Source organism: Stomoxys calcitrans, chromosome 1, assembly GCF_963082655.1.
Source record: "Stomoxys calcitrans chromosome 1, idStoCalc2.1, whole genome shotgun sequence".
NCBI classification, from domain to species: Eukaryota; Metazoa; Arthropoda; class Insecta; order Diptera; family Muscidae; genus Stomoxys; species Stomoxys calcitrans.
In genome coordinates, this window is record NC_081552.1 from 234,242,782 (window position 1) to 234,304,938 (window position 62,157).

At 35.6% G+C, this 62,157-nt stretch overlaps 1 protein-coding gene across 1 annotated transcript; it reads left to right on the forward strand.

Moving 5' to 3' along the window:
* Positions 1-25,672: 25,672 nt before the first annotated feature.
* Positions 25,673-39,021, forward strand: LOC106094605 (tyrosine 3-monooxygenase). The gene is made up of 7 exons (XM_059360078.1): positions 25,673-26,362; positions 30,562-30,673; positions 30,867-31,004; positions 31,124-31,213; positions 33,192-34,011; positions 34,720-34,846; positions 37,716-39,021. Exons 1-7 carry the CDS (start codon positions 26,294-26,296, stop codon positions 38,112-38,114), a joined length of 1,755 nt encoding a protein of 584 aa, XP_059216061.1. The 5' UTR covers positions 25,673-26,293; the 3' UTR covers positions 38,115-39,021.
* The last annotated feature ends 23,136 nt before the right edge of the window (positions 39,022-62,157 follow it).

Here is a 62,157-nt window from a genome sequence, read left to right on the forward strand (position 1 = left end):
TTAACCTGCTTATGGACAAAAAAAAAAAGAATCTGTGCAAAGTTTCAGCTCAATGGATATGGCTGCCATATAGACCAATCTCTCGATTTAAGGTTTTGGGTCCATAAAAGGCGCCTTAATTGACCGATTTTGACAAAATTTGGGAGAGTGAGTTGTGATAAGGCCTTCAATATCCTTCTTCAATTTGGTTCATATCGGTCCAGATTTGGATATAGCTGCCATATAGACCGATCTCTCGATTTAAGGTTTTGAGCCCATAAGAGGCGCATTTACTGTCCGATGTAGCGGAAATTTGGGACAGTGTTTTGTGTTGGGCCCTTCGATATTCTTCTTCAATTTGGCTCAGATCGGTCCAGATTTGGATATAGCTGCCATATAGACCGATCTCTCGAGTTAGGATTTTGGGGCCATAAAATTCGCATTTATTATCGTTTGCGACATCCGTGTCATCTATGGTTTAGTTTGGTTTATTTTTAGATAGACCTACTAAAAAGATCAATATTTTGTTATACACAATTAAACAATGACTTGTAGCTATTAGAATTTGGTCCAAATCGGAACATATTGGGTTGCCCAAAAAGTAATTGCGGATTTTTCATATAGTCGGCGTTGACAAATTTTTTCACAGCTTGTGACTCTGTAATTGCATTCTTTCTTCTGTCAGTTATCAGCTGTTACTTTTAGCTTGCTTTAGAAAAAAAGTGTAAAAAAGTATATTTGATTAAAGTTCATTCTAAGTTTTATTAAAAATGCATTTACTTTCTTTTAAAAAATCCGCAATTACTTTTTGGGCAAACCAATATTTCGATATAGCTGCTATGGGGCAGCGAAAGGTGGTTTACGTATATACCCGAGGTGGTGTGTGTCGAAAGTTCGGTCCGGTCGAACTTAACGCCTTTTTACATGTTCTCGTTGATGTTGCATTGTAATTTTCCCAATGTCGAATGATTCCATGCTACTTTCGGAACAATCAAGTATCGCCGAGTTGATAAGTCGCTTCCATTGTCCTCTATCGCTTGAATGGGTAGGTGGTATTAGCACCAGTAAGTTTGCCGCTGCAATAACCAACGCCTCAACTGTAGTTTGGAGAAGTTCCCATCTTCTTTGCACATCTATTCAGAAGTTTTGTTAGTGTTGCCCAAATGACTTGATCAAATATATGCAGGAAGTTCAATGTTTAACTCCATAGGAACTTAAGCTCTATAGCAATTAGATCGATCTTCTATCTCCGTTCTTTGGTAGTGGACATAAACAATTTGAAGCGTTCTATGACGTGGTTTTTCAGGGGCATGCTCCTCCGTTCACTTAATGGTACATCAACTTCTTGATGTTGTTTGAACCTGAGCTAGGTTCTTTGTCCCGGTTCCCTTGTTCTTCGCCGTGCGAAAAGAATTTCATTTTGAATCACATATTGTGTTGTATTCAATTACTTGAATAGAAAATGTCTTGCCGTTATTCAGGTTTGTCGGAACTTGGTGCATGACATAAATCGCTCAATGAACTCTTATTTATATTGACAACGTATTTTTCAACATTTTACTAACAGGTATTTTTTAATTTTTTGTAAACTTCCAAATTAATGATCCCTAAAAAAATAAGGTTTTTGTTACAAAATCATCCCCAACAGGTAGCCAACGGAAAAACACATATCAATAAAAGAAAATGCACTATCCTCCTTAATTGAATGTAATATAAAACCAGAAGAGGGTTTCATTAATGCCATGTTTATGGCAAACTTATGATATGTTGAAGCGAAGCGTTACACAGTTACACTGAAAGAAAATCTTTGTAACAAAATTATTTTGTTTGATGTAAAAATGTTCTATTTTTCTGCGTGTGTGCCTTGGAAAGCCACTTTGATGGACGGACATCGAAATTAAATGAAGAATATCATACCGGTCAAGAACATATATATGGGGTCTTAGATCGTTATTTTTTGATGTTACTAAGGTAACAACAAAGCTACAAAACACCAAACCATCATCTAAGTCACTCTTTCAACAACAACAACAAAAAATGTTTATTATGAAAATGTCTTTAATTCTTTAATCGCCAATTTGTTTCATTATTATAGAGAAAGCTATTAAACTAATTATCCCCTAATTGGATGTAATATAATTGACTTTTGTGCAAGACACATGTTCTCACTTTCGAAATGATCATGAGAACAACAGACAGAAAACACCAGGGATTTCTTTCATATGTTATTGATTGATACTTTTCTAGGGAAACGTGTTGCATTCGAATTCTTATGAATTTCAAAAACGTCTATACATAAATTTACTAACATGTGACAGCTGTTAACCACCAAAAACCCCCGCCGACTCATAAGCGATGACATTCAATTCTGAGTACTCCAGCTTTTTTTTTTAATGTCATATAATTGTCACGATTAAAGTGTATCAATTACAAAAAAAAAAAAAATGGAGGCAGTTATTTGAAAGCCACTTAAAATTATTGAAAAACTAAAATTAGTTTACAGAAAATTGAATGCAAAGTCATTCGTTTGCAATTTGTTCCTCAATGCTAATATGGGCCGGAGAGTCACATAAAACATAAATTCAGAGGTGACAATTTTGTTGTTGTTTTTTTTTTTTTAATTTTATGAGTGTTGGAGAATTTTTTTATATTGCTATTAAGACTTTATGGTTTGTTATGCTACTGTTCTAATTGAAAGATAAAAATTTGTCATAAATTCCAGTTTTATATAAACTAAAAATAAAGTTGTTCACAATCTGTAGAAAATTTGTGAATAATGTAATGGCACAAACATTTTTATGAAATGGAGAAAATAAAGATGTGAAGTGTGACAAAAGTTATGCCCATAACAATTAACAACATTTTTGATAAAACTAAATATTCTTATTGACTGTTTATAAATGTGGTGTAAGTTAATCAATGAATTCCTTGCATAGCAAACAAATACACTTCATAATAAAATTGCGTTTTGAAAATCATTTTAAAATCACTTCAGTCAGTTCGTCTGTCCACTTTTCGTATTGAATTTGAATTACTTTGAATTTTGAGAAAAAAAAAATTATTCATTACTAGCTGAACCGGGCCTACTCCGCTGTGCCTTCTTTTACTTTTTATCGAACAAAATTATCCTTTGAATATATATTTTCGACAATTAAACAACTTTTAGGGAAATATCATACTACGAAAATGGTATATGCATATCGCTTGACTAACAGTAAAACAATATAAGTGAATTTATGTGAATCCCATATGATCTTTATTGGACCACGAATTCGCTCGGAGGGTTTAATGCAATTCTAAAAAGACTTTATTTCCACCCGATATTCTCATGATGTCTGATTTAGGAGTGAAGTGGTTGGGGTGAAGTGGTCCCCTACACACCTGGTCCTGTGCTCTCGTCTAAAATACCATTTATTTAAACCCCATATTGCCATTGGTTTAACTAGAGTTTATAGGGTGAGGCGTCCCCCAAACATATGGTCCCAAAATTGGTTATCAAATAAGTTTTCTTATCTCAAATACCTTTCATTTGAGACTTTGGCAAGTCGGCAAATTTTTACCCTTTGGGGCATTTATGGAGAAAGAGCGGTGCCCCAAATACATGGTCCCACATTTGGATATTCGTATTCTACTCCCAAATGTCTTTATTTGAGACCCATATTGCGATGGTCAGTAAATAATTGCTGTTTGTGGTCTGTTTTGGGAAAGGGGTAGATACCCAGAAAATTGGTCCCGAAAATGGGTATCAATTTCGTGCTCTACTCCCCAATAACTTTCATATGAGCCCCACATTGAAATGGCCGGTAAATATGCCCGATTTAGGAGTGGGGTGGTCCCCCAAACACTTAGCCCTCAAAATATATCAGCCCCATATTTGCATTGACCTCGAAATTAGATATCAAATTCGTTTTCTAATCTCAAATACCTTTCATTTAAGCCACTTATTGCAAAAGTCAGCAAATATGTCCGGTTTGGGAAATGGGCTCCAAAAACTGTCAATATCAAGCTCCACTGCCTTGAAGACCCAAATTGTCTTGGTGAGCAAATACGTCCTCTTTGGGGGTTGTTATGGTGGTGGGAATTCCCCTAGGCAGTTGGTCCCCAATGTTGATATCAGATTCGTGGTCTATTCTCCAATACCTTTCATTTAAGACCCATATTTCTATAGTCGGCAAACATGACCGGTGTGGGGGATGTGGCAGCCACTCAGTGACTCGGCCTTCAAAATATATATCAGATTCATGTCCTGCTCTAAAATACCTATTATTTGAGCCCCATATTGCAATGGTCGGCAAATACTTCCTATTTGGATGGTATTATGGGGGTGGGGTGGCCCCATAGAAATTTTTTCCCATATATTGATATCAAATTCTTGCTATACTCCCAAAGACCTTTCATTTGAGCTCCATATTGCTATGAATTTTTACATGGCATAGTACCTCACAAATGTTACCAGCATTAGGAGGGGAAAACCACTGCTGAAAGTTTTTATACCCCCCACCATAGGATGGGGGGTATACTAATTTCGTCATTCTGTTTGTAACTACTCGAAATATTCGTCTGAGACCCCATAAAGTATATATATTCTTGATCGTCGCGAAATTTTATGTCGATCTAGCCATGTTCGTCCGTCCGTCTGTCTGTCGAAAGCACGATAACTTCCGAAGGAGTAAAGCTAGCCGCTTGAAATTTTGCACAAATACTTCTTATTAGCGTAGGTCGGTTGGGATTGTAAATGGGCCATATCGGTCCATGTTTTGATATAGCTGCCATATAAACCGATCTTGGGTCTTGACTTCTTGAACCTCTAGAAGGCGCATATCTTACCCGATTGGAATGAAATTTTGCACGATGTATTTTGTTACGATTTCCAACAATTGTGTCAAGTATGGTTCAGATCGGTTCATAATTTGGTATAGCTGTCATATAAACCGATCTGGGATCTTGACTTCTTGAACCTCTAGAGGGCGCAATTCTCATCCGATTTGGCTGAAATTTTGTACAAGGGTTTCTCTCATGACCTTCAACATACGTGTCTAGTATGGTCTGAATCGATAAATAGCTTGATACAGCTCTTATATAAACCTATCTCCCGATTTTGCTTCTTGAGCCCCTACAAGGCGCAATTCCTATGCGAATGAACAGAAATATTACACAATGACTTCTACAATGTCAATCAGCATTAATTTATGGTCCGAATCGGACTATAACTTGATATAGCTCCAATAGGATAACAGTTCTTATTCAATTTTCTATGTTTGTCTAAAAAGCGATACCGCGCATAGAACTCGACAAATGCGATCAATGGTGGAGGGTATATAAGATTCGGCCCGGCCGAACTTAGCACGCTCTTACTTGTTTCTGATGTTCTCGCCAGGATTTGAACCCTGGCGTTCAGCGTTATAGGCGGACATGCTAACCTCTGCGCTATGCGGGGCCTCCGCAACGGAATCTATACTCTTTGAAATTTGAAATGGTTAAACCTGAGGTGTTATCGCGACTCTTGGCAGGGCCCGTAAGTAGGTGACCTCGGTATTTCGAAAAATTGTTCCGGCTGTCAAGTCTTATCTGAAATTTTGCACAATAACTTCTACTATGGTCTTCAATATTCAAACCATGTATGGTCTGAATCGGTCCATAACCTGATATAGCTCCAATAGCACAGAAATTCTTATCCATTTTACTTTGTTTGCCTATAAAGGGATGCCGAGCAAAACATTTAAATGCCATCCATGGTAGAGGGTATGTACGATTCAATCTGGCCTCCAAAATATGAGATATGAAACTGGGAAAGTAAATAAAAATTTAGTCAAAAATAACTATTTTATCAAGCATCATATATAATAGTTTAATAAGTAATCAAAATATTTTACTCAATAATGTTTAGATAATAGAAAATAAAACAATTTGATATATGCAAATAGTGCTTCACACCTTTAATTGACTATCTGTCACAGATCGCTCATTTTTTTAACACTTAGAATATCAGTAGCAGTAACAGCAACAACAACAATGGCTTGGACAACATCAACACAACAAATGCCATTGATCTACATTGAAGCGATTAAATGGATTGGAAAGAAACAACGTTGAAAGAACACACAGTCAGCGTAACAGCAACCAATGTTGTTATCCTTGTGTGAATGAAGTTGTTGAAACAACAACAATAACACATTAATCGATATGCTGTTCAGCGATGTAGGTAAGACTCTCAAACGCATGTCACACTGTAAAACATTGTGGACAGGTGCAACGCATCAACGCCATTGGCGCTGAGGGTAATTTGGCATAAATCGTTTTCGTTCCGTAAATAAGCAACCACATTCATCTGCTTTTGGCAACAATAGGTGGTAGAATATGGAAAGGTGTTGAGCTGTTGTGGTGTTCATGCATGCACGAGCTCTTCTATACACCTACCTACAGCCCAGCCCCTCTATTTTGAGGCGAGATTGCCAGACTGATGGACTAGTTTTCATTCATATGTATATGGCATATTTTCCAATTAGCAACACTATACACAAACAAAAACACATAATTGTATTGAAATTTTCGTGATTGAGAGTTTAAAAACAACAACAACAGCAAAAATAAAACAAAGTGGTCTCTAATCGTTCCAATGTGAATGCATTTAATGAACAATTAATTACATTAGACCAGATGGACAGACAAAAGAACAACTGGCTTAAGGCATATGAAATTCTTATTGTTCGCTGTCATTGTTAGAGATCGAAAAAACAATACGACGGTGAATGAGTGAAAAAATTTAACTAATTTTGGTTCAATTGCTTGATGAAGTGTCAAAATAAAATTCCAAAGTGGCACTAATTTGGAAAGTGTCAAATGGTGATTAGTCGTTAGCCAAAGCAGTTCCTGCTGCCACCTAAATAAGGCTTAAAATCGTCTAATTGAGATGTTTGAACTATTTGCTGTTGCCGTTGCTTACTAGCTTGAATCTAACTGAAAGTATGTTTGTATGTTTTTGATGACATGAAATTTAAAAATAAATGCCTGGCCAGGTGTAAGATTTGTAATGAGTAAGCATTGCAAACAAAAGACTTAGAACACGAACTTGCTTTGCATTTCTTATCAATTGTAAATGATGGAATATTAAGTTGGCACTAAAGTGATTGGTTGTGGCTGCACGTTTCTTGAGCAAATACAAGCTGGTAATTTAAATAGTTTATAGAAAAAAAGTCACGTTTGGCCCTTCATAGCAATTTGCAATATCCATATCTTAATTGAATGTCTATGATACTTTTGCATATGTTAATAGCTTGTTCTTATGGGTTGTTCTAGGCTAAAGTATAACAACATCTACAGTTAGGCTAAGTCATTATAATCGCATAGATTCTTAGCAGTTGTTAGATGGTTTTACAACGTAGCTGATACGAAGTGTTACCAATTTGAACGACCACTTTTTGTTTTGTATGATAATTTTTTTTTTTTTTTTGATTTAAATGACAAAAATATGGGGAAGTCATCTAAATTTTTGCAAACAATTTGCTTTTGCTCGATATGATCACTTTTTCCCTTGGCTATTGCTCTGAGTCGGTATAAAACGAGTTGTGCGAATATAATCTGGCGAACATTTTGGCCATTCTCATACAATGGCTTAATGAAGATGAAAACGATAACAAGTGAAAATGTGCTATGTTCAGCCGCGCCGAATCTAGGTAATCCACCAGCAAGGATTCTGCAAAAAACCTTCCACAAATGAACTCTGACATATTGGGTTGCCCAAAAAGTAATTGCGGATTTTTCATATAGTCGGCGTTGACAAATTTTTTCACAGCTTGTGACTCTGTAATTGCATTCTTTCTTCTGTCAGTTATCAGCTGTTACTTTTCGCTTGCTTTAGAAAAAAAGTGTAAAAAAAGTATATTTGATTAAAGTTCATTCTAAGTTTTATTAAAAATGCATTTACTTTCTTTTAAAAAATCCGCAATTACTTTTTGGGCAACCCAATACATATGTGTATTTTAAGTACCGTTCTGAAAATCAGGCAAAAATTCTAGTTTCGAGGGGGCGCAGAAGATGGTTTATATGAAGATCGGTTTATATGAAATCTATGTCTGGTTATTGACCTATTTGGACTGCACACAGTTGTTGCAAGTCATAATAAAACTAGCGAAATTTCAGCCAAATTGGATAATCATTGTGGCTTCAAGGCACTCAAGATGCCAAATTGGCATATTGGTTTATATGGGAACTATATCAGGTTATAAACTGATTAAAACCATACTTAACATAAGCGTTTGAAGTCTTAACAAAACACTCCGTGCCAAGTCGGATAACAATTGTCTCTTCTAGGGACTTAAGACGTGAAATCGGAAGATTGGTTCGAATGGGAGCTGTACCAGGTTATTAAAGGATTTGGAGCATACTAGACACGGTTGTTGGGAGTGTAAACAAAACACTTCGTTCAAAATTTCAGCCAAATCGGACAAAAAGTGCTGCTTCCAGGGGCTCAAGATGGAGCTATTGGGTTGCCCAAAAAGTAATTGCGGATTTTTCATATAGTCGGCGTTGACAAATTTTTTCACAGCTTGTGACTCTGTAATGCATTCTTTCTTCTGTCAGTTATCAGCTGTTACTTTTAGCTTGCTTTAGAAAAAAAGTGTAAAAAAAGTATATTTGACTAAGGTTCATTCTAAGTTTTATTAAAAATGCATTTACTTTCTTTTAAAAAATCCGCAATTGCTTTTTGGGCAACCCAATAAAACACTTCGTTCAAAATTTCAGCCAAATCGAACAAAAAGTGCTGATTCCAGGGGCTCAAGATGTCAAATCGGGAAATCGGTTTATATGGGAGCTATATCCGGTTATTGACAGATTTGTACCGAAATAAGTGTGCTTCTGGAAGTCATTAGAAAGCACTCCTTGCGAAATTTCAGCTCTTCAGCTTCAGGTAGTGCGGTAAACTATCGGTTACTATGATATGAACCGATTTCATTTGAATCTAAAGTCTGGTGCTGATAAGAACCATTGAAAATTTTCCCATGAACATTTTATTAAGGAACAGGGGCAAACTTCTATGCTCAATGATAAGGGACCTCCTTTTACAGCCGATTTCGAATGGCATGCCGCTGTGCGACACGACTGTGGGCAGAATTTTTTGCCAAGCATAGTACCTCTCAAGCAGCATTAGAAGGTGATAATCACAACTGAAAAAATTGTTCTAATGTTCTCGCCAGGATTCGAACCCAGGCGTTCAGCGTCATAGACGGACATGCTAACCTTTGTGCCACCGTAGGGTTTGCCCATCCATTATCGGACGTTAAATCTTAGAGACAACATTTTCCGATCGTCGCACTATTGAAAAATCTGAGGCAAAAGTCAACTCTTTGAAATTTTAAATGATTACAGATGAGGTGTTAATGAGATCATATACAAAATTTCAAGGCCCTAAGTGGTTCGGGCTCGTTTGATGAAAAGTGTTCAAAAATCCCTACAAAAACTGATTGAGGTCCATAATATCTATTCTGGCCTCAGGGATGTTCGACTTTAACATTTTTTTTTTTAATTTTAGTAGAGATAGGCTTTGTTGTTGTTGTAGCCAAATTTTCATGTGGTGGTGACAATTCCCGTCAAGCTCCTGTAGGTGAGCAAGCTTGTTCTGGTCCAAAGGATGATCGCCGCGGAAATTGATTGATTATTTAAAGGCGCCAATAACCCGCCTTGTCATATCGAGCATCATAGGCACTCAGTATTTGTGCAAGAGCCGGCGCCACCCGGCCTTTCACTAAGACTCTCCACCCTGTACCGCTGATTGTGAGCGAAAGCCGTTGCAGCTACTCCGTATGGTGTGTGGGGCTCACAGCTATACCGTGCCAGGAGATAGGCTTTGTATTTTGTATTTATTGTTCGATTTTCATTTCGATGCTTAATTTGGATTGGCAAAAACGATTTACAATGATTTTGCCGCTAAGAGTATCCAAATCCGTTGATACAGTTTAAAGTTATATAGTTTGGAAGTCAAAAAAACGTTTAAAAATATTGGATTTTTTCATTGTTGGCAGAGCGTTGTGGGTTCAAACCACGGCCTGGCTCACTCGATGTGTTAACTTCTCTTTCTAAAATGAAATACACCACACCAACCATAATTTGATGCGTTTAATTGTTTAGTCACTATTGAAAAAATTGCGTAATTTTTGTTTTGTTTTGTTACGAGAATATGTTGAAGTTATATTTTGAAGGTATACAAAAAAGGCAATTTTTTAAAAAATTATAAAAAAAATTGGGAAAATTGCTCCGAGTTCTCAAAACACAAAGTTGAAACTTCCTCTGTTCCCTGCACTCATGCATAAAATGTTTTGCACCAAACAATATACAAAGCCTCTCCAGCCAATTTACAAAGAAATTTCGATTTTGAAATAATATTTGCCCGCCATCGATATTTTTGGGTATTATTGTGACAAAAATTCGGACAGTGAAAAAATTTAGGAGCCTGGCAGTGGGATCACCCATGGCTTTAACATTTGCATATGATCTCACTAAATTTCAAGGAGATATGTCTCAAATGGAATATATTTTTTTTTTGTTTTTTTTTTTTTTCTTTTATTCCAAATTTTTGAGAAGCATACTCTCGAATTGTTTCCCTTTTGATCCCGACAAGAAATATACGAAACATTATGGCGATCGGTTAACGATAAAAAGTGATATCTGTAAAATTTCGATATGATTGGTTAATAATTGCGATCTCCTTGTGGAGGAACAGTAATTTTAAGTTTTCCATCTGAAATTTCGATTTCTAATAGATTTTCAATGAAAATCTGAAATTTTTGATGGGAGTCACGAATTAAGGCCCATTTTCCTCTAGAAAGCATAGTTAAAGAGATACAGCTTTTCTGACTGAAATTTCAATTTCTATGGGATTTTCAATGAAAATCTGAAATTTTTGATGGGAGTCACGAATTAAGGCCCATTTTCCTCTAGAAATCATAGTTAAAGAGATACAGCTATTCTGACTGAAATTTCAATTTCTATGGGATTTTCAATGAAATTCTGAATTTTTTGATGAGAGTCACAAATTAAGGCCCATTTCCCTCCAGACTTTTATGCAGATTGTGGCTGAAACACCTCCAGTCCGCGACTTACCACATTTGTTCTTAATTTCTTCATAGTCCTTCCGAAGTCCATAAAAACCTTTTGATTTAGGATTAGATGTAGCGTCCTCATGTTTATAGCATCCAATTAACACTAACAGTGTAGTAGCAGAGTCGATCTAGCCATGTCCATCCGTCGGTCCGTCTGTCTGTCGAAAGCACGCTAACTTTCGAAGGAGAAAACCTATCCGCTTATTAGTGTAGGTCAGTTGGTATTGTAAATGGCCCACATCGGTCCAAGTTTCGATATAGCTGCCATATAAACCGATCGCAATTCTCATCCGATTTGGTTGAAATTTTGCATGAGGTTTTTAGTTATGATTTCCAACAACTGTGTTAAGTGTGGTTCAAATCGGTCTATAACCTAATATAGCTGCCATATAAACCGATCTAGAATTTTGACTTCTTGAGCCACTAGAGGTCCCAATTCTCATCCGATTTGGTTGAAATTTTGCATAAGGTGTTTTGTTATGACTTCCAACAACTGTGCTAAGTATGGGTAAAATCGATGCATAACCTGATATAGCTGTCATATAAACCGATCTGAGGTCTTGACTTCTTGAGCCTATAGAGGGCGCAAATCTTATCTTATTTCGCTGAAATTTTGAATGACGTGTTTTGTTATGACTTTCAACAATTGTGCAAAATATGGTTTAAATCGAGACCCTAAAGGGCGCAATTCTTATTCGATTTGACTGAAATTTTACACAATGACTTCTACTATGGTCTTCAACATTCACTCCATTATGGTTCGAATCGGTCCAATTAACTCTTACAGTAGTAGCAGAGTATTATCTAATCGGCATCACACAACTATTGATTCCAATTACTTTTTAAAACTAAATTTTTGTAAACTCAAAACAAAACTTCTTTATGACCTCTACATTCAAGACTTTATTAATACTCATCAAGAAGAAAAAAAGAATATATAATAATTGCCTACCTACTCCCTTTACAATTTATTTACATTTCAGTAACCATTAGCTCTTATTGGCTTCCGTAAATTTTGAAATAAAACCATGGAAAATAATCGCTTCAACCACATGCCCATCATTACTAGGGCAATAGTAATTAGGCCCTTAAGCTATTATTCTTCCTGTTCTTACATTCTACAACCACTTGAGATGAAAGTGAATTTATGGCATGATAGTAAACTCAAGCATTCAAAGCTGATGCCGAAATATGAAATGGTAATAAAGCCAAGACTATGAGATTATAAAATTGCAAATCATAGATGAGATAGGAGTACAAAACAAAAGGCGGGTATTTTCCAGTTTGTTACTCATACGGACAGTCTTCTGAGATTGATTGTGTGATTGACTGTCTTTCTGATTGGTATGTGGATTTATGTATGACCAAACCACCGAACGACCGACCGATCGAGCGGGCAACAGACCAAGCGACAGACCACTTTACAGATTTGTGTTCTAAAGCAGTTTTCAATAAGAATAAATGGAATAATTAACGATTGGCCGGTGGGGAATATTAATACAACAACAAGCCAGGGTAAAGAGGAGAGGGCATTGGCAGCAACAGCCGCCGTGTATACCTTGACAGCTTGGCAACGTAAATATAGCTATGTCCGTATCCGTTTCACTTGCAGACCAATAACACTCAAATTGAATCATAGCGCAAGCTCACGCTGTCGGTTTTTTCTGTTTGTTTTTTTTTTCCTTGCTACAAAAAAAGACCATAACATTATACGATCATATAACTTACATAATAAAACTATTACAAGCACTACATGCCTGAAACAGTTAAGAACAAAGAGTGAAAATAAGAACAAAACATTTAAGAGTAGGCAATTATCAATAAAATTGCTGTAGTGGGCTGGGCATTACCCCACCATTAATGAACATATCATTTGATTTCTTTGTATTTAGCAAATTGTAAGATTTTTAAACTCGACAGTTGGGTAATTTTTGTACAGTTTGGTGTAATGATTAATAGTGATTTCTACTAAACCTTTTAAACTATAAACCATTATTGGTAGAATTGAAGAGAAAACTATTCAAATATAAGCTAATTAATAACGTTTAAAGATTATATGAATATAGATGAATATACTTTACCGGCTTTAATTTTGGTCGATAGTAGTATGAGACAGTGGATATATAAAGACTTAACCCATTAAGGGCTGACCACTGATTCCCTTGTCGGATTATGATGAATTTTTATATATATGTTTAATAATTATTGGATTGCCCAAAAAGTAATTGCGGATTTTTCCTATAGTCGGCGTTGACAAATTTTTTCACAGCTTGTGACTCTGTTACTTTTAGCTTGCTTTAGAAAAAAAGTGTAAAAAAAGTATATTTGATTAACGTTCATTCTAAGTTTTATTAAAAATGCATTTACTTTCTTTTAAAACATCCGCAATTACTTTTTGGGCAACCCAATATTTGAAACGTTTATATTTAATTTAGTATTAGAGATGGGCGATGGGTAAATACTCAAAAGATATTTACCCGGTAAATTGGGTTAATACCCAGGTATTTACCCATATATACCCAAAAGTTGGTTATTTATAATTTTGCAGATATCTTGGGTATAAAAACAATTTCCAAACAATTTTTGATGATTTCGTATTTGTATATAAACCTGACCTTCTGAATGACCTTAGACTTTAACTTTTGAGGCAATAAATTGGTAATTTGTCATCCGATTTCTATGAAATGTGGCACAATAAGTTCTGGAAGACTTCTACTCATTTCTGTGAAGTGTGGTCCAGATCGCACCATATTTGGACGATATTCAACAAAAGTTGTAGTAGCTCTCTGTTTCAGATTTCATCGAAATCGGATAAAAAATACTCATTTTATAAATAATTACCCAACAAGTATAAGTAAACCACCCTTCGTCATAATCCGGTGAAAAATGGATAATTTATGCTCCGATATAGGTCTTTTTGGTAGCTATATCCAAATATAGACCGATCTGAACCATATACGATACGGATGTCGAAAAGTTTAATACAACTCACTGTCCCAAATTTGGCGAAATCGGGCAATAAACGCGCCTTTTATGGACCCAAAACCTTAAATCGAGAGATCGGTCTATATGGCAGCTATATTAAAATCTGAACCGATCTGAGCCAAATTGCAGAAAGACGTAAAGGGGCCTTACACAACTCACAGTCTCAAATGTCGGAGAAATCGGACAGTAAGTGCGCCTTTTATGGGCCCAAAACCATAAATCTGAACCGATCTGCGCCAAATTGCAGAATGTTTTCGAAGAGCCTAATGCAACTTACCGAAAACCTTAAATCAAGAGATCGGTCTATATGCCAGCTATATCCAAATCTAGACCGATTTGGGCCAAATTGAAGAATGTGGCCAAACGCAATTCACTGTCGCAAATTTCAGCAAAATCGACCCTAAATCGACGGATCGGTCTATATGGCGGCTATATCAATATATAGTCCGATATAGCTCATCTTCGAATTTAACCTGCTTATGGACAAAAGAAAAATCTGTGCAAAGTTTCAGCTCAATATCTCTATTTTTAAAGACTGCAGCGTGATTTCAACAGACAGATGGACGGACATGGCTAGATCGTCAATGCATGTGTTTTCGTGTAATGGATGACTTTTTTTTCTGCGACAATAACACTACTTCCATGGTGCACATGATTCTGTGCATCTGTTGAAAGTTGTATTGATGGCTTCAACTGCTAGAAAACGGCAACGGCTCTCGCTGTCGCTCCATGTACTCAGGTTCGAATCCCGGCTGGGCTCTGCCGAATTTTTACATTTTCAAAATTTTTGCCTGTTAGGGCGAAGATCATTAAATTTCACAATTTTTGTTTGTTTCTCTTTCGAGACGAGCTCAATGATCGGAGATTTGTCTTTTTGCAAATGGAAAAGGAAAGCCAGAGGTCGCAACACACACCGAACACTATGGGACGCGTTTTGTCTTTGGTTGGAAGACTTCTCAACCATATTAGGTGTGATGGCTTCAAGGACCGTTGCGTCGGTATATTGTATTTGATTCGTATTTATTGCGAAAACGCCTCTATGATACAAATACCTCATTAACCACGCTCGACAACCCTGTGTATTAACTGTACTTTTCTCAATGCATGTGTTTGCGTGTAATGACTGACTTTTTTTCTGCGACAATTACACTACTTCCATGGTGCACATGCTTCTGTGCATCTCTTGGAAGTTGTATTGATGGCTTCGAACGCTGGACAAAGGCAATGGTTCTCGCTGTTGCTCCGTATGCTCAGGTTCGAACCCCGTCTGGGCTCTGCCGAATTTTTTTATTTTCATGTTTTTTGCGTGTTAGGGCGAAGATCATTAGATTTCACATTTTTTGTTTGTTTCTCTTTCGAGACGAGCTCAATGATCGGAGATGTTTCTTTTCTTTTTAACCAAAGACGAAACGCGAAAGACGAAAAAATCTTTTTTTACATTAATTGAAATTTTGCTTTTAACGAAAATTTTATTAACATTTTGCATAAGTCAAAATTTTAGGGAATTTTTTTGAGATTATTTCAAAATAATTTTTCCCAGAAACTACAACAGGATTCACAGGTCGATTTCCAACAAATACTAAAACTTTGTACTTCTAGTTTTAAAATGCAATACATTTCGAAAACCGGCACAGCAATATTTTGAAAAAATCAATTTTTCAAGTAAATCGAAAATTCAGGAAATAGTACATTTTTTTTAATCAATCTATAAAAAACATAAACATAGCCCTTAAGCTTAGCTATATGTATTTTTATATTTTTAATCTTCATTTAACTATTTTCGTATGTCTGGGCAGCAGCCCAGGGGGCTTGAAAATCGTATTTCTGTGATCATTTCTAACAGTCAAATCGCTAGCTAAGTGAATAACTCAAATTTTGGGTTCTCATTGCAATCGGGAATCGAAATCGACTAATATGTTAAAAACTTCCGTTTCTTAATCACATTTCTAATAATTTGCCTAAACCCCAAAACCCAAAAAAATTCGCAATTTTTTTGACAGTCCCAATTATTGCCATGAAACTAAAGCTCACTTGTCTATCCCCACAAAAAACAGTTTTAATCCCTTTTGATTTATCAACATTATCATTAAAATTATCCAAGTCACCTCCAAAAAAAAAAACCGGCATGTGCATGTAGACGTCAAAAAAATTAATTAGAATAGCCAACTGGATATCAATTTTTTAAGTTTTTTTATGATATCTCCTTTCTAGATAAATCCATGATTGAGATCATGCAAAATAATATGTCATTCCATGACATGTGACACTCTTATGCTTTTTTGTAAGTATTCTTATTAAATTCCTTGTTTCGAAAAAATCCCCACAAGTTAGGAATCGCTCAAAAGACGTCAAACACCAATGACCTGGATAAAGAAAGTGTGACTCTTGTTTTTGAGTCATTTCTTTGAAAGAACAGGTAAAAATTATTAATCAATGCCGGTATGTTTCTTTTAACACATAGACGTCATAAGTACGCACATATTGTTGAAGGTAAATTCACCAAAAATAAAAAAAAAACTACCGTACCACTGGCTCACTTATTTCTAAACAAAGATCCCCCAACTTAATGAGATTGATGGCTAAGAGCTTGCAAATAAATTAATTGAGAGATTTTTGTGTTAACTTTTATTCAAATTAGATGCAGATGACGCGCGTACGCGTTGACGTTCAAACTGAAATTAATAACAGAAATTATTGAAGCCCCCACGATTAGCCGCCAGCCAGATGAGATGAGTGAATGGTTGGCTGCTGTGTGGGGTTAACTTAACAGCTCTCTGCAATTCGAGACTCAAAGACTGTTGAGCAGACTGTTAAGCTGGTGTTTGATGGTCGTTTTACTCTGTTACACTGCTGTTGCGCATACATACACATACACAGACACACACCTGTTAGATATGGCCAGTCAATGGCTTTGAGCCCCTCTCATACACTCTTTCTCTCACGCCCAATATTTGTTAATGGATCGACAATGTGAAAGGGAGATTCCATGATTAACCACACATGTAATCGAGTTCATGGAATTCCAGAATTCTGCGAGTAAAATTTACAACAGGATAAAAGTGTGATTTACACATAATTCTTTGGTTTTTTGTTTTCTTGTCCCCACAATAATTAATATATGTAAAAGTCCAACCAACGTTTGTCATACTTGTAAATGATAACTGTCCACTTTTGATATTGTTGGTTTTTCCATTGAATTTTTATTTAGTTACCAAGAATAACCAAGCACCTTGTGTGACGTTTACACATTTTATATGGATTGTTTTACCCACAGAAAGAATTAACATTTCTAAAAAGTGACTTACATTTGGGGAAGTAAACCCCTTGGGTAAATTTTGAAATTTAAGGTTTCAAAATTCCCAGGAAATTGTTGAGCGAATTTAATGAAAATATGCAATTAGAACAAAATTAGTAAGTGATAAAAAAATCAAACAAGTTAGGTGAGGTGAGGTAGCACAAAGGCAGAGGTGGGATATAACAAGTAAAAGTCTGTCAAGTTCGGGCGGGCCGAATCTTGGAAACCCACCACCATTGATTCTGGTAAAATATGGGAGCTATATAGATATAGGCTATATCTATTATAGACTGAATTGGATCGTACTTGGCGCAGTTGTTGAGTCATAACAAAAAACTATATGCAAAATTTCAGCCAAATCGGATAAAAATCACGGCTTGTAAGAAGTCAAGAAGTCAAATCGGGAGATCGGTTTATATGGGATCTATATGAGGTTGTATACAGATGTAAACCGTACTTGAAATAGTTCTTGGAAGTCTAACAAAACAATACATGCAAAATCTTAGTTAAATCGAACAAAAATTGCATTTTGTAAGAGCTCAAGAAGTCACATCCGGATATAGGTTTATAAGGGAACTATATCTAGTTAAAGACTGAATTGGACCGTTCTTGGCGCAGTTGTTGAGTCATAACAAAACAATACATGCAAAATTTCAGCCAAATCGGACAAAAGTGCAGCTTGTAAGGGAGATAGGGAGCTATTGGGTTGCCCAAAAAGTAATTGTGGATTTTTTAAAAGAAAGTAAATGCATTTTTAATAAAACTTAGAATGAACTTTAATCAAATATACTTTTTTTACACCTTTTTTCTAAAGCAAGCTAAAAGTAACAGCTGATAAATGACAGAAGAAAGAATGCAATTACAGAGTCACAAGCTATGAAAAAATTTTTCAACGACGACTATATGAAAAATCCGCAATTACTTTTTGGGCAACCTAATATATCAGGTTATAGACCGATTTAGACTGTACTCGTCTCAGTTGTTGGAAGTCATAACAGAACACCACATGCAACATTTTAGCCAAATCGGACAAAAATGCGGCTCTAGGCCCTTAAGAAGTCAAATCGGGAGATCGATTTATATGGGAGCTTTATCGGGTTATATACCGATTTGACACGTACTTGACACAAAACATTATGTGCAAAATGTCAGCCAAATCGGACAAAAATTGCGGCTTGTAAGGGCTCAAGAAGTCAAATCGGGAGATCGGTATATATGGGAGCTTTATCAGGTTATACTCCGATTTAGGCCGCACTTGAAACAGATGTTGAAAGTCATAACACAACACTATGTGCGAAATTTTAGCCAAATCGGAAAAAATTGCGGCTTCCAGGGGCTCAAGAAGTCAAATCGGGAGATCGGTTTATATGGGAGCTGTATCAGGTTATAAACCGTTTTGTGCCGTATTTAGTACAGTGGTTGTAAATAGAAGCTTACCACTACATGCAAAATTTCAGACAAATCGGACAAAAGTTATGGCTTCCAGGGGCTCAATAAGTCAAATCGGGAGATCGGTTTATATGAGGGCTATATCCAAATCTTAACCGATATGGCCCATTTGCAATCCCCAATGACCTATATTAATAAGAAGTATCTGTGCAAAATTTCATGTGGCTAGCTTTACGCGTTCGACCGCTATCATGATTTCGACAGACGGCCGGTCATGGCTAGATCGACTTAGAATGTCGCGACGAACCATGATATGTATACTTTACGGGGTCTTAGACAAATATTGCGAGGTGTTACAAACGGAACGACTAGATTAGTATACCCCCATCCTATGGTGGTGGGTATAAGAAGATGGTTAGGTTTCGGTTTATGAGAAGTACAGGCATATCGTGGATATTCTATTAAGGTTGGTCCAACAAGTGTATATAACACAATTTCACGACTCCTGATACACTTCTTACATCCGTAAAGTTTACCCATATGAGGAACATGGGGCGGTAAAAATTGCCATTCAATATCCTATGTCGAGAATTTCCTAGATACTGCTACTTGGATGAAACTTTTAAATTTTCTTTGCGGCCTACGACTAGTCCTGAAAAAATGTTTGCCATTATCCGAAACTACCATCCGAGGCCGTCCCTGTTCGAGAGTTAAAACAAAAAAGAAAATACAATTCTTAACTTTTTTTGTGACGTATTGTATTTAACATGTGTTATCTTATGCTTCGGACATGTATGCAATACTGCTGTCCAAATTCGTCCCTAAGCTGAAACAACTCTCATATATATAACACCATTTTCTTCTATCCCCACTGCAGTTAGATTGAATCAGGCTCATTCCTGGCCAGAAGTTGCTGCCCCTTCGCAAATCTGCGGCTACAACAACAATTACTATTACTATTTGAATTCCAGCCCTCCTGAAGGGCCCATTTTAAGGATTAGGTTAGGTTTAAGTAGCAGTCTGCCATCAGATGCACTTAGATGTTTTCGTCCCTTGTGGTATCACAGGAACAGAAGAAGGAAGAAATCTTCCAGCTCATACTGTAGAAGCATTCAGATCGCTTTAAAAAGTCCAACAACTTGCGAACGTTCATATCCGGCAAATCAGACAGTTTCTTAAAGAAATGAGAACCTAATGTGCAACTCCTTTTGACTGCCAGTCCGCGACATGGGATAGCTATGAGCACCACACGGGCCGGAACATTGAGGTCCGATCTGTGTGGTATTCATTGCGGTCACAAGAAGCTTAGCTGCGTGCTACTAGGCGCGTCTACAGGTTGCGGATAGTGGAACGGCAGTCGCGATCAATCAGGGGTATCGAGAGGAGAGTCCCATTGATAGTCTCGGCTTTTGCACGAATACTGAGTGGCTACAACAACAACACATACAGAAGGTGTTCTATAGTCTCGTTTTTCTCGATGTCCTCACAGTTTCTGCAAAAGTTGTTACTGGCAAACTTCAGTCTGTCAGCATGTTTTTCGATTAGACAGTGACTTGTCATACAAAGGACACAAAGCCTTAGACGTCTGTTGTAGCCAGTGAAAGCAAAGCTGTAGACCTCTTCAAGTCTAGCTTGGGCCATATAGTTTTGGCCCACTCTTTGTGACCATATATCATCCGTTGCCCTTCGGGCCTGATCCTGAAAATGTAGTTTACATGTCGCTAGAGGCATTACCACAGTTTCCAGTTTCCCTGGAATGTGTAAGGTATTTACTAGTCTCGCAAGCTCACTCGATTTAGAATTCCCAGACATATCTCTCAAATTTTTTACTTATCGTAAAAGTGAAAAATGTGGTTACTAAGTCGCAATTTCTGTTTTTAAGTTGCAGTTCCTGTTACTAAGTCGCAAATTTGTACTTGTATTCTTTTTGTTCAACAGCTTCTCTTAATTTAGTACAAGGGTAATAATGTAATTTTTTTTTTTGCTCTATAATTCTTAATAAATGTCTGTCGGCACGTAGGCTTGCTCAATTTCAGTTTCAGTTTCAATTTCATTTTTCCTTGCAAAAATGTTCATTAGACATTCTATGCATCAGATAACAGTGTGTTATCCAGATTAAGTTGACGATTATTTTTCTAAGATTTCTTATATGCATTATTATATATCACAAGAAGAACTATTTTGCCTATAGAATACTAAATAACCATGGTAATGATTAAAAGACAGTGTTTTGTTGCAAGTAATTTCCATTTTAAAAATATGTTCCTTATCATTGTGATGAGTCTCTGTTCCTTAACCCATGAACACATTAATGACAAATGGGTAGAAAATAGTCAAAAATAGTGATATCTTAGAAAAATTCTAATTTCTAAATAAATAATAATAGTTTTTTTGTTTTATAAATCAAGTGATTATTATAAAGCACTCTATTAAATGTTTACTTAATCCGCATTTTCTGCTGGGCTTCAAGGGGTTGTAGGGGTTGGGGTTTAACAATTAAGTTCTATATGTTGTACAATCAGGACTACAAATTGAGATATGCATTTCTATCATGTTGCCAAGTCGCAACGATGTACTTGTTGTGTAATTTTCTTTTGGTTGTCAACTACAAAGGAAGTGTTGTTGATTTTTTAATTGCCTGTAAATGCCTGTCGGCACGTAGGCCAGTTATGAATCAGATTCAGTTTCGATTTCATTAGACTTTGTCACTAAGTCAAATAAATATGTATCATCCAGAAAGTGAATGAATTCTTATATAGAAGAAGTATTTTATCACAAACATACATATATGACATTGGTCAATGATCAGATGAATACCTCGTTTTTACATCCTCCACCACAGGATGGGGGTATACTAATTACGTCATTACATTTGTAACACATCGAAATATCAATCTGAGACCCAACAAAGTACATATATTCATGATAGGCATGACATTCTAAGTCGATCTAGCCATGTCCGTCCGTCTGTCTGTCGAAATCACGCTAACTTTTGAAGAAGTAAAGCTAGGTGATTTTGCACAATTATCACAGGATCTGACAGAAATTTTTAATGTAAAGTTTTGTTATATCTCAGATTTGACTCTTGAGCCCCTAAGAGGCGCAATTACTACACGATTTGACTGAAAATTTAAACATGTTTTTATACCCCCCACCATAGGATGGGGGTATACTAACATCGTCATTCTGTTTGTATCTCCTCGAAAAATTCGTCTAAGACCCCATAAAGTGTATATATTCTTGATCGTCATGACATTTTATGTCGATCTAGCCACGTCCGTCCGTCTGTCTGTCGAAAGCACGCTAACTTTCGAAGAAGTAAAGCTAGCCGTTTGAAATTTTGCACAAATACTCCTTATCAGTTGGAATTGTAAATGGTTTATATCGGTCCATGCTTTATATAGGTGCCATATAAACCGATCTTGGATGTTGACTTTTTGAGCCACTAGAGGGCACAATCTCTTTCCGATTTGGCTGAAATTTTGCAAGAGGTGTTTTATTATGACTTTAAACAACTGTGCTGAGAATGGGTTAAATAGGTCTATAACCTGATAAAGCCGCATATAAGCCGATCTAGGGTCTTGCATTCTTGAACGTCTAGAGGGCAAAATTCCCATTCGATTTGGCGGATCTTGACTTCTTGAACTTTTTGAAGTCATGACTTCCAACAATTGGTCTAAGTATGGTCTAAATCGATCTACAACCTGATTGAGCCTCAATAGGGCGCAATTCTCATCCGATTTGGAAGAAATTTTGTACAACGGCTTCTCTCATCACCTTTAACATACGTGTCTAATATGGTCTGAATCGATCAATTGCTTGATATAGCTCCCATATAAACCGATCTCCCGATTTTGCTTCTTGAGCCCCTACAAGGCGCAATTCTTATCCAAATGAACTGAAATATTATACAATAGCATATTCTTTTTCAATATTCTTTGTTTGCCTAAAAAGAGATACCGCGCATAGAACTCGACATATGCGATCCATGGTGGATTCGTCCCGGCTGAACTTAGCACACTCTTACTTGTTATTTTTTCTTATGGTCAAACAACAACATTGCGAGTCGGGAAAGTATGATTTAAATCGGTTTATAACCTGATATACACATGTGTGTGCCAAGCCGCACAATCTTGGACGAAACCCCAGTATTGCCATCTGGAAGATCAGGACAGAGTGGACTTGGTAGTCTACATTGAGAACCCAGGGACTGAGATCTGATTTAGACTGCCTTACCATAATACGGTCCTGCAGGCGGAGATCCGGGCGATCATGGAAAGCGTGAGGTGTTGTGTTGCAAACGTGAGGACGTCGAGTGTTAACATCTTTACTGACAGTAAAATGGCCATGATGCACAATCCGCATCGTATGGGTGCCGGTCCATAACAGAATAGGTGGAGTGAAAGGGCAGACAATTTGGCAGTGAAGGCCAGAGGACTGCCGTCTATAAACTTGGTTAGACCGAAGCCTTTCGGGTCGATGCAGTCCGAGTTAAGGGCATGGGCTACGAACGCGAAACAGTCGCTACGACGGCGAAAATCCTATGGGGTGATTCGTACCATGAGAGGACGAGGCTATTACTGAAAGGAAGTAAGACAGAGGTTAGGTTAGGTTGAATAGGTCGTCCACCAAAGGTGAGTTCACTCGGAGGCCAGTTTGGCCCATTGTGGTACCCTAGAGAGAGAAAGGGAAGAAAAAGGAAAATGTGAGACCTCGTAACCTCTAGATACACGAATAAAAAGAAAAAGGCAGGAGGAGTGGAGAAACCTGAGCGGGAGGTGAAGAACCGCCCTTTCATACTCAAGCACGGACCTACCTACGCCGGAGCCTGTGTAACCTCCCGTCGGAACCATCCTCTTCCCTCAACAAACCTTAGGAGAGATACCATAGGTACGTTCGCAAGTTCACCCAGATCACAGAAGAAACGGCTCCCCAGAGGAAAGCGTACGTCTCTGGAGACCCGGACTGTGAATGGTGAGCGTAACGTAATATGGTATACAACTTTTTTTACCCAAATTGTGAACGTTTTATTTCACATTAGGGACCGGTCAATTTTATTTTATTTTATTTTATTTTATATTATTTTTTTATTTTATTGTATTTTGTCTTGTTTTATTTTATTTTATTTTATTTTATATTATTTTATTTTATTTTATTTTATTTTATTTTATTTTATTTTATTTTATTTTATTTTATTTTATTTTATTTTATTTTATTTTATTTTATTTTATTTTATTTTATTTTATTTTATTTTATTTTATTTTATTTTATTTTGTTTTATTTTATTTTATTTTATTTTATTTTATTTTATTTTATTTTATATTATTTTATTTTATTTTATTTTATTTTATTTTATTTTATTTTATTTTATTTTATTTTATTTTATTTTATTTTATTTTATTTTATTTTATTTTATTTTATTTTATTTTATTATATTTAGTTTTATTTTATTTTATTATATTTAGTTTTATTTTATTTTATTTTATTTTATTTTTTTATTTTTTTTTATTTTATTTTATTTTATTTTGATTTTATTTTATTTTATTTTATTTTTTTTTTTTAATTTTATTTTTTTTTTATTTTATTTTATTTTATTTTATTTCATTTTATTTTATCTTATCTTATTTTATTTTTTATTTTGTTCTTCTTATATTATTTTGTTGTATTTAATTTTATTTTAAAAACAATAAGGAAATTACTCGTTTGAATGGAATCCATACAAATCTTTTAAAATGTGTAATAACAACTTTAAATCCATCTTCCTAACTAATGATTAATTTGTCACATAACAAATAAATTAAAGCAAATTGCGGTTTTTCCTTAGAAATCCTCAAAGAAAAAAGAATTCCCCATTTCACATGAAATCTCACATTTCCCTTTGCGGCAGGGAGGGAACTATCCCTAAATATTTAACGCCTTTACTCTATTAACAGAACAAATGGAAATGTTTTAGCGAGTGCTATGTTACCGCAAGAAAGCAAAAGCAAAAACAAAAACAATAACAACAAAAATTCGCACACATCTGGACCGAATTGAAACTTGAACTTGATTTAATTCAACAACAGCAACAACAACAATAAGAACAGCTAACAAACGGAAGGTAAACCCCACAAAGATTGGCCTTTTTTAAGTTGGTTGGCGAATAGTTGTTGTTGTTAGTGCGATTGTTATTGCTTTCTTTTGAAACTTTGCGAGGCATGCGCTCTCGCAAGACTAGACTCACTTACGCACAGCGTATTGGTTGGTCGTCAGCAGACGTTTTACGTTTCAAAAGAAAACAACAACAAAAGTGAGTTAAAAAAATCAAAACAAAACCCCCTATGATGAAGTGTGGGCAAAAACAATAACAAACGCATGTATAGGAACAAATGGACAGACAAACGGCTGAATGCTTGTGACGTATTTAGCAGTTAGACTCTCATACGCCTCAGTCAAAAGATGATGGTGATGATGCTGGAGGCTGGAGGGCTTAACAAATGCCTTCACACCCTCCGCTTCGTTGTCTCTTTGTTAAACAAGAAGGCAAAAATCAACGTCAATGGTGTGTGGTGTGGCTTTCAAGCCCCACTCGTTGCTTAACATAGCGGTGTCTGTTGTTAACAGGTTTCTGGGTGTTTTTGTTTTGCTTTGTTTTTGGTTAACAGGTGTGTGTGTTTTGGCATATGAGGTGAGAAGAGCAGAGAGTGTATTCGGTGCTGTGGTGTTATGTGGCGAATGAGTGTTACTCATTTTAAACTCTCTGTTAAACAGCCTGCAATCGCACAATCACACACACACACACACACAGTATACCCCGTATACCAGGTTCGGCTTAAAGGTTTGTCGCTCGTATTGGACTGTTAACGATAACAACATTGTCGTCGCTGCTGAACCTAAATACATTGTCGAGGGTATATAAACGTTGGGAGCTGGGACATTGAGCATGCATTGATTCGCTATCACTCGCTCTATTAACTTGCTTCTTTGGTTAGAAGGAAAAAACGTCAACAAAACGTCGTTTTATCAGTTTTTAACTTAAAACAAATTTTTTTAAAAATCAAAAGTAGTTGCTGCAACGTTTGTTGTAATTCTTAGCTAACATTTGAATTGAAAACAATCAAATTAATCAACAACGCCACCCCAAACAAGGATTAAATTGTGAGATTATCCTCGTCAAGTGCAAAGTGAAAATTCAAAAGTAAAGTAAAAAAAATTGTGTTTTGAAATAAAACAAAAATTTTGGACAAGCAACCGTAGACATACAAACGATTCGCAACGAGATCTACACATAGTTAAATCTCCTCAACAAATAGAAGCAAGTTCAACGCCAACAAATAAGCAGTGAAAGAAAAGTGCATTTTTCAAAAAGGCTTATTTTCATCATCCTAAATCAAGTTAAATCAACTCTCTTACGCCAACAAAAAGTATTAAGTGCTAACTTTAAACAGTTGTCACTGAATTAAATTTTTGGAAAGCAGAAAATCTTAGAGGTTCTATACCCCTGATCTACATATCTGGAAGCAATACTTTTTGTTATTCACACTTCAACAAACAAAACAAACTAAACAAAATGATGGCTGTAGCTGCTGCCCAAAAGAACCGCGAAATGTTCGCTATCAAAAAATCCTACAGTATTGAGGTAAGTTTTATTTAACAAAACTCGAATCTTACACAAAACAAAAAATTTTGGGATAGAAGAAGAAAGTAAAAAAAAGAATTTGTGACATGTGAAAACTTTAAAGGATCAACTATGAAGTTTCTTGGAAAATTCCTTTGAAAGAGTTTGAAAATAGGCTAGAGGCAAAAGTGGTCTTAAAATTGGCTTAATTGCAGGGATTTAAATTTTAAATACTTTAACTTAAAGAAAATCTGAGAAAATTCTAAAAATTACTTAAAGGGTTGTATGAAAGTTTGATTTCTTGTATTTGATTTAAGAATAGTGTTTTTATAAAAGCCTGACAATTTCATTATTTTACTATTGGCTAAGAATTTAGAAATTTCTAAATTAGTTGGAAAAAAATTTTTTGCATTAAAAAGTCAAGGAAATTTAATTTATATATATAAAAAAGTTCCCATTTTTTTCGAGAAATTCCTTAATGAATATAAAAATTAAAACGTTTCAAGTGAAAGTGTCTTTAAAATTATTTTTTTAATTGAAATTTTTTGTCGGCAAAGTAATTTTGTCAAAACCTTTAAATTTTTCATTTATTATTTAAGTGAATATCTTAAAATACATAATTTTCAACTTTTGTGTCGATAAAACAGTAGACGAATAATTTGTAAAAAGCAACAAACGCTTAAAATTGTTCTTTAAATATAATTTTAAACACAAAACTACATAATTTTAAAATTTAATGTCGATGGTCGATAAGGCAGTAATCCATTTTTTTGCTTTTTTTAAATTTCTTAAAAAATATTGAAAATAGACAAAACTGCATTTAGAATTTTAAAATTTCCTAAAACTATATAACTTTGAAACGTTTAACCGCAAAATTTTAAAATTGTCGGCAATGCAGTCATCTGAAGTTTTTGGGTTTTCAATTGAAAAGAATTGAATTTTCGATTTAAAATGATTGTAAAATATATGACACTTTACTTTTCGTTAAATTTCTTAGTTAAAAATATATTTTAAATTTCCTTTTAAAGAAAAAATGTAAACATGGTGCCGATAAAGCAATTCTTATTTTTTTTTCAAAAATTTTAAAGAGGCTTTTTCCTTTCGTAATGATGTAAACATAACTGAAAATGCATTTGGAAAAACTTTAATGAATATTTCATTAACATTTATAAAGTCGATAAAGCCGTTCTAAAATTTTCAACGAGTTATTTTAACATTTCAATGGGTTATTTTTAACATAACTGAGAATGGATTTGTAAAAATTTCAACGAATATTTCATTTACAAGTCTAAGGTCGATAAAACAGTTCAGAAAATTTTCAACTCTTGATACAAAATGTTTTTTAACTGATGTAAAAGCATAAGCCAAATGTATACAAAATTTCATAAACCGTTTCTTAGAAGACTATAGCGCAAAGCTTTAGTCGGTAACGCAGTTCAACATATGATTAAAATATTTTTTTCAATTGACAAAGAGACTAAAAACTTTGCTATGAGCTAACTCTGTTCCAAATTTTATAAGCATTTCCTTAAAACAATACCTTAAATATTTGGGAGTCGGTAATGCAGTGTATATAAATTTTATCTTTTTTTTTTCTTTTTTTTACCGAAACTCTGCCTTATTCCTGTAAAATCACTGTAAATAAATTAAAAATAAGCTTGAAATTTCTTATTTTTGTTTTCTATGTGAATTTCTTAGAAATTTCCACATCTCTTTCGCCCTTTTTCCATTCTTTCAAACATATGCCCTTATACAACCGATTAATGCAAATTTCTTTTAATTATGCAATTTCAAACATTACAATTCCAGTTTATTTTCTTTAGACTGAGCTCAAAAAATTTCCAGACAAAATATTGTTTTTATATATTTTATTGATTTTTTTAACACCTTGTTATGGCCACATAAATACAATGACATACTTTTGTCCATTTATTTATTTTTTTTTTTTTTTGGGGAATATTAAGTTGTTTATTTTGATACCATAAATTTAACTGTCACCAAAACAGACAAAAGAGAAGAAGTCACCAGCAAGTTTGCATTACAAGTTCAAACAAAAATTGAATAATTTCAACATACAACCAATGGACAAAAAATTGGAAAAAAAAAACTCTTGAAATAAAATTGAAAACGTAACTGACAACAAGTGGGAGGAGTGTGGCAGCGGTACCGCAACCATCCATCTCGTTGACATTAGCCCACCGACATTGGCATCCATTCATAAAGTTATTCATGGGATGGGGAAACAAGTTTGACATTCATATCGATCGGCAAATTCATGAATCCCAAGTGTTGAACGCATTTGTTTGTGTGTTTGGAGCATCACAAAAAGGCATGATTAAGCTGTCTTTCGGCTTTTTTTTCTGTAATGAAATACCGGCTAATAACAAACACACGAGGAAAAAAAGATGAATGCCCTATTAAACAAAAACAATCAAAACAAAACCATAGTTAACCCCATAAATATTGTGCTGGACAAGGCGCATGCGTACGTGCAAACTTTGTCACACCAATTTCATTATTAATTTATGATGTTGATCTTTCAAAACGCATTTATCACCATAATGATTTGTGGGGTGTTTTGTTTTTTGATTATGTGTGGCGATTAAAAACTTTATGTTTACCACTCGATTAACACCTCGGAAAAGAAGTTAAATACACACGGCCAAATTTTTGTTGTTTTTGAGATATTTTTATGGTGGGCTGGCCATCAACCGCATTTTGTCTGCATTGGTTTCGGCTAAGCCGGCTTGCCACTCATGGTGGTAAAGAAAATTAACATACCTTCATGAAAATATGATATTGGGTTACCAGTAACAAAAATAAACAGCCATTAAACAAAAAACCAGCTGGTTATTTGTTGCATGCCAGCCGGTTAACAATGTTGGCCCTCTGTTAAATTTCCCATTATTGGCCAATTTGGTGTGGCTGATGAAAGATGCAACCTTTGTTGTATCATCTCCAAAAAAACAAAATGCATGCCCAAGGTAAAACAGGGAAAATCTGTTCAGGTTGTCTGTCTTTAAATTAAGATCGTTGTCAGAAATCATAATATTGATTTGTTACTTTCACTTTTTTTGGAGCTGCTTAGGGTTTGCTTGCAAGTTGAGGTATTTATTTTAAATGGCATAACTACATAAAATGGCTATTATGAAGGTGTTAATTTCGTAAAAAAACGAAAAAAAGCAATATTATAGAATCTAAAGTGTGAAATATTAATTTTAACTAAGGGAAAAGTCTGTTATGGTAGGAGTAAATAAAACAAAAAAGGCTGTATTTCAACTTTAACACATAGCAATTGCATATTTTTTTGTATTGAAAGTTTAAAAAAGTGCAAAACAGTATAATTTTAGAATAGGTCGATAAGGCAGTGACAATATTGACCTCAAATATAGAAAACATGTTTTTGGGGAACTTTTTGTATTAGAAAAAAAAAATACAAAACTGCTAATTTTGGAGGATTTTAGTCAAAAGGTCGATAAAGCAGTTCATATCGTATACACAAAATTCAAGCTTATGAGCTAAAAATAGCCACAATGGGTTTGGAATGTCATTTTAACTAAGAAATATAATGAAAATTAATTTTTTTTGAAAAATTTTGTGAAATGTCGCTAAAGCAGTTTCCCGAAAATTTGTAAATATTCAAAAATTCTATAAAACGCTATCAATTTCTACCACTCTATTAAACCTAGATATCCACAATTTGATATTTTAGACAAAAAGGGGTAAATGTCGATAAAGCAGTTAACAATAATTACCAAAATTTTGTGTTTAATGAGCCCGAGACATATGATTTTTGCATGAATCTGATGTAGTTTAATACTCCAATGAAAATTTCCCTCTAATTTCATAAATTTTGCAAAAGTGTCGGTAAAGCAGTTTTCCAAAATTTCCATACTTTTCATAAACTAACTAATTTTATTCATTATTTGTACATAAATCTACAATATATTTATATTCTATTGAGAATTTCCCCATTAATTTCAAAAATTTTACATCAGTGTCGGCAAAGCAGTATCAATAAATTTTTAATTCTTTATAATATGCTGGCAAATTAACTACTGAAAATTATTTTCCAATTCCTGTGTTAATTTTTTAAGTTTTTTCCAAAAGGTTTTAATATAGAATAAATATCAATAATACTGCTCATTCTATAATTTTGTTCTATTACTGAAAATATAATATTTTGATTTTAATTTTCCTATTATTTTCTTTCATTTTAGAATGGTTATCCCTCTCGCCGCCGCTCTTTGGTGGACGATGCTCGTTTTGAAAGTTTGGTCGTTAAACAAAACAAACAAATTGTTTTGGAGGAGGCCCGCAACAAAGCCAATGGTAAGTCCAAAAAACTGAACAGATGAAAATAAAAAAAAGGGAAGAAAACTAAACCCAAGAAATTAAGAAAAAAGGAAATTTTTGTGAATTTTTGGTTTTGCTATTGTTCAAAGTTTTTCCTTTTTTTGTGTGTTTACTTTCACTTTATTTTATAATTTTTAATTTTTATTTATTATTTTTAATTTTTTTAAAGATGGTTCATTGGAAGATGCCATTTTGCAAGCCAAGGGTGAACATGCCCCCACTCAAGAACAAATCGAATTGCAAGATGAACAACCTCTAGAGAATCTAGACGTTGTCGATGACATTCCTCAAACAGAATTCAATGAAGGTAGAGATTTTTTATACTTTTTTTTATTTAATTTTTTTTTATTTAATTAATTTTTCTTTTTGTTCTTATTTTCTTTTAATTTCATAATTTTCTACGTTTTTTGTTGATAACAAAAATAGTCACAATTGAAAATGATATACCAGCTGAATCTGAACAAACTCAGGAAAATAATGATAGTGAAGAATCTAGTGATAAAATTAATACAGATGGTAAGTGGAGGGGTTAAAACAAACAACAAAATCGATAATGCAATGATGAACGAAATAAAACCCAAAAAAAAAAAAACATTCTGAAAAATATCTAAAAAAAAATTGAAAAGGAAAATAATTACCAAAAAATACAAAAACATCGATAAAGCAGTTAAACTCAACACTTCTTGTGCAAAAACTCAAACGTTTTTGTCATTTTGAAAACCTTTAACAAAATTGTTGAAAAATTCTATTAAAACCGAAAGTAAAATTTCATAATGTCGATAAGGCAGTTTGACCTTTTGTTTCCAGTAAAATTTCTCGAAATTCCACCAGTTTTGTTTTCCTATAACATTTTTCACATTTTTTAAATATGTATTGCAAAAATTTAACAAAACCCATTTACCAAATGCCGATAGTGCAGTTCAAGTTTCTAAACCCTTATGATTTTTCAAAAATTTTATATACATTTTCTTTCCTAAGATAAACTTTCATATTTCATAAAAAACTTTTTAAAGTTTTCGCAGAATAATTTGCCAACTGTCGATAAGGCAGCGTAACTTTTTGTTTCCTGTAAAATTCCCCCAAATTCCAACTGTTTTGTTGTTTTTTAATAGTCTGTATTATTTTAAAAAACATTGCGCCAAATTGGTGCAGCATCATTTGCCAAATGCCGATAAGACAGTTCAAAATGTTGAATCTTTAATATTTTGGCAAAATTTTAAATGCATTTTCGTTCTACAAACACATTTTCATATCTTTTAACAAAATGTGTAAAACTTTTGCATTATAATTTGCATATTGCCGATAAGGCAGTGTAACTTTTTGTGTAGTGAAAAATTTCCAAAAAATCCAAAAGTTTTGTCTATCTATAGCAATGTCTTAACAATTTTGAGCAAATTTTGCTATATGCGCATAAACAAACTAACGCATGTCGATAATGCAGTTATAGTTTTTAGTTTTTAAAAAATTTCCCAAAATTTTACATTTACAGTCTTTTTAAACATTTATTTTTATAACAATGAACATAAGTTTTTCTCCTTTTTTGGTTAGTTTTATTTGCCAATCATTATCACCCTCTTAACCTTGTGATTTTGTTATATACCTTTCTTAGCACTCTTAAGGAAATCAATTTATCTTCATTATAATTTTAAATCTTTATGGAAATCCTTCTTATGGGCCTTAAACCTATTTAAAGGTCTTTTTATTCTTGGCTCAACATTTCACACAGAAGGTTGCTAAGATTTCAAGATTTTCTCCTTCATTGCTAAGATTTCAAATGGAAAATTGTTCATTTCCGTTCCATTTTCAACTCAATCGCTAGCAAGCATACAAATCCAGGACAGGAAGATTTAGGGATGTCTGTGTGTGTTAGTGTGGAGAAGATGGGTGGGTGGGTGTGTGTTAATGTCATAAGTCTATAAAAATCTTATAATATAACAATCAAATATAATACCCTGACATTACAACAATGGCAGCACACCATCACCAACATCACCTTCTCCCATGGTTGTGGTTGTGGTTGTGCAAAGGGTATGAGGGGATGATGGTTGCACACTGTTGCACACAGTCCTTCAAAAACACTTAAGCTTTTTATTTCACTCTATTACCTCCCTCAAAAATATGAATGTATAAGAAAGAGCAGCATCCAGCATCACCGAAAGTGAAGAATATACTTGACTTACTATTCGTAGCAGGGAGGTGGCAGCTTAGGGCTGTGAGACATTTGTTGCGCCGCTGGTAACTTGAAAAAAATAGCAGAGAGAGGGTGGGGAAAAACGTTTCATTTCATTGAGTTTATGAGTGGGTGCTAAGCTTGAACAATCATAATGTTCTGGGATTTCTTTCATTCATCATTGCCAACAGTCGTCATGCAAAGCTTTCAAATGTTACGTGCCTTGCATTTGTAATGGTGTTGTGGTTTTTTTTTATTATTATTTTTGGTTGGCATACCTTAATCCTTTTTTTCTTTTTTTTTGTACTTTTGTTTTTACTTTAGATGCTGGTTTAACTGAAGATGAAATTGTCTTGGCCAATGCTGCCAGTGAATCTGCCGAAGCTGAAAACGCCGTGCAAAATGCCGCTTTGATTGTGCGCCTTAAGGAGGGCATCACCTCTTTGGGCCGCATCTTGAAAGCCATTGAGAACTACCATGGCACCATTCAACATGTTGAATCTCGCCAATCTCGCTCCGATGGTGTGGATCATGATGTCTTGATCAAATTGAGCATGACCCGTGGCAATCTGTTGCAATTGATACGCTCGCTGCGCCAAACCGGCTCCTTCAGCAGCATCAACTTGATGGCCGAGAACAATATCAGTGTTAAGGCTCCTTGGTTCCCCAAACATGCTTCGGAATTGGACAACTGCAACCATTTGATGACCAAATACGAACCCGATTTGGACATGAACCACCCAGGCTTCGCTGATAAAGTCTATCGTCAACGTCGCAAGGAAATTGCCGAAATTGCTTTCGCCTACAAATACGGAGATCCAATTCCCCACATCAACTACACCGAAGTTGAGGTCAAGACCTGGCGCTCCGTATTCCGCATGGTCAAGGATTTGACTCCCAAACACGCCTGCATGGAATATCGTGTTGCCTTCAAGAAATTGGAGGAAGAGAAAATCTTTGTCGAGGATCGTCTGCCACAATTGCAAGAGATGTCCGATTTCTTGCGCAGAAACACCGGCTTCACTTTGAGACCAGCTGCTGGTTTGTTGACTGCTCGTGACTTTTTGGCTTCGTTGGCATTCCGCATCTTCCAGAGCACACAATATGTGCGCCATGTGAACTCACCCTTCCACACACCTGAACCGTAAGTATCTCTCGTAGGCTTTTTAGTTAAAAAAAAAATAACCAAACAAATTAAATTTAAGGGCAATCAATTTCCAAGGCCATTTTAGTATCTGGGCTAAGGAAGTATTTTCTTACCCAAAAGATGTTGGCTAATTATCCTTTGGCTGCCAGCCCAACTATTCTCTAAAACTTTTCTCTTGCTGGCGGAAACCTGTTTGAGAAAGCCACTTACAATGGCTTGCTCTTTGTTACGGGGGAGAAAAATAACTTTTTGTGTGTGTCTGTACAATTTCCTTTTTGCCAAAACCTCGTCTATATTGCGGCATTTCCTTGCACCAACCACTCAACCACCCAGGCAAAACCTCATAATTGGCCTTAGAATCATAAGGCAAGCAACAAGTCTCACTGTTTAATGGTAGAGTTGTGTTGCCCAGAGGGCTATGAGAGTGGGAATGCCAATGATGCTGAATACTGGCTCACTTGACAACTCCATTAACATTGTAATTGAGTTATTTAATGTCACTTGGTCTGCCTTTGGCCTCCACCCCCGCGGCTTTCCATGGCCTTACTCTTTAGAGAGGGTGTCTGCATTTATTGTTTTTTGCTATTCTATTTTCTACAATATTTCAACACTTTGTCTTACATAATTCTATTATCATAATTTTTTTTTTCTCTTCTCAAAAATAACACAATGCCCTTTTCCTTTTTTTCTTCTCCTCCATTACAGTGATTGCATCCATGAATTGTTGGGTCATATGCCTTTGTTGTCTGATCCCAGCTTTGCTCAATTCTCTCAGGAAATTGGTTTGGCTTCATTGGGTGCTTCAGATGATGAAATTGAAAAATTATCTACCGTAAGTATTAATGCTAAGCAAATTAAGTTTAAAAATAGAAAATGGGCAATGGGATACAAGAAATGTAGGAAAATCGAAAAAAAAACTGAAACTTGAATTGTTTGAAGAAAGCCTTTTAAGTTAAAAGCAAAAAAGTTTTGAGTTTAAATCGAAACTGAGGGTTCATTAAAAGGGTAATGCAGTGCTGCAAACGAAATGCGCATGTGTTCAAACAGTGTATTTAACAAAACGGTTTAGAAATGATAAAATGGGCTTTAAGTATGGGGTCCATAGCGGGGGGACTGTAAAAAATAGGATTGGTGCTTTTGAATTCAGGATTTTATAGCACGGTCGATAATACAGTTTCATAATTGTCAGCGACATCGTTTAAAAAGTTTATGCATTGGCAAATATTTGGTTAATTATATACTAAATAGTTTTTAATTCTGGTCGCCCTTGGCGACAGTCGATAATGCAGTGTATATTAAATTATTCGACTTGAAACTTTTTGCCATCTAAATAATCATAATCATAATTGGCATTTATAAAAGAACTTTCAACAATTCTCCAGATTGTAGTACACAGTCGATAAAGCAGTTTCAATCAATCCTTTTTTCTAGAACAGGTGAAATTTTTATGAATTCTCTACAGTACAGTTTGAAAAACAGTCTTTAAAATAAAAATATGATGTTGTTGTCGATAGCCCAGTTCACAATAAATTTTCCGATTTAGTACTTAATTCTTCAAATTTCAGACCGCAGCCCTTAAGTTTTCCTCAAAAATGTGAACTATTCATACGAGGTTTACCATAGAGTTCTTAAAACACATAATTTTATGTAATTGTCGACAATGCAGTGCTCATACGGTTTTAGAATTTCAATAATTTTTGATTTTGATTTTTGATTGAATTGGTTCAATGAAGGGTGTTGTGATGATAATGCAGTTTCACAATTAAATTCTGATTATATTTTTGTTCTCCGACCAAATCAGTTTTTAATTTTTTTTTTAATTTTTAATTTTGTTTTTTTTTAATATTTAATTTTGTTTTCTCATGAATTTTAAGGCATTTCTCCGACCAAATCAGTTTTTAATTTTTTTTTTAATTTTTAATTTTGTTTTTTTTTAATATTTAATTTTGTTTTCTTATGAATTTTAAGGCATTTCTTTGAAGATTATATAAAAACATGGCCGGTAAAGCCGTAAATTAAAAAATAATCCTATTTTTATAGTTTTGTTCAACATTTTCAATTTCATTTTCCTACTTTATTTTAAAGTTATTTCTCTCTAATTGTCATGGACAGTATATCCGTATCATACCAGCTTTTATAATTGCGACTCTTAAAAGTTTTTATTAGCCATTTTACCTGAAGCATTTCAGCTTGAATTGTCATTTTTACCAAATTTAAAACCATGATCGGTAGTACCGTGTCGCATCAACTTATTTCATACTCATATTTTTAATGATATCTATCAATTTTATATTCCTATTAAAGTTGAAAGCCATTTCTGCCATATTTTGAATTATGTCGGTAATGCCGTATCACACCAAATCAGTCCTTACTCAAAATTTTGTGTAAAATTTTCAATTTTATCATCTTACGAAAATGTGAAGGCTTTGCTGTTTAATTTTAAAACATTGTCGGTAAGGCCGTAACATGCCAAATGAACCCTTTCTCATAAATATTTAAAATTTTTTCATTGTTATTTTCCTGGGAAAATTTAAAATCATTTTTGTCTAATTATGTGCTTCAACATAGGATGGGGGCAATGCCGTACCCCTTTAACAACTGAGCCCTTACTCATAGTTTTGTCTTAAATTTTCAATTATAATTTTTTATGAAAATGTGAGTTTGCTTCTGTTTTATTTGAAAGCAATGTCGGTAAAGCTTTGCCAAGCCAAATGAGCCCTTCTTCATAGATATGTTTAACATTATCACTATTACTTTTCTATGAGAATTAAAAATCATTTCTGCTTAATTTAAAATCAAGGTCGGTAGTGCAGTCCAATACCCATTCAATTTATACTATATCTTCTTTTTTTAATTTATTTCACTTTGTTCTGTAAAATCATCTCAAATTATGCAAATTTTTTCTTACCACTCATTACAAAACTAATTTTTGCATTTAATTAAACATCTAATCACATATTCAATCATTCAATTTCAATTGGCCAAACAGCTTATTTTCCAAACACACAAAAGTGCAAACATGAAACAATCATGATACGAAAAAAAAAAATTTCCTTCAATCTTAGGCCTTGTCACTTTTTCACTTTTAATTGTTGAATTTCAAAGCAGTTTTTCCATTGCAATTGACCTTTATTTACACAGCAAGCGCCCATAGTTTCTTTTGTGGCCAAATGAAACAAGTTTCTCAATGCATTGCTTCAAAAGCACAAAAAAATTAAATAAAAGCCCCTAACTAAATGTGGGGTGTGCTATTGGCTGACTAGCTAGCTAGCTGGCAGACTGACTGGCTAACTGCATGACTAGTTGACTAAGCTAAGGCAATGACTATGAGTTTTTTAAAGTTCTAAGCCAAGTTTAAGTGCTAGAACTTGAAGCTGTTGGAACAAAAGTCAAGTTCGCTTTTAAACAAACCAAAACCATAAACAAGAACAAGAACGTAACAAGGCATAACCAATCTCCTAGATGGTTGGCCAACTGGCCACCATTAACACCAACTGAGCCAACGCCAGCGCCACATCGTTAGAATAAATTGCTCTTGTAATCTTGACTTAAATGCTTAACTAAGTGGAAAAGAATTTTTCAAATCAATTCAAGGTTATTGGGTTTTTTTTTGTTTTTTGTTTCCATTCTAGCATGCAATTCACTGTTTGGCTTATTTTACTTATCTCTTTGGTTGTTTTTTTTTTTTTAATTTTTTCCAGGTCTACTGGTTCACCGTTGAATTCGGTCTCTGCAAGGAACATGGTGATGTCAAGGCCTACGGTGCTGGTCTTTTGTCTGCCTATGGTGAGCTTTTGCATGCCATCTCCGACAAATGCGAACATCGTCCCTTCGAACCCGCCTCCACAGCTGTGCAACCCTATCAGGATCAAGAATACCAGCCCATTTACTATGTAGCCGAGAGCTTCGATGATGCCAAGGACAAATTCCGTCGTTGGGTCTCTGGCATGTCCCGCCCCTTCGAAGTGCGCTTCAATCCACACACTGAACGCGTCGAAATCTTGGACACCGTTGAGAAATTGGACACTTTGTTGCATCAAATGAACACAGAAATCCTACATCTGACCAATGCCATTAACAAAATGCGCCGCCCCTTCTAAATAGGGGTTGTGTCAGGAGGGAGAAAGATTTAAAGCAAGCAAACACAGAACATTAAAATACTTTCATCATTTCCAAAACTCATTCTCAAAGCCAAAAAACGCAAAAACGAAAAAACAACAACAACAAGCGTAGCTCTACAGCGAATAAGGACCTGCCTTCTGTTCTTTTGTTTTGTTTAGCAACGGTTGGTGTGAATATCATTAAACCACAAGAAAGCAACAACGAGTTACGTTTAGTATTTAAAGTTAAACAGAAAATTCTACTACAATCCCTCTACCCCTCCTCCAAAAAAAAACCTAAAGTATTCTTTTTAATGTACAACAACAAAACCAACTTGAAAAACTCATAGCAAATCATAAACCCCCCACCCACACCCCTAGACCCACCAGCACCCACCACCTCAAGCAATCCTCACTTACTCCATTTTTTTTAGCATCTTTACTTTGTTTATAGAAATTTCCATCGTTTTTTTTTTGTCATCTACACACCTTTGATTAATTTAATTTATTATGAATATTTTGCCTTGTGTTTTTGTCAACCTATCATTGGACCAAAAAACTTTAGTTTTGTAAGCCAATTCTCATTGTACTCATCTTCATGTTGTCTATCCACATTTTTGTTCAAATCCATAATTATGAAAAATTTTGTTAATTATTGTATTATTTTATTCTTTTTTTTCTTCATTTTATTTTTATAATGATTTTCCTTGAATTTCCTCCCTGTGAATGGGGAGGAGAGTGAAAGAATTTATTATGATGAAGACGATGATATTGATATGGGTTTGAAACACCTACTCCTCTTTTTTATGTAATATTTTTTTTTTATTAATTAATTTTATGTATTAAATGTAACTATTATTATTTTTTGTGTATTAAACTAGGTATGTAGATTTATATATAGTATTATTTAAGATTTTCAATAATTAAGTATATTGAAATTGCAAAAATAAAAAAATCAAAAAAAAAAAAAAAAAATCTAAATGTGTTTTAGTAACAACAACAAAAATGCAAATGAAAAAAAAAATGAAAACTTATCAATATATTTGCATACTTATAAAGCAAACAAAACCGATAAAGGAAATGGCTTCAAAATCTATGGGTTTAGAAATCATTAATATTAACAAACCTAACAATGTTTTAATAAGTATATTAAAGCCATACAAATGGCATTGTAAAATTATTGCAAAAAAAAAACCAGAGATAATTGACAATTTTTACAATGTTGTTAAGATGTTGGATTCAAATGTTGCAAACGAAACAGTGTCAGTCATACAATGTGAAATATAAACATTCCCCAGAAATAGAACAAACTTAACAAATGTTTTGATTGAATCGTTATTAAAAGTCATTAAAAACAAATACAATATAAACACAAAGCAAAGAACACATTACAATAGCAATATTGTAGCTTTACACTGATATGTCACTCATAAATTATGCATATTGAGTCAAGGAATGTGAAATAACAGCGATATTATAGAATTTTATTCATATTTTTCTTTTGTTTAAAATACAAACATTTTCCAAATTAAGATACAACAAGTAAAAAGGCGTTAAGTATGGCCGGGCCTAACTTTGAATACCCATCACCTCGGATATATAATCCGATGAAAAATGCATAATTTATGCCCTCACATAGGACGTTTTGTGGTAGCTATATCCAAATCCAGACCGATATGAACCATATACGACACGGATGTCGAAAAATCTAAAACAATTCACTGTCCCAAAATTTCAGCGAAATCGCACAATAAATACCCCTTTTAGGGCGCCAAGATCTTATATCGAGAGATCGATCTATATGACAGCTATATTTAAATTTGGACCGATCTGAGTCAAATTGCAGAAAGATGTTGAAAAGCCTAACACAACTCACTGTCCCCAATTTCGGTGAAATCGCACAATAAATGCGCCTTTTATGGGCCCAAATCCTTAAATCGATAGATCGATCTATATGGTAGCTATATCCAAATCTGAACCGATCTGTGCCAAATTGCAGAAGGATGTTGTAGGGACTAACACAACTCACTTTCCCAAATTTCGGCGACATCGGAAAATAAATACGCCTTTTATGGGCCCAAATCCATAAATCGAAAGATTGGTCTATATGGTAGTTATAGCCAAATCTGAACCGATCTGGGTCAAATTGGAGAGGGATGTTGTAGGGCCTAACACAACTCACTTTCCCAAATTTCGGCGACATCGGACAACAAATGCGCCTTTCATGGGCCGAAGACCTTAAATCGAGGGATCGGCCTATATGGCAGCTATACCCAAAACTTCATCGCTCTAAGCCAAATTGAAGAATTCTATCGACTTGCCTAACATAACTCACTGTCCCAAATTTCGGTGAAATCGCATTATAAATGCGCCTTTTATGGGCCCAAGACCTTAAATCGAGAGATCGGTCTATATGGCAGCTATATTCAAATCTTGACCGATCTTGGAAATATGTCATAGAGCTTACAACAACTCACTGTCCCAAATTTCAGTGGTATCGCACAAAAAATGCGCCTTTTATGGGCCCAAGACCTTAAATCATTAAATCGGTCTATATGTGGGCTATATCAAGATATAGTTCGATATAGCCCATCTTCAAACTTAACCTGCTTATTGACGAAAAAAAGAGTCTGTGCAAAGTTTCAGCTCAATTTCTCTATTTTTAAAGACTGTAGCGTGATTTCAACAGACAGAAGGTCCGACGGACGGACATGGCTAGATCGTCTGAGATGTTTACGCTGATCAAGGATATATATACTTTATAGGATCGGAAATGGATATGATGTGTCGATGTGTTGCAAACGGAGTGACAAAATGAATATACCCTCATTCTTCGTGAGCGTCTCGTGAGGCGTGAGCGTGTCTTGAGTGTCTCGTGAGTCGTAATTAGTGTCTTGAGCAGAGTTTCACTCACTAACACACGAAGAATTTTAACACTCCGATGAGTGACAGTTCTGAACTTCACGGCCGTGTGATTTTTTTTTTTATTTTTTGTTTTGTTTTTATTGTTTATAACTAAATTCTACATACAAAAATAATTTTTTAAATTTTTTTAATTTTTTTTTTATGCTTGAATTTTCTGAAGACTATTATAAACAAATTTAAATTTTATTGTTGTTGAGCGTGTACTTCTTGTCCCCTGCCCTGTGCGCAAGTGTTGCAGCGATGTTAAAGTGTGCTATGTTCTCCGCAAACAGCGTTGCCGCAGCCGAAGCAGTATGCCCGCGTTTTTCGCTGCCGCCCGTACTCAGAACGGCAAAGTCTACATGACGGTCTACTTGACCTAGCCGCAAACGATGGTACATTGCCTTCCATCGGTCTTGGTAATACCTGAAATGAAAAGGAAAATAAAAAACAAATAAATATACATTCTATTCTTGAATTTGAAGATGTTTTCTTACCCTGACATCGAATGCTTCCATCGCATTGCGTATCCATGGATAGGAGGTTATATGGTTGTTCAGGGCACGTTCTTTGATATTTGGTGTGGCCAATTTTTTCGTTAGCAGTAACAAGAACGAGCGCCGTCTGTCACTCCTTTTTATAGGCTTCATTTCGTTGTAAATCGTAAAAGCAGCCAATGCAGTGACGTCCAGCATATTATAAAACATGGTCAACGGCCATCGTTGTGCCGCATTTGTTGACGTTGTAATCTAATATGGCATAGGGCTTCCGCTTCTCGGTTTGCTCGTCAACGAGGCAGGTGTAGTGCATTGTGGAGAGCACGTTCACCACTTTATTTTTTTTCGGCACATATGAGCATAACGATATATCCCCCTCGTTGAACCCAAATAATGTACTATTGATGGTGCGCTTCGGGTTCTTCTTGAAATCCTGAGGAATGAATGAATATGCGGTCTTCCTCCTCAACAAAATACGCGCCAAGTCAAGAGTGGTAAAGAAATTATCCGCGTATATAGTATGGCCAGCATCTAAATATTTTTCCACAAGATCCAGCACTACGTTCTGCCCTTGGTTTATCTCGCGTTGTTTGAAATTCAGTACAAGGTCCATACGGACCTATTCACAAGTCCGCATACTATTCTCACTAAAACCTCAATAACTCCTAAAGTAATGATCCGATCGGCTTAATTTTTTTCCAAAAGATGCGCAACAAAATACTCTTGGAATACTGAGTAACTTTGGGGGTGGGTTGTAGTGGCCGAAGTAGGAGTAATTTCAGTTTGAAAAGGCAAAAAGGTCCCTATGGACCTTCTCACTCATCGGAGGATTAATTGTGATTGGATCTAGATCTCATCAATTGACTCACACGTGACACGAAAACTCACGACTGAAGTCCACACCTCCAGTTTAAAGTCTAAACCAAACACCTTGTGCAAAATTTCTCGTATAAATATTTCGCTCTCTAGAGAGGCCCTCAAGAAGTCAAATCGGAAGATCGGTTTGTATGGAAGCTATATGAAAACATAGACCGATTTGGGCCATTTAGAAACTCAACCGACCTACACTATTAAGAAGCATTTGTGCAAAATTTTGAGCGGCTAGCTTTACTTCTTCGAAAGGTGGCGTGCTTTGACAGACAGACGGATGGACGGACCTGGCCAGATCAACTTAAAAAGTCATCGCGATCAAGAATATATATACTTGATGGAGTCTCAAATGAATATTTCGAGGTGTTAATGGTGAAGGGTATAAAAAAGTGTTAGCCCCTCTAAAAAAAAGCCTCTGCCAAAAAGGTTTCCTTTTAAACATATATACTGCATACGCAATAGATGTCAACGAAAGAAGTCTTTCAGGGATTATATTCTTGAAGGATGGGATCTCAAACTAATATTTCGAGATGTTAATGGTGAAGGGTATAAAAAAGTGTTAGTCCCTCTGAAGAAAAGCCTCTGCCAAAAAGGTTTCCTTTTCAACATATATACTCCATACGCAATAGATATCAACGAAAGAAGTCTTTCAGGGATTCTATTATTGAAGGATTCTTCTCAAATGTTATCTTGATTTCGATGGATGAATAAGAATATAATATGATCAATATGATAAAGCGATCTTACAGATTCATATTCGAGTTGTTACAAATAGAGGGTAGGTTAGCCACTATGGACATACACATAGCCCATTAAGTCTGCGATCACCTGACAAACTTTTATGATTGGTTAAAAAACACAAAATAAAATTATAAATCAAATCAACTCTTTTTCATATATTTTTTCTTCATATTCCTAACATTAAAAAAACAAAATTCTGAGTTTGGTTAAGCGCTTTCACTCTAGAGCGATTTAAATATGATAACAATTAAACATAACAAATAACAAAGTCTGCGTCCAGTAATTAAAAATAAACATAAGAGTTATTTAAACACAAAATGAAAACTTATTAACACATTCCTAATATTTGGTAGGATAGCCACGTTGTTTTAAGACTGCACTTAGTCTATTTGGCATGGAGTTTGCCAACTTCTCTGTTTCCTCAGATGTTATTTTCGCCCATTCTGCCTGCATGACACTTCGTAACATCTCCTTGCTGGTTACAAAGTGCAGACGAATTTTTTTCTCCAATAGATCCCAAAGGTGCTCAATGGGGTTGAGATCTGGTGATTGGGGTGGTGTTTTAAGCTGCTTTAGAGTGTTATATAGAAGCCAAAGCCTATAAACCTCCGATGTATGCTTTGGATCGTTATCTTGTTGGAACCAAAATGTCGTTGCTTGGTTTCAAATTTTTTTTCAAAATATTGAGATAACCCCATTTATCCATTTTGGACTCAATAAATTCTAATTGACCCACTCCACTAGCAGCCATACATCCCCACACCATAACTCCACCACCACCGTGCTTCACCGTTCCAACTAAATTTTGTTTTTCCAGCTCAGTCCCGGACCCCGGACCACACTATTTGCCGACCTTTAATGGCAAAAATACAGAATTTACTCTCGTCGGAGAAAATAATTTGTTTCCAGAATTCAGGAGGCTTATTGATGAAAGTATAAGCGAATGCAATCCGCTTTTGTCTGTTTATGACTGAAATATGCGGCTTTCTTCGAGCAACTCTTCCATGAAATCCAGCTCTATGTAATATTTTTCTGGCAGTTTCGGCCCAGATGCTTTTTTTAAACATTGTTTGAATATATTTTCAACAATTTTGGTTGATGTTATACGAGGATTGATGCTTGCCATATTAATCACTTTGCGCTCTTCTCTTACGGATAATTTTCTTGGACGTTGAAAGTTATAATGCCGGTTTCTTTGTAATTATAAATTACGCGCTGGGCAGAAGAATGCGTTCTTCCAACTGTTTCACCAATATTTCAAAAGCTTTGTCCTTCTTTCCACAATTTAATAATTATTTTTCCATGTTTCCAAATTTATTAATTTTTTGAAAAAAAAAACACGTGTAACTTTCACTTGTTATGATAATGAACTGAAACTGATCAAAAATAAGAACAAACATCATAAAAAGTAACGGTACTTTCGAAGTAAGCTAAGTGAACCCAGACTTTTTGGTTGTCATAATTTCTTCTTATGAGACAAAAGTACCGTTAGAACAAAAAAGCAAAAGCAAACTTGTATTTTTGTTTTCTAATTTAAGAAATATAAAGAAACAACATATACAACAAAACTTAACTTTATTTATTTTTTTTATGTTGTTTTTTAATCATTAAAAAAGAAATTGTCACATGAACGCAGACTTTATGGACTGTGTGTACACCGAAAACAGTAATCGACTTGTTGTGCGCACGAATACTAAAAACTAACGAGTATTATATCAATAGTTGTTGTAACTTCTGCGCTACGGTGGCTTCCGCGCCTCGCATGTCCGCCTATAGCGCTGAACGTCTTGGTTCGAATCCTGGCGAGACTATCAGACCAAAAATTTTCAACGGTGGCTTTCCCCTCCTAATGCTGGCAACATTTGGGAGGTACTATGCCATGTAAAACTTCTCTCCAAAGAGAAGTCGGACTGGCTATAGGCTATACAAAGGAGGCTACTTATTATTGAGCTTTAAACTTGAATCGGACTGCAATCATTGATATGTGGGAAGTTTGCCCCTGTTCCTTAGTGGAATGTTCATGGGCAAATTTTGTTATTATATGATAGCCGTTGGTTTGATTTCTACTAAAGGTTTTGGCCTGTCGTTACATAAACATGATGGTATCATTAAAATGTAATAAAAATTCCAAATAGAGTCGGATTGATGGGATAAGGTAATCTGATTTTCTTATTACCCTCTTTGCAGTAAATCTCTTACATAAAATATTGTTAGTCGGCAAGCATATGTAATTTTATTTATTTATTTATATATTTTTTAAACTCATAGTAAATATAAGCTAAATAGTAAAGAACAAATTACCATTAGCTACAAAGGCTACCAGCTAATTATTTAATTGAGTTTGAGCGATTTTAAAACAATTTGAAAAGAAATTAATAATGCAAAATGATCTTTATATACAAAATAGGAATTTTATAACATGTCTGGTTTTATAATTTTTTTATACATAAGTTTCAATCATTGTAATTGCTTATTTAACATCTTAATACTCGTATTAGACTTAAACATCGAGGCCAATGAAATGACAGGACAATAAAACAAGACAAATAAAAAAAAAAAAAAAATTATCCTATAACAAAATGATGTAATTTATATTTGAATATTACTTATTTAATATAAACAAATATTATTTGAACTCATTGAAATCACATGAAACTTGGTAACTGGCTATGTATCAACTTGTAACTCGATTAGGGAATTTAAGCTGTGTTTTGACTTAGGCATAAGAGTATTGAAATATTACAAACTATTTAAAATGTTCTATATGTAAGTGTATAGAAAAATTTATTCTAAAGTAGAAAACATAGATGTATGATTGAAATGCTTATAATAATAAATATATATATACAAATCTCATAAAGGCTATATCTTTAATTCAAATTATTAATTGTATCTCCTCGATCATAGAAAGGGGGCAGGGAGGTAGCCAGGATTTTATTTTGGGGAGGGGGGATTTGGTCTACCCCAATTTTTTTTTTCAAAATCGAAAATTATTTCTTGTGAAATTGGTAAAGATACCTTAATTGTTTATACCCACCACCGTAGAATAGTGGGTATATTCATTTAGTCATTCCGTTTAAAACACATCGAAATATCAATTTCCGACCCTACAAAGTATATATATGTGAGATCGTTGTAAAATTCTAAGACGATTTAACGATGTCCGTGTGTCTGTCCGCCTGTTTGTCTGTCCGCCTGTTTGTCTGTCCGCCTGTTTGTCTGTCCGACTGTTTGTCTGTCACCCTGTCTGTCTGTCCGTCTGTCCTTCTATCCGTCCGTCTGTAGTAATCACTCTACAGCCTTCAAAAATTGAGATATTCAGCTGAAATTTGGGATAAATACGTCTTTTTCATGCACGCTGGTGACCATAAAAGCTTTATTTATTACCCGATTACGCTGAAATTTGCAACAGTGGATTATGTTAAGCCTCCCGACAACTAACTTGAATATAGTTCAGTTCGCATTGTATTTAGATATAGCTGCCATATAGACCGATCTCCCGATAAGGGGTCTGAAGCCCATAAAAGCTTAATTTTTTAACCGATTTCGCTGAAATTTGAAATAGTGCACAGTTTTTAGCCTCTCTACGTAGCTGCCATATAGACCGATCTCCAGATAAAGGGTCTGAAGCCCATAAAAGCTTTATTTTTCAACCGATTTCGCTGAAATTTGAAATACAAAATTCTACAGTGACTTATATCTATTAGACCACTCAATGTCCGTGTCGAATTTGGGTGCATAAGTTATCCAAAAACAGTGCGTACTTCTACGCCTTCCAACATAGGACCAAAATATGGTTCAGATCGGACTATATTCAGATATAGCTGCCATATTGACCGATCTGCCGATAGAGTGTCTGAAGCCCATAAAAGCTCTATTTATTACCCGATTTCGTTGAAATTTGAAACAGTAGGTAATTTTAGGTCTCCCGACGTCCGTCCCAAAAATATGGTTTGTATGGGACAATATTTATGTATAGCTGCCATATGGAGCGATCTGCCGATAAAGGGTCTGAAGCCCATAAAAAGCTTTATTTATTACCCGATTTCGTTGAAATTTGAAACAGTGGGTATTTTAGGTCTCCCGACGTCCGTCCCAAAAATATGGTTTGTATGGGACAATATTTATATATAGCTTCCATATGGAGCGATCTGCCGATAAAGGGTCTGAAGCTCATAAAAGCTTTATTTTTTATCCGATTTCGCTGAAATTTGAAATACAAAATTCAACACTGACTTATATCTATTAGATCACTCAACGTCCGTGCCAAATTTGGGTACATAAGTAGTCCAATTTTCACCAGATTGTGGCGAAAGGAGATTTACATATACACCCGAGGTGGTGGGTATCCAAAGTTCGGCCCGGCCGAACTTAATGCCTTTTCACTAGTTTTTAAATTATCATTAAAAAAAAAATTTAAAGAAATTTTCAGCGGGTCCGGTCAGTGCCTTAAATCCACCCCCCCCGGCTACGTCCCTGAATATACTAATTTCATTATTCCGTTTGTAACACGGAGTACAGAAAACTTGCACAAATACTTCTTATTACTGTAGATCGGATGGGATTATGAATACGCCAAATCTGTCCATGACTTCTTGATCTTCTAGAGGGCGCAATTCTTATCCGATTTGCCTGTAATTTCATCATTCCGTTTGTAACACGGAGTATAGAAAGGTGCTTGAAAACTTTCACAAATGCTTCTTATTACTGTAAATCGGATGGGATTGTAAATACGCCAAATCTGTCCATGTCTTCTTGAGCTTCTATAGGGCCCAATTATTATCCGATTTGCCTGAAATTTTACAAAATTTTAATTACTGTGCAGAAAATGGTCCATAGCCTGATATAACTGCCATATAAACCGATCTCCGACCCTGATTTATGGAGCCTTTAGAAGGGGCAATTCTTATCCGTTTTAGTTTTGCTGTTTGCTTTAGGTAACTTATATAAACTATATAAACCGAGCTAGGATCTTGAGCTTCTATACGACGCAATTCTTATCCAATTTGGCTTAACATTTATATTGGGTTGCCCAAAAAGTAATTGCGGATTTTTTAAAAGAAAGTAAATGGATTTTTAATGAAATTTAGAATGAACTTCAATCAATTATACTTTTTTTACACTTTTTTTCTAAAGCAAGCTAAAAGTAACAGCTGATAACTGACAGAAGAAAGAATGCAATTACAGAGTCACAAGCTGTGAAAAAATTTGTCAACGCCGACTAGATGAAAAATCCGCAAATACTTTTGGGGCAACCCAATAGATGACGTTTTGTTTTGTTTTCCAACACCTGTGCCAAGTATGGTCGAAATCAGATGCTAATCTGACATTGCCAATATATGAACCTATCTTGGACCATGACTTTGTGTGTCTCTAGATGCCGCAATATTCATTTCATTTACTTACAACAAAAGTGCTAAGTAGAGTTCAAATTGGTCCATTACCTGACTTATCTCCCATACAAAACTATCTCCCGATTTGAATTCTCGAGCACCTAAGAGACGCAATTATTATCCGATTTGGCCGAACACAACGACTTTGCACAATTACTTCTTCAATGACTTCCAACCCATATGAAGGGATTTCTTTTTGCACTTCTTAAGCGCAATTCTTATCCGATTTGGCTAAAATGACTTCTGCTAAGGTCTCAACATCAAAATCATGTATGGCCCAAACCTGTCCATAACTTGATGTAGCTCCAATAGAAGAGAATATTGTAGCCACACCCACAGATATTAGTCAGCTGATAACAGACAACACTGTCTGCTGATATTAAATTAACAATTTTAAAATTTTGAATGACTCCATACAAAAATGTTGAACTTCTAAACAACAATTAAGGCATTTGCTATATTTAATAGCAAGTAAGAGAGTGCTAAGTTCGGCTGGGCCGAATCTTATATACTCTTCACCATGGATCGCATTTGTCGAGTTCTTTGCGAGATATCTCTTTTTAGGCAAACAAAGAATAATGACTAAGAACTGTTATGCTATTGGAGCTATATCAAGTTAAAGTCCGATTCGGACCATAAATGAATATTGAATGCTGAATATTGTAGATTCAGACCATATAGAACACGTATGTTGAAGGTCATGGGAGAAGCCGTTATACAAAATTTCTGATAAATCGGATGAGAATTGCGTCCTCTAGAGGCTCAAGAAATCTAGATCCCAGATCGATTTATATGGCAGCTATATCAGGCTATGTACCGATTTGCGCCATACTTGGCCCAATAGTTGGACGTCGTAACAAAATACCTCATGCAAAATTTCAGCCAAATCGGATAAGAATTACGACCTCTAGCGGCTCAAGAAGTCAAGATCCAAGAAAGGTTTATATGGCAGCTATATCAGATTATGTACCGATTTGCGCCATACTTGGCACAATAGTTGAACGGCATAATAAAATACCTTATGCACCATTTCAGTCAAATCAGACAATAATTGCGACCTCTAAAAGCTCAAGAAGTCAAGACCAAGAATCGGTTTATATGGCAGCCATATCAGGTTAAGAACCGATTTGCGGCATACTTGGCACAATAGTTGGAAGTCATAACAAAATACTTTATGCAAAATTTCAGCCAAATCGGATAAAAATTGCGTCCTCTAGCGGCTCAAGAAGTCAAGATCCAAGAAAGGCTTATATGGCAGCTATATCAGGTTATGTACCGATTTGCGCCATACTTGGCACAATAGTTGAACGGCATAATAAAATACCTTATGCACCATTTCAGTCAAATCAGACAATAATTGCGACCTCTAAAAGCTCAAGAAGTTAGGACCCAAGATCGGTTTATATGACAGCTATATCAGATTATGAAATGGAGGCCTACGTAGCGTAGAGGTTTGCATGTCCGCCTATGACGCTGAATGCCTGGGTTCGAATCCTGGCGAGACCATCAGAAAAAATTTTCAGCGGTGGTTATCCCCTCCTAATGCTGGCGATATTTGTGGGGTACTATGCCATGTAAAAACTTCTTCCTAAAGAGGTGTCGCTCTGCCGCACGCCGTTCGGACTCGGCTTTAAAAAGGAGGTCCCTTATCATTGAGCTTAAAAATGAGAATCGGACAACACTCATTGATTTGTGAGAAGTTTGCCTCAGTTCCTTAATGGAATGTTCATGGGCAAATTTGCATTTGCATATTAGGTTATCAACCGATTTGAACCATACTTAGCAGAGTTGTTGGAAATTATATCAAAACACCACGTGAAAGATTTCAGTCAAGTCGGAAGAGAATTGCTCCCTCTAGAGGCTCAAGAAGTCAAGACCCTAGATCTGTTTATATTGCGGCTATGTCAAAACATGGACCGATTTACAATCCAAACTGACCTACACATATAAAAATTATTTTTGGATATTTTCAGTTGTTCAGTTTCAATTGTCTAGCTCTACTTCTTCAAAAGTTGGAGTGCTTTCGACTAACGGATGGACGGATATGTCTAGATCGAATTAAAATGTCATGACGATCAAGAATGTAAATACTCCATGTGGTCTTAGGCGCATTTTTCAAGGTGTTACAAACAGAATGAGGATGAGGAGGCCTCCGTATCGCAGAGGTTAGCATGTCCGCCTATGACGCTGAACGCCTGGGTTCGAATCCTGGCGAGATCATCAGAAAAAATTTTCAGCGGTGGTTTCCCCTCCCAATGCTGGCAACATTTGCGAGATACTATGCCATGTAAAACTTCTCTCCAAAGAGTTGTCGCACTTCGACACGCCGTTCGGACTCGTTTATAAAAAGGAGGCCCCTCATCATTAAGCTTAAAACTTGAATCGAACTGCACTCATTGATATGGGAGAAGTTTGCCCCCGTTCCTTAATGGAATGTTGACGGTTTATATGGCAGCTATGTCAAAACATGGACCGAGGACACAAGTAGGAAGTATTCGTGTAAAATTTCAAGAGCCTTGCTTTACTCTTTCGAAAGTTAGCGTGCTTTCGATAGACAGACGGATGGACGGACGGACGGACAGACAGACGTCAGGACAGACAGACGGACGGACAGACAGACGGACGGACATGGCTTGATCGGCTTAAAATGTCATGACGATCAAGAATATATATATACTTTATGGGGTCTTAGACGCTTATTTCTAGATGTTGCAAACAGAATGACGATATCAGTATACCCCCCTACTATGGTGGAGGGTATAACCAGAATTCTAATCCAATTGCGTACTTAAGAAACAATGAATCTTAACTGCTGTTACTTTGAAATAACCAAATTTATGTAGAAATGAAGCCTGCTTTAATTACCCATGTGATTGTTGGTGAATACATGGGCAAAATCTCTAAGCCAGAACAAAAAGACTAAGACATTATGACCACTTGAAAATCATTCTAAATAAATATGACTAATAAATGTCCATTGTACTTTATTAGCTTAATTAAATCCATTTAAGTGGAATACTGGTGTGTGAGTTTTTTTTTATTAGAAAGGATTTTAATGGATTAATAAACTCCACTCCAATCCATCTACTGGAGAACATTCACTTCAACCGAAACCATAGAACAGACAAAACATTCAATCATGAATTTCATTTTTTAGGTCAATATAATAGTTTATTGGAACTGCTGCCAATTTCCCAAACTTAATAAGAACTTGAACACTACTGGAGCTTCCATTAAAGAACAAACATCATCACAAATGGATGTGGTTATAAAAGACATAACAAAATATTTAAACTTGATTCTGGCTGCAAGTCAAGCGTAAATGAGGCTTATTATGACTCAAACTCCATTCATACAATCACTCACTTATTCAGTCACTTGAAATGAAATCGAAACTGAATCTGAGGGGGCTTACGTGCCGTCAAGCACTTACCTACAATTAAAAATGAACATCACTGCCTTTGTAGATGAGAAGGTACTTAGCCAGCAAGAACAACTGTTCTATGTCGAACTTCATTCAACATAACCCAACACAATACACAACAAGTACAAATTGAAGACACAGTGACGCGATGATTAGAGCAAATGCAAATATCTCAAACCTGTCACATTAGCCCTAATTCTACAACAGTCATCATTAATTGTCTTCGTTTTAAGCCGCGCTCTGTACCCTCTCCAAGCATTTAAGTTCTCCAGAAAATGCTAAAATTCTTGCACGACGCTGCGGTTAGTTCATTCATTGGAGTACGCTAAACGATATAAAAAAAACTTGACCAAATTCATTTGCTTTATTATTAAATAATTTAACATTTTATAGCTTAGCCAAGGTTAACTCTAAACAGATTCTTCGCAAGTTCAAGTGAATTGGAACAAAGAGAACGATAAAAGTTGCATACCGATTTTTTCTCAGCTTAGGGGGTTAAAATGTTGATCCTTGATTGGTATTATACGTTCTTATCCATCAAAGGACTCCAAACGGAATTATAAAGTTAGTCCGTCCACCCGTTTAAAATAGTGATGAGGTACAGAAACAGGATAATATCCGACTAAATCTTGATAAACTGATCTAGACTTCTTGAGTTCTCACAATTTTTATACCCTCCACCATAGGATGGGGGTATACTAAATTCATCATTCTGTTTGTAACACCTCGAAATATGCCCCTCAGACCCCATGGAGTATATATATTCTTGATCGTCATGACGTTTTAAGTCGATCTAGCCACGTCCATCCGCCCGTCTGTCGAAGCACGCTAACTTTCGAAGGAGTAGAGCTAGGCACTTGACATTTTGCACAATTAATTTTTATTAGTGTAGGTCAGTTGGAATTGTAAATGGGCCAAATCGGTATATGTTTTCATATAGCTGCCATATATACCGATCTTGAGTCTTGACTTCTTGAGCCTCTAGAGAGCGCAATTCTCGTCCGATTTGACTGTAATTTTGCATGAGGTGTTTTGTTGCGATTTCCAACAACTGTGTATGGTAAGTATGGTTGCAATCGGCTCAGAATCTGATATAGCTGCGATATAAACCGATCGTGGGTCTTGAATTCTTGAGCCCCTAGAGGGCGCAATTCTTATCCGATTTGGCTGTTAATTAGCACGTGGTGTTTTGGTACCATTTCCAACAACTATGCTAAGTATGGTTTAAATCGTTTCATAACCTGGTATAGCTGCCAAATAAAACGGAATGGGATCTTGATTTCCGTTAGAGGGCGCAATTCTCAAACGATTATGCTGACATTTTCCAAGGGGTGTTTTGTTATGACTTCCATCAAATTTGCTTAGTATGGCGCACATCGGTACATAACCTGATACAGCAGCCATATAAAACGATATGGGAGCTTGATTTCTTGAGCCGCTAGAGGGCGCAGTTCCCATCAGATTTGGCAGAAATGTTGTAAAACAACTTTTCTAAAGACCTTCAATATACGTTTCCAATATTGTTTGAATTGATCTATAGCTTGATACAGCTCCCATACAAACTGACCTCCCGATTTTGCTTCTTGAGCCTCTACAAAGCGCAATTCTTCGCAATTCGCAATGGGCCATATCGGTCCATGTTTTGATATAGCTCCCATATAAACCGATCTTGGATCTTGACTTCTTGAGCCACTAGGAGGCGCAATTCTTATCCGATTTGGCTGCAAATTTTGCATTACGTGTTTTGTTATGACTTCCAACAAATCTGTCACGTTTGATGGACATCGATTCATAACCTGATATAGCTGCCATATAAACCGATCTTGGGTCTTGACTTCTTGAGCCTCTACAGGGCGCAATTCTCGTTCGATTTGACTGAACTTTTGCACGTGGTGTTTTGGTATCACTTCCAACAACTGTTTTAAGTATGATTTAAATCAGTTCATAATCTGGTATAGCTGTCTCATCCGATTTGGCTGAAATTTTGCATGAGATGTTTTGTTATGACTTCCAATAACTGTGCTTAGTATGGCGCAACTGACCTGATATAGCGGTCTATATGGCAGCTAAATGTAAATCTTTGTCGATTTAGGCCAAATTGCAGAAATATACCGAGGGGCTTAACTTAACTCACTGTCCCAAATTTCGGCGAAATCGGAAAATAAATGCGCCTTTTATTTGACCAAGACCTTAAATGGTGAGATCGGCCTATATGGCAGATCTGAGCCAAATTGAAAAAGGATGTCGAGGGACCTAACATAACTCAAAGTACCAAATTTCGGCGACATCGGACAATAAATGCGCCTATTATGAGCTCAAAACCTTAAATCGAGAAATCGGTCTATATGGCAGCTTTATCCAAATCCGGACCGACCTGTGTCATGCATTGCAGAAGTATGTTGAGGGGCTTAATTTAACTCACTGTCCCAAATTTCGGCGACATTGGATAATAAATGCGCCTTTAAGGGCCGAAAACCTTAAATCGAGAGATCGGTCTATATGACCGCTATATCCCGATCTGGGCCAAATTGCAGAAGGATGTCATGGGACCTAACGCAATTCACTGATCGATAATTTGACTAAATTGCACAATAAATGCGGCTTTTTTGGGTGCAAGATCTTAAATCAACAGATCGGTTTATGGCAGCTATATCCAAATCTGAGCCGATCTGGGCCAAATTGAAGAAAGATGTCGAAGGACCTAACACAACTCATCATTTTCTCATTATCACGCATTAGTAAACAAATTTTATTTTATTGGATTAAATTGCTGATAAAACATGTAATACGAGGGTTGCCTTTTATATGTTGGGGATTAGAGAACATAAAAAGCAATATTAATCATCGAAAATCGCTTTATTGTTTTTCAAAATATCCCTATTGAGATCTATACACTTTTGCCAATTGTCGAAGCACTTTTGCCACTCTGATTGAGGCGTGTCTGAAACATGCATTCTGAACGCATCAACCGCTTCTGCAGGTGTCGAAAAACGTTGACCTACAGTACTATACGCGGATGACTCATCAAATCAATGTTTTGTGTGCTCAAAAATGCAGTTGTTTCATATTTTTGGAGCATTTCTTTCGACCAATAGACACGAGCCTCTTTTTGAGCGATAGACAAACCTTCACGGAATTCGTCTTGGAGTGAACTAGGACCTCTGTTGAATTCACCATGCCGTCGATAAACACTAGTCCTTGATGGAACCTTCATGGCCAAAAATTGAATTAAGTTCCCTGTTGTTGCGTTAATTCACGTCGAAAGTTGTAAAACATAATCCCACGAAAATATTCATGATTTAATTCCATTTTTTTTTTTTTTGGGCAAGATGAATCTTTTAAGTTACTGTAAACAATACAAATAGCGCTCGTATGTCAAAACGTTCTGAGTATGTATAACCTGAAAAATATCGAGCTTTACGATAGAACTGTCTGTTGGCAAATTGCAACACAAGGGTTGTCCAATCATGAAATATAAAAGGCAGCCCTCGTATATTGCTTTAAAATATGTATTCTTTAATTTGTATTTTCTAAAGGGAAGAAGAAAAAATTGCCTTTCCTTAATAAGCCTCTCCTTATTGTCGTGGATACATTATTTTTAATTTTAAAATACATGGTGCTTATTGAAAAGGATGTTAAGTTCAATTTAATGTTGTAACATAAATCAAACTTAATATTTCACCAATCGTAATCAGGCCACCGTAGCGCAGAGATTGCATGTCCGTCTATGACGCTGAACGCCTGGTTTCGAATCCTGGCGAGACCATTAGAAAAAATTTTCAGCGGTTGTTTTCCCCTCCTAATGCTGGCAACATTTTGTGAGGTACTATGCCATGTAAAACTTTTCTCTAAAGAGGTGGCGCACTGTGGCACGCCGTTCGGACTCGGATTTATAAAGGAGGCCCCTTATCATTGAGCATAAACTTGAATCGGACTGCAGCCATTGATATGTGAGAAGTTTGCCCATGTTCTTTAGTGGAAGTGTTCATGGAATCTTCCTTAGTGGAATGTTCAAATTTGCATTTGGGTAATTCAAATTCTCGGTGGGTAATTCACATTCTTTCAGAGTTTATTTGGATTTATTTCGATGTTATGATACACATTTATATTATAAGCCTTCCATTTTCGCACCACTTCATTATGGTTTTGTATTATGATCTGCTGTATTCGATATGCTATAAATAAAACAAAAAATCACTTGTGAGAGTTGTTGTTTTCGCACATTTAAATACCTAATTTGGGATAGATATTTCTTTATTGTTACCAAACAATGTAAGTGCCTTGGAAATTCTTGTTGCGTTTTCTTGTACCTGTCAGCCATTTGTGTGTTGCTGTAATGATTTTTCACATTGGACATGCCAGAATTTTTGGACTTTAGGCGAAATTTTAACATTTTCCATTTTCCGCGTTTACCATCCCCGGCACGGGATAGCTGTGAGCCCCACACAGGCCGGAACATTGAAGTCCGATCTGTGTGGTATTCATTGCTGTCACGAGAAGCTTAGATGCGAGCGAAGAGTGTTGCCACTCAAGAAAACTATTTACTACCAAAATTTAAGACAAATCCTACCAAACCCGTCCAAAATCAACCAAATGTTCTACAAGCTAAAACTGCGGTATATGTTTTGACACCCACCACCGAGAGTTGGCCATTTGGACATTCCATTTGTAACACAACATAATTTATATTTTCAACGCTACATAGTACTTGAGCGTGGTTAATCATAAGGGATATATCTTGATATAGCTTCATAGCGATCTACATACGTTTGACCCGATTTTTATGAAGAAGCATTCCCGGTTTGGATAAAGCGATCTCCCGATTTAAATGTTTGAGTCTAGAAATGCGCATTGCCGTTGCAGTAAATTGCATGAACAACATCTGAGTATGGGCCAGATCTGACCATATTGGTATTCAGCTGCCACACAAGCCTGTTTTCCGATGAAAGGCACAAAAGCCGCAATATCTACCCCAAATTTACAAAATTTGGAAGAGAACCTGGGTTCGAATCCTGGTGAGACCATCAGAAAAAAATTTCGGCGGTGGTTTTCCACTCCTAATGCTGGCAACATTTGTGAGGTACTATGCCATGTAAAACTTCTCTCCGAATAGGTGTCGCACTGCGGCACGCCGTTCGGACTCGGCTATAAAAAGGAGGCCCCTTATTGATATGTGTGAAGTTTACTCCTATTCCTTGGTGGAATGTTCATGGGCAAAATTTGCATTTTACTCTTTTTATACCCACCACCGAAGGATGGGGCTGTATTAATTTTGTCATTCCGTTTGCAACACATCGAAATATCCCTTTCCGACCCTATAAAGCATATATATTCTTGATCAGCGTAAAAATCTAAGACGATCTAGACATGTCCGTCTGTCTGTTAAAATTTCGCTACAGTCTTTAAAAATAGATATATTGAGCTGAAACTTTGCACAGTTTCTTTTTATACCCTTCACAATAGGATGGGGGGTATACTAATTTCGTCATTCTGTTTGTAACTACCCGAAATATTCGCCTGAGACCCCATAAAGTATATATATTCTTGATCGTCTCGACATTTTATGTCGATCTAGTCATGTCCGTCCGTCCGTCTGTCTGTCGAAAGCACGCTAACTTCCGAAGGAGTAAAGCTAGCCGCTTGAAATGTTGCACAAATACTTCTTATTAGTGTAGGTCGGTTGGTATTTTAAATAGGTCATATCGGTCCATGTTTTGATATAGCTGCCATATAAACCGATCTTGGGTCTTGACTTTTTGAGCCTCTAGAGTGCGCAATTCTTATCCGATTGGAATGAAATTTTGCAAGACGTGTTTTGTTATGATATCCAACAACTGTGTCAAGTATGGTTTAAATCGGTCCATAACCTGATATAGCTGCCATATAAACCGATGTGGCGTCTTGACTTCTTGAGCCTCTAGAGGGCGCAATTCTTATCCGATTGAAATGAAATTTTGCACGACGTGTTTTGTTATGATATCCAATAAGTGTGCCAAGTATGGTTCAAATCGGTCCATAACCTGATATAGCTGTCATATAAATCGATCTTGGGCTTGACTTCTTCAGCCTCTAGAGGGCGCAATTCTTATCCGATTGGAATGAATTTTTGCACGAAGTATTTTGTTATGATATCCAACAACTGTGCCACGTACGGTTCAAATCGGTCCATAACCTGATATAGCTGTCATATAAACAGATCTGGGGACTTGACTTATTGAGCTTCTAGAGGCCGCAATTCCTATCTGATTTGGCTGAAATTTAGCATGACGTATTTTATTCTTACTTTCAACAACTGTGTCAAATAAGGTTCAAATCGGTTCATAACCTGATATAGCTGCCTTATAAATCGATCTGGGATCTTGACTTTTTGAGCCTCTAGAGGTCGTAATATTATACGATTTGCCTGAAATTTTGTACGACGGATCCTCTTATGACCATCAACATACATGTTTATTATGGTCTGAATCGGTCTATAGCCCGATACAGCTCCCATATAAATCGATCTCACTATTTTACTTCTTGTTTTTGTCTATAAGCAGGTTAAGTTCGAAGATGGGCTATATCGGACAACATCTTGATATAACCCCCCATATAGACCGTTCGGCCGATTTAGGGTCTTAGGCCCATAAAAGCCACATTTATTATCCGATTTTGATGAAATTTGGGACAGTGAGTTGTGTTAGGCCCTTCGACATCTTCTTTTAATGTTGCCCAGATCGGTTCAGATTTGGATATAGCTGCCATAGAGACCGTTTTCTGGATTTAAGGTTTTGGGCCCGTAAAAGGCGCATTTATTGTCCGATTTCGCCCAAATTTGGGACAGCGAGTTAAGTTAAGCCCCTTAAAATGCTTCTGCAATATGGCACAGATCGGTCCAGATTTGGATATAGCTGTGATATAGTCCGATCTCTCGATTTTAGGATTTGGGGCCATAAAAGGCGCATTTATTGCACGATGGTGCCGAAATTTGGGACAGTGCTTTGTGTTAAGCTCTTCGACATTTTTCTGCAACTTGGCCCAAATCGGTTCAGATTTGGATATAGCTGCCATGTAGACCGATATCTCGATTCAAAGTCTTACTGAAGCTTGAAGTAGTGAGGCCACCTCTAACAGTATTTGGCCCCTCGAAATCCATGGTTTTGTTTTACACTCTTAACAAATACACAGAAATAACAAGAAGTATTGAGTTGTGGAAAATCCTACCAAAATTTTAGGCCAGCCTACCAAGAGAATAAAAACCTACCAATTTGGTAGGAACCTACCAATTTGGCAGGAAGCTACCAATTCGGTAGGAACCTTCCAAAAACGGCAACACTGGTTGCGCATAGTAAAATGCTCCATACGGAGTAGCTGCAACGGAAGTCGCAGACAATCAGCGGTATCAAGCGGAGACTCTCAGTGAGAGGCTGGGCGGCTCGGGCTCTTTCACAAATATTGAGTGCCTATGATGCTCGATATAACAAGGAGGGTTATTGGCGTCATTAGATAACCAATGAGAGTTTGTCTATACCAGTGACGAGCACACAATTGCAATTATTTGCAATCCCATGGGCCTGCATGGGGTTTCTTGTATACGTACAAAGTAATGGGCAATAATGCGAGTATTTTTGCCAACCCTTGCACTATGAGTCCAATGACCCATTTTGTAGGCCAAAAATAAAAATGGAGTTTTGGCCTATTTTTGGTTTATTTCAATAGTAAACACTTCCACAAAGGGGAGGAAAAAACAGTTTTTATTAAAAATTATAACAAATTATCAGTCAGAGGTCAAGTCACAAGTCACTCACTTTGTTATATAAGTGATACTCGAAATGGAAGGTACTTACAAGAGCTTTGAGAAACATATTTACAAAATTTCTAGCCTGATGCCAATTGAGAGAAAAAAGCCATTTTTTTTTATAAATGTTTTTATTGTTTTTTTTTCGTTTTTCTTTGAAAAACAAAAGTTGACCTAGTATACATTCAAAATTTAATTAAATTTTTTGAATTTAATATAATTTGTTTTAGCTATTTATGAGATTTTCTTCACGAATCCAACGGTGTCCTCAGAATGATGAAGTTTGCAAAACTAAGGAAGTTACAGCAATTGCAAGCTCAAGTTAATTTTTTTTGAATTTTTGGGATATGAATTATGCGATTTCGAGCTTGTTCTTTGAAGAAAAAACATAGGAGTTGCGCTAAACCGATTTTTTTGCCATAATCTTCAATACTCCATACTCAATTCGAAAATTTTTTTCGCATCAAAAATTGAAATTTTTCATAAGGGGTAACCCTTTGCTAAAAAAAATGCAAAAAAATAAAATGTGAAATTTTAAGTAATTCTGTTTATTTTACGAATCGTCTTCGAATTTCGAACTGCGGAATGCTAGAAAATATTCGAAATTCGACAAAATGAAGGAGTTACAGCGTATTTGACCTTGAATATGACCTTGAATTTTGACGCCCAAAAAAGTTTGCTTTTTGCCATGTTTTTCATAGAAAACTTTACAGTATTGCTTCATGTAGCACCACTAGGGAAAGGGATTTTCCCCACGAATCCAAAGGTGTCCTCAGAATGATGAAGTTTGCAAAACTAAGGAAGTTACAGCAATTCAAATCTCAAGTTAATTTTTTTGAATTTTTGGGATATGAATTATGCGATTTCGAGCTTGTCCTTTGAAGAAAAAACATAGGAGTTGCGCTAAACCGATTTTTTTGCCATAATCTTCAATACTCCATACTCAACTCGAAAATTTTTTTCGCATCAAAAATTGAAATTTTTCATAAGGGGTAACCCTTTGCTAAAAAAAATGCAAAAAATTTTTTTGAATTTTTGGGATATGAATTATGCGATTTCGAGCTTGTTCTTTGAAGAAAAAACATAGGAGGTGCGCTAAACCGATTTTTTTGCCATAGTCTTCAATACTCCATACTCAACTCGAAAATTTTTTTCGCATCAAAAATTTAAATTTTTCATAAGGGGTAACCCTTTGCTAAAAAAAAATGCAAAAAAATAAAATGTGAAATTTTAAGTAATTCTGTTTATTTTACGAATCGTCTTCGAATTTCGAACTGCGGAATGCTAGAAAATATTCGAAATTCGAAAAAATGAAGGAGTTACAGCGTATTTGACCTTGAATATGACCTTGAATTTTGACGCCCAAAAAAGTTTGCTTTTTGCCATGTTTTTCATAAAAAACTTTACAGTATTGCTTCATGTAGCACCACTACGGAAAGGGATTTTCTCCACGAATCCAATGGTGTCCGGAAAATTGTGAAGTTTGCAAAACTAAGGAAGTTACAGCAATTTCAAGCTCAAGTTAATTTTTTTGAATTTTTGGGATATGAATTATGCGATTTCGAGCTTGTTCTTTGAAGAAAAAACATAGGAATTGCGCTAAACCGATTTTTTTGCCATAATCTTCAATACTTCATACTCAACTCGAAAATTTTTTTCGCCTCAAAAATTGAAATTTTTCATAAAAAATGCAAAAAAATAAAATGTGAAATTTTAAGTAATTCTATTTATTTTACGAATCGTCTTCGATTTTCGAACTGCGGAATGCTAGAAAATATTCGAAATTCGAAAAAATGAAGGAGTTACAGCGTATTTGACCTTGAAAACGACCTTGTATTTGTACGCCCAAAAAAGTTTGCTTTTTGCCATGTTTTTCATAGAAAACTTTATAGTATTGCTTCATGTAGCAATACTAGGGAAAGTTATTTTCCCCACGAATCCAAAGATGTCCTCAGAATGATGAAGTTTGCAAAACTAAGGAAGTTACAGCAATTTCAAGCTCAAGTTAATTTTTTTGAATTTTTGGGATATGAATTATGCGATTTCGAGCTTGTTCTTTGAAGAAAAAACATAGGAATTGCGCTAAACCGATTTTTTTGCCATAATCTTCAATACTTCATACTCAACTCGAAAATTTTTTTCGCCTCAAAAATTGAAATTTTTCATAAAAAAAATAAAATGTGAAATTTTAAGTAATTCTATTTATTTTACGAATCGTCTTCGAATTTCGAACTGCGGAATGCTAGAAAATATTCGAAATTCGAGAAAATGAAGGAGTTACAGCGTGTTTGACATTAAAAACGACCTTGAATTTTGACGCCCAAAAAAGTTTGCTTTTTGCCATGTTTTTCATAGAAAACTTTATAGTATTGCTTCATGTAGCAATACTAGGGAAAGTTATTTTCCCCACGAATCCAAAGATGTCCTCAGAATGATG

Bases quoted from the DNA above. Each gene is read 5' to 3' on its own strand.
- LOC106094605 (XM_059360078.1), top strand. From the start codon at position 26,294: ATGATGGCTGTAGCTGCTGCCCAAAAGAACCGCGAAATGTTCGCTATC. The intron at 30,674-30,866 runs GTAAGTCCAAAA...ATTTTTTTAAAG, and splicing joins GGCCCGCAACAAAGCCAATG to ATGGTTCATTGGAAGATGCC. The intron at 34,847-37,715 runs GTAAGTATTAAT...AATTTTTTCCAG, and splicing joins AAATTGAAAAATTATCTACC to GTCTACTGGTTCACCGTTGA.